We start from the raw sequence: 72,089 nt of genomic DNA, 5'->3' as shown, positions 1-72,089 counted from the left end.
AACACTTTGTACTTACCATATTACCAGGGTTCTATACATACTTGTTACTCAAATACATTGTATCTTAATTACATCATACTTCTCTGTTGTTTACGTCACTGTTAGGTTTGCCCCATTAGGTATTTTTCTTCACTAATCGGTAGATAGAATGGTTACATAACTCATGGCTTGATAGCCATGACAGAAAATTTTCATGTCTGAAAAGAAAAGGTCGAAATTTTTGAGGACAGGAAAGAGGAAGAATGAGTGAGACCTGAAAGGGAAAGAAGATCTCACACAGCTGGGACTGCACAGCTGCCACACTGTGTAGAGGTTACAGAACAACCTCCTCCCTACAGCATTCATTGGTTTAATGCTGTATTTATAACCATACCGGAAAATTTAATGTATGAAAGAAGAGGTCGAAATTTTTGAGGACAGGAAAGAGGAAGAATGAGTGAGACCTGAAAGGGAAAGAAGATCTCACACAGCTGGGACTGCACAGTTGCCACACTGTGTAGAGGTTACAGAACAACCTCCTCCCTACAGCATTCATTCATAACCTTTGACCACGCCACGTCGATCTGAAAATACCTTATGATGCCTTTTTAGAACCTGTCTCAGTTCTTCCTTTTGATTGTCTGAAATCTTATCGATTTCCTACAATTTACCTTCTATTTTGTCTAAAATAATTGCTTCTTCTTCTTCTGTGTTCAGCTTATTTGTACTAAGATTAACACCTTCGTCCCAATACCTCCTATTTTTCAGAACTCGTATAGGCAGCTCCCAAGTTTCATCATCAGTTACTACATGTTTATCACTAAAAGGTACTATAATTACTCCGGTTATTGGTAAGACCATTTTTAACTGGCTTCTTTAAAAGTCAACAACACTCTGATATTTTGACAAGAAATCTATGCCAATTAAAACCTCAATACTGAGATTGTTTACAATTAAACATGGATGATCAATTAAATTACCATTAATGTTAAAGGGTAGTAAAGCTTCTTGCTTTACCATTTTTGAAACCTTGCCAGTAGCACCAATTATTCTTAGTCCTGATACCCTCATGACTGTAAGCTTGTCTTTACCAGGTAATGCATCAAAGAAGGACTGAGATATTGCACTCACTTCACTTCCACTGTCTAAGAGACAACGTACATTGATACCCAACATATTCACTATTATTATAGGGTGGCTTATTCTAGGTTGTACAGGTGGTTCCTCAAATTCATGTAATAGTTCCTTTTGGATTTGTCTCCAACTAAAGTGATCGACATCTGTCTTCATTATATTTAGGTCACAGTGTGTAGGGGTTTCCTGAATTACATTTTCAGCTGCCTTTTCCAGTCGATCTATTAATTTCAAATCGAAACACCGCACGACTTCATTACATTTAGTTTGCTGAACATGACCCAAATTACTGTAGTCTGAGCGATTCTGCGCCTCCAGACCGGGCATAATACTAGTTACAGCTAAACCACTTTCACCATTATCGTCGGTTTCCTTCTCAAGTGACAACTGGTCACAGCTACTGGGTTCATCGACCCCCAACAGCCTACCCTCTACATTCTCACTTATCTCCTGTCCTAAATCTATTAGTATATTATCAACATCCTGCACAGGCACTTTAGATAAGAGCACATCATCCTCATCGTAAATATAAGCATGAATTTCTTCTGCTTCTTCACCTGTCAATTCAGTATTTTGTAGCTCGTCCCTATCGTTACACTGCTGCGCCTTCTCTTTCTCTTCCCACTTAGAAAGCGTCTCTAACACGGTATCTATCAAATACTGTGAGTGATCTAATATTTCTGTTGTATCCTTAGATGCTACCGACACTTCATCCACTTGTTCAGTTTGAGTATTCTGACTTATCTTACCAATTCCCGTAACTACTGGCTTAGGAAAAGTAACCGCCTGGTGAGCGCCAGTGTCCTCATAGACGGGAACTAGTTTTCCTGCCTCGGCCTACTACTGTTTCCGTTGTTTTCATTATAGTTGACTGGCACAGCATTACTTTCCGTACTGTTGTTTACATGCATATTTCTGTTTGGAACAAAATTATTATCCCTTGGACGTCATTGTTGGTTCTGATAATTAATTCCCCAATTCCTTCCTCTCTTAGGATGGCGAACACCTACTGTTCTGATGTTTATATTGCCATTTTGCTCGTTCCTAAAATTACTATTATTGTAATTGGCATTTCGGTTATTACGTGCTTGCTCCTCATTGGCAGCAACACGTTCTACACGTTCCAAATACTCAATGAAACGATCCAGATTGTCTCTAGGGGCTGATATAATTCTAGTTTGCCAATATCATGGCAGTTTGGCTTCAAGACCTAGTATTATCATTTCAGGTTTCAGCTTTTCGTCCAAGTGTGACAAACGTGAAATCCATAACCTAGCAAACTCTTTAATGGACTCCTTGCCTGCATTGAAGCGTTTTCCACTCCAAAACTCTCTACACTTCATTTTGCTTATTGCTAGACCAATACTCATTAATGAAAGCTGTTTTAAACTCCGCTAATGTTTTACACTTCAACATAACATCAGCTGACCAACGCATGGCGTCACCTGCTAAATGGCTTCTAACAAATGAGATTTTCTCTCGCTCAGACCAAGTTGGTGGAATCACATCTTCAAAATCGTTCCAGAAATCTAGCGGATGGATATTTTTATCTGGATCGAACCGCAAGAACTGCCGACACCCGATAAAAGCGGCGTATGCAGCTACAACTTGTTGTATACTACCATTACCAGAAGTTACTGAAGCTACTTTACTTTCAATGTTAGCAATGTTAGTACTGATATTTTCTACTTTCATTTCAACACTATCTACTCTTTGCACAATATGAGTAGTGTCAGTTTTGATTGCTTCTACGTCTGCTTGACATATGTTTACTTTTATATTAACATCTTTAAATCTATCTGAGCACAGTTCAGATTCCGCCTCAATCTTTTCTGTTAACTTGTGCTCCAGCTTCGCATCTTCCATTTGGAAGTCTTTGCGAACCTCAGCAACTTCGGATTTAACTGTTTTATACATTTCAGAAAACTGTTGAGCAACCTTTTTCTTAATATCCTCATGGTGGTAATCAATCTTATAATTCAAACTGTCTAGATCCTCTTTCAACTTATTGCAACCAGCCTTGAAGGTATCGTCCATTACCTCCAATCGTTTATTAAAATTCGTTTGGCTGGCCATAATCTCATACTTTAATTCAGCATTATTGGATTCGAATTTATTGTTCATTGCCTCAAACCGTTTATTAAAATTAGTTTGTCTGGCCACAATCTCATATTTTAATTCAGCATTACTGGCTGACAATTTTTCATTACTGGCAGCTATTGCTTGTAATATAACATTTAAATCAACAGCCCCAGCATCTTTGGGTTGCTCACTAGCTGGATTTTTATCACACTCAGGTGACGAAAAACTAGCTCCAACACCAGAATCATCAAAACTAAATGAAACTTCTGATTGATTATCATATCTAACTTCTCCTTCTTAAACTCTACCATCTCTGATGACTGTTTCATTTTTAATTCATCAGAGAAACTATCATCCAATAAATTTACAATTTCTAATTTCTGCTTTACTACAGGGGTTTCTATTATTGAATCATTGCCCCATTTTACACTACTGTCAGAAGACAATACTTCATGTTTCACCTTAACATTACTACTTTTATGCATATTTACATTTGAATCGTTGTCTGAATTTACAGCTCCCTCAACAGACATAGGTTCTGATATAAGTTTAACTTCAGTTTCTTTTGGCGGTTCCATCGCCGACAGTCTTTTAGTGCAGGTTAGTAAAATTTTTAATAGCTTTTCACTTAACTTAGTTCCTTCTGCACGACGTATGGCGTTGCCGGCGCAGCGTACCAGGATTCCTGATGCGACGTGGCACGTTGAACTGCAGCCGGCTCTCCGACGGCTGTTGTGTGTTTGCGTGGCCCGCAATTGCAGGCGCTGCGCCGGCTGCTCCAGCGGACGACTTCGGTGCGGCGAGACTGGCTTCTCGCGATGCCGGCAGCACCGCTAGACTCAGTACCAGCTCCGTCAATCCAGATGTGTTGTTAATCCAATTGCGTCGTCCACATGCACACATAACACTTTCACTGTTCTATTACTCAGCTGCGTGTCGCATTCTACTCGCGAATCCGAATAGTAAAAAAAATCACTTTCACTTAGTCGATTCCCGGCCGATGCACCATATGTGGGGCGGCGAGTAGTTTGTAAAAAAAAAAATCTAATTGCTGTATAAATGCTTGCATGTTGAATCCGTTTCAGGCTTTTAGAATGTTGTTAATGCTGTCTTTCGCCGTTCTCAACACTGGCTCTCTATTTACTTTTTTAGCACCCAGAAGGTGATTTAACAAACGTGAAGCCTGTAAATAGCGTTCCTAGTGCCCACTTCATCTGAGAATACCATTATAGCTGCAGCTTATAGCTCTGAGAAATTAGGAGATTGTCCGGGATTTCTAATCAAAAACGATTTTCCAAAATAGTTGAGTATATTCTGAAATTCACTGATAAAAAAAACACAAGCATCCCTACAACCTAACTAACAGAGCAGTTCAGAGTCTAATGCGCTGATGCAACTATACATGTCCGAATTAAATGTTACAAAGAATGCTCGCCATAATTTGATGAAAATATTTCATCAAACGCCACGCTAAATAATTGGTAGACTGTCTGTCCCGCGACGGCACGTGAAAATATGCCATCAGCAAAAGAATCTATAAATTATTACGTAACTTGAAGTGGTGCATTACTAGCCCAGCGGCTAGTCGGGAGAGCCGATTTGATCAGGCGTTCCCTTAGCCGTCCGCACCGCGGCTTTATATATAAGAACGCTGCACGAGGAAGCAAGGCCCCAGTTCTCTCCAGACACTGAATGACACGCCATCTGTGTCGGGAGTAGCGTCGCATCAGTGTCACTGCTACAAACAGCCTCGGGTGCCGTATTAAGTTACTAGAGATACGCGGGACCATGAAATCATTTCAAGTGAAGTGTTAATTCTGGGATGATTTTCATTATCTAGCTTCAGTTTGCGTATTGTCGTATTTTCACGTGCCGTCGCGGGACAGACATTCTACCAATTATTTAGCATGGCGTTTGATGAAATATTTTCATCAAATTATGGCGAGCATTCTTTGTAACATTTAATTCGGACATTTATAGTTGCATCAGCGCATTAGACTCTGAACTGCTCTGTTAATTGGGTTGTAGGGATGCTTGTGTTTTTTCTATCAGTGAATTTCAGAATATACTCAACTATTTTGGAAAATCGTTTTTGATTAGAAATCCCAGACAATCTCCTAATTTCTCAGAGCTATAAGCTGCAGCTATAATGGTATTCTCAGATGAAGTGGGCACTAGGAACGCTATTTACAGGCTTCACGTTTGTTAAATCACTTTCTGGGTGCTAAAAAAGTAAATAGAGAGCCAGTGTTGAGAACGGCGAAAGACAGCATTAACAACATTCTAAAAGCCTGAAACGGATTCAACATGCAAGCATTTATACAGCAATTAGATTTTTTTTTTTTTACAAACTACTCGCCGCCCCACAAGTGGAACAAAATCTTAAAAAGTTAGACTCATTGGAACAAACTCTTGAACAAACACGTGAAGATTTACCTACTGAGTAACATAACATTGAATCGAAATGTCAAAAAGTCTGTAATGACGTAAAAACTCAAATTTGTGAGCATTTTCAACCTATTTTTTCGCGGCATGAAAATGCATTACAGAATCACGAAGCAGCCATAAAAGAACTGCAAACTATTGTTCATGAAAATCATGTGACCTTGCAAGCTAAATTTGACTCAGTTGCATCTACCGATTCGGTTATGCAACTTGCAAAAACTCAGGAAAACTTAAAGGACACAGTAGATACTCTGAAACTTGGTTCAGAAAAACACACTGAGGAAATAAGTACACTATCGGAGAAAGTAGCCGAACTTTCGGATCAGTTCACTAACTTATCTGCAAAGGTAGATGATGATCTGAATGACACAAGACCTGCAGCCATCACTGACACAGAAGAGTATGAACAAATTAAGAAATTCAAACAAAATCAGAATCAAATTAATACGCAATACAAAAGAGAAATCCGGGAAGTACAAGATCAGTTGGCACAAGTAATACAAAAATTACAAATTTCAGAGGACACTCGCGCTCCAACATGGGAAGAGGGACTTAGAAATACGGAAAAGACGCAAAATAATACCACAGGGCATTTCGGAAGTTATGAAAGAAACTGGCAATGTGCACCGAATTTTGAGATGGAACCGCCGACACGACCTAACAATGACCGATATGCGACTCGCCGACATGATGACTTTGACTATAAGCTGTTCATTACTACACGTAAATTCAAAACATTTAAGAATTCTGCCAACGACATTCATCCACAAGCGTGGCTTCATCAATTCTCTCATTGTTTTCCTCCCAACTGGTCATTGGAGCAATGGTTAGAATTTATGTGTGGCTACTTGGAGAATGAACAAGCTGTAAGAATGCGATCGGTCATTCACGATTGTCACAGTGAAGGAGAATTTTATCATGCCTTCCTCTCAGCATATTGGTCTCAAGCTACACAAGACCGAGTAAAACATAGCATCATAATGATGAAACATTTCGAACAATCTGAATTTTCCAGTCTTGTGACATATTTTGAAGACATGTTGCATAAGAATCAGTATCTTTCAAACCCATACAGCCCCTCAGAACTCATCCGCATTTGCTTACTCAAATTGCCTGAACATTTACGACATATTATTTTAGCAGGATGTTGCAAAGAAGACATTGAGGCTTTTCAGGGACTGTTACAAGAACTGGAAATTGACACTGACAATCGGGGAACGCGGAAACAGGAACACAACAATCACTACAGGTCACATCCGTCACAATTCCGTGATGACAGAAACAATAACTGGACACGACAAGTCTATTCTTACAACACAAATCGTGACCAAAACAGACACCACCCTTATGACAACCAGTGGCAGAATAATAGTTACAGAGAAAAATCGCATTTCCGTAGTAATGAATACGACAGAGATAACCATAGAAACAGACAATATGGTAACCAGAACTATTATTATCAAGGGAGACAGAATAATTTCAGACGCAACAGTTCAGCGCGCAGTTACGATACAGGGAGAAATTCTCCACCACGTGACCGACAAGGAAGAAACTGTGTAAACTACCGACAAAACGACAGACCTGAATTCCATCAGAACTGGCGAGCTTAAAACAGGGCAGGGCCTTCTCGTCAAGGTGAATTTGTAGAAGTTAGGTCTCCTAATCCCAATAACGATGCGCGCCAACAAAGGAACAGACAATGACTCGCACCGCAGGCAGCCGTGTGCGCCAGCTGGCTCAGAGAAAAATAACATAGATGCTAACCTTGAGAAAAATTCCAGCATTCTTTACCGACGTATACCGCACGATAATTGCGTTCAAGTTGAAACTCTGAGTACTATGAAGAGTAAAAGATTGCACCACATTTCACATGTAAAACCGCTTATTGAGAGATAATCTGCTTTTTAATTTAATTTTTGCTACAAAATTTTTCACTTTACATTACTAGTATGCTTGTCAGACTTAGAATCTGTTAATATGCAACAATGTTTGAAGTTAAATATCCAATCTAGAACCTAGGGAACATTTTTAAACAGAAATTACGAATGCATTGTTATAGTGAACAGACGACACAGTGTTGTATTTGTACATTCTTGCTTGTTAGTTGCACGATTACGTAACGACTATAAGGCTCACATACTTAGAACATTTACCAGTACTGCTAATGAGATTTTAATGCAACATTTTGGTTTACTTGAAAAGGCATTCTTTATTTGAAGTACTTTCTGTGGGATTAAAGATGACTTAGCACTTGGTTTCTTTGACAGCTACACAATTATATCACGACGCTACTAATGTGTGACACAATTTACGTTGTTGCTTTTGTGCTGTATCTGCTTTATATCTGCACAGTTTTTCTGAATTCTTCTGGAAAGTAAAACATGTTTAATAGTGAATTTGTGGTATAGCTACAATAAGACAGCCTTTTTTTTATTAGCCCAACAATACGTTACAGTGTAGTATTTTCTTGATCACGGTACTGTACGTAATAACTACGATATCTATACGCAAAGCATTTCACTTTTGTTTATCATGAGGTAAGTACATTGGCTTTTGCAGAACTTGCAGAACGGAGGACGATAGCTATGACACTTCCACAGAGATTATCTTACAGCAAGACGCAAATTTAGCGCTACAGGACAGGTATTTGAGTGATTAATTTCGCACTTAAAACATTTATTTTTTAAGATATTTGAAGTACGATGATACAAAGGTTTTCCGTGATACATTTCATTCCATTACTGTAATCTGTAACACCTGAGGGTATAATTACATTAATCCTCAGGGGGGTACACGCTTACTTTGTGTACCATGTGTTTGGCAAGCACAAGGAGCCATAGCTAATATGGTATTTGCTTATACAACTTTACACATCGGTACCATATTCCTCTAACACATAAATTACATAGCTATCTAATCATTTAACTGAGAGAGACAAACTTCTTTACTATGGCAGTGACAGATGTTTACGTAATTACACCGTTGGATAACTTCAAACTTACGAAATTTTATTTTGTCTGTACTTTGTAAACTGTTCATATTTTTTCGGAACCATTGTGATACTATGAGAGCTTTGAATGATATATTTGGTATGGGATCATGATTTTTAAAGTGCGTTTGAGGCAGATAACACTTTGACATGAGCAGAGAATTTTTTTAGGTTTTGAAATTATTGGAGGAAGCTACGACGATTTTGACAGTTGACTGAGGTGTTATGATATTATTATGATGATGATGTGTATTCTGCTGTTGCGGTATGTTTATGATTAATAAGCTGATGCTATATGAATTATTTGATTATGCTACATATCTGTTATGATGAAATATTGAAGAAGTGTCGACGAATATTTATATGTGTAATAAGGTAAGGAATAATGAGTAGTGGTTAGGGACTCTGACTTGTGAAAAAGGATGTTGGAAACCAAGAATCGTACTTTAAGAGTTATGAAATGTGTGTAAATGCGTGAATGTATCACAATGCCGACGAAAATTTTTTTGGACACTTATATCAATAAGACTTTGTTTCTACACATTTGTAACACAAATTCTTAACCTGTGATTTTTTTAATATATGAGACTGCCACTGTAGCGGAAACTGTTGGAAATATTTCGGTAAGAAAGTTAAGTGACCACCAGCACCTAATGCGTCGTGGGCACCCAGCTGAGTGACAGTCGCCTTGAAAAAAGCCATTAGCGTGTGCCTTCCAGAGGCACAGGTGAAAAAAAAAAGGGAGGCCATTATCCTCGCTATTGACGTTCCTTTGTAGAAACCATCGGAAAAACGACACGGTCGAACTTGATAACATATGATTACTCTGTGGAGCTCTTAATTTATGATATTTACTAAAGTGCCTAATGAGATGACGAGGAACATTTTTACATCTATTGTCTTGCTAGCTGAGAGAAATGCCATATGGCATATGCATATATTTGCTCATTTCGTTTAATATCTAGTTTCTAGCTGCACTGCAGCATTGGTTAAAATAAAATTTTATAGATGTACTAATATAAATATTTTCTGTCTACAGATCGAATAAGTAATATTTTTTTTAAAAAAAATGAGGGAGCACAAAAAGACATTTACCTTCACAGGAACTGCATTCATAATTTTCTTTTCAAGTACTTGGTAATTTATTTTTGTGGAAATAGTTGTGGTGCACCACTTTAATTACTTATACATTAAGATGTGATTATACATTTCCCTTATCTGCATTGTTATCTTTAGTGTACTATTTTTTCTGCTTGAGCTATGTCATGTTTAGGTATAAGTTATTTCATTTTCTGCTATTGTCTGCCAGGCATAGTGCTACTAAATTTCACTATACATGACTCTGTTAAGCCAGTTTTACTACTGATTTATTTTTCTTGTTTTCTGCTCATTGCCTTATATTAGTTGTAATATTGCTGCTCGCTTTGACGATTTCCATTTTTTTTCATTGCTATTTGTATTAATTGTTTTGTGCTGCTGCATTGCCACGTCCCTTAGTTTAGTATCTGAGCTCAGTAGATTTAAGTTAGCTTAACAGGGGTAGACTATATAAGAGAATGAGTTGCGATGAAATGCATTGAGAAGTCATACGAAAAAAGTACAGAAAGCGGGTATAGATAGGACTTTTGGAAATAATGAAGAACGAAGGGAGATCTCCGAGAAGTAAAGAAAGTTTTTTTTGCAAAATACTGCAGTAAAACAAAGCCTGCCCTTTCCTCTTGTGTCATCCCTCTATGTGTTTGTGTTCCCTTGTGTATTTGTGTTTTTCCTGTCCTTATGTGTTTAGCTAATAAGATTTATGTTGTAGAATTTTTCTAATAATATGTTATTTACTAGGTAAAGATGTTTAGACATTATTTATTCTATTTTGTTTTAATGCTCATATGTGAAGTTGATGTTTCAAAAGTTATTCTGATCTTTATGTATGTACTTATGTCATAATTCCCATAACACTGACGTATATGTTATTTCGATTCTTTTGTAAAGCCCATATTACTACAAATGTCATCTGTACTATTATGTTCTTTAATGATGTATTTTGTACTTTTGTAATTGTATTCTTATGTTATAAAATTGTAATTGACACTAATTCATCAAATTAAGCAACTTCTAAGTTACATTTCACTGCACACATTTATGTTGGTCATAGTATATGGACAATATGTGAGAAGTAGGGACTGTTAGTGTTTGCATGTGTGTTAATGATTCTGCAAGGGACTGGATAACAGCATTGCTGGTTCTAAGGACAATTCCAAAAACTTTGTGAGTGCACAAGTGGTGGTTATGGACTTGCTATATTCTCCGCAAGAATCTTCGATGGTGATTGTGCACCTGCACAATCACAACAGATGGCTGCTGGCCATCTCTACAAGGACTACATTGGGGCTGCATCTTTGATGGCCCACCAATACCATTATCTCTACAAGGACTGCAGTGGGTCTGCACCTCTGGTGGCCCACCAATACCTTAATCTCTATTAGGACTACAGTGGGTCTGCTCTGTGATGACCTAACTACCAATATTCTTCAAAACGTCGACTGACTCTGCTGTGGGTTTGCTCTGTTGTGGCCCATTACTTGTCTGCATGTCAAGAGTCAGCACTGTCCTTCCATTGGAAGGACACTACTTCTTCAAGACTGCATGGAAATCCACTACTTCTGTGTGCATTTTCTTTTACTGTTCAGACTTTGAAAAAAAAAAGAAAAACACTATAATTTTACTGTGATGAATCAGGACTGTCTTTATAGACTGTGAGAAAATTTTAGCTTTTGATCAACACTGTATCAATAAGTGTGTGCATTTGATATCTTTGTTATTGTAATTATGAAAAATTTTATCAAATCATTATTGGCCACTGCCCAAAACAATTTGTAAAATTATTTTGTGGGGAGCATGGGGGCTATGTAAGTAGGCTGTTTAGGTTTTTTTATTGGTAACGCCACCTCTGTGTGAAAATCACTGGCTGTGCTGTGTGCAGTCTGTGTCTAGTTTGCATTGTTGTCTGCCATTGTAGTGTTGGGCAGCTGGGCTGTTAACAGCGCGTAGTGTTGCGCAGTTGGAGGTGAGCCGCCAGCAGTGGTGGATGTGGGGAGAGAGATGGCGGAGTTTTGTAATTTGTCATGAACTGCTATATATATTATGACTATCAAGGTAAATACGTTGTTTGTTCTCTATTAATATCTTTCATTTGCTAACTATCCCTATCAGTAGTTAGTGCCTTCTGTAGTTTGAATCTTTTATTTAGCTGGCAGTAGTGGCGCTCGCTGTATTGCAGTAGTTCGAGTAATGAAGATTTTTGTGAGGTAAGTGATTTCTGAAAGGTATAGTTTAATGTTACTCAGGGCCATTTTTTGTAGGGATTTTTGAAAGTCAGATTGCGTTGCGCTAAAAATATTGTGTGTCAGTTTAAGCACAGTCATGTATAATTCTTCAAAAAGGGGACGTTTCAATGGGAATACTAGAGACATAGACCAATACATCTGTGCAAAGTTTCATCGGATTTTACTTAATTTCCGAATGGCTCTCGTATTATTGTATTTATGTGGATGATCTCATACTTCTCCTTACAGAGACACAATTTCCATTTTTCGCACAATTCAGATATCGTGTGTAAGTCATTATGGAATTGATTTTGATTTTTTTAATAACTTAAATAGATGGCAAATGACAACATCATCTGTAAACATTGTAAGATGCCTGCTCAGATTATCTCCTAAATAGTTTGCCCGCATCTCATGGTCGTGCGGTAGCGTTCTCGCTTCCCACGCTTGGGCTCCCGGGTTCGATTCCTGGCGGGGTCAGGGATTTTCTCTGCCTCGTGGTGGCTGGGTGTTGTGTGCTGTCCTTAGGTTAGTTAGGTTTAAGTAGTTCTAAGTTCTAGGGGACTGATGACCTTAGATGTTAAGTCCCATAGTGCTCAGAGCCATTTGAACCATTTTCCCTAAATAGTTTATGTAGTTTAGGAACAGCAGATGGCCAATACCACTTCCTTGAGAAAGGCTATACACCACTTCACCACTTGTGTTTACTCGAGGATTTTCCGTTGACTACTACGTACTGTGAAGTTTCTGAGAGGAAGTCAAAGATCCAGTCGCACAACCGAAGGGATACTCCTTCGACACACGATTTGGTTAGAAGTCTCTTGTTAGAAATGGTGTCAAAAGCTTTCTGAAGATTTAGAAATATGGAATCAACTGAGGTCATCGCTTAGTACTAAATTTCACTGCCTGTTTCTCCTCCCCCGAATCCCCTACAATACTGATTAGACACGATTTTCGTTATTAGTCATTCTTCCTCGTGTTTCAGCTTTCATTATAAGCGATATAAGAAAATAACAAAATATGTATGTTGAATATCAATACAATCATAACCAAACCGAACCATTGAAATACAAACGAAAGAAACTCGCAAATGCCGGCCGGGGTGGCCGAGCGGTTCTAGGCGCTTCAGTATGGAACCGCGCGGCCGCTACGGTCGCAGGTTCGAATCCTGCCTCGGGCATGGATTGTGTGATGTCCTTAGGTTAGTTAGGTTTAAGTAGCTCTAAGTTCTAGGGGACTGATGCCCTCAGATGTTAAGTCCCATATTGCTCAGAGCCATTTGAACCATTTGAACCATTTGAACCAAACCCACAAATACATTTTTACTACAGCATTCAGATACATGAGTTGATACAAAAAAATCATCATTATACGAGTCTTGAAATCAAAAACCGCTATCACTGATAACCTCTCGTTAATTTTCTCAACTCTATGAATACTTTTAATTATAAACAGCTCAAATGAAAGGGTTCCAGACTGCCAAAACTCGCTTAATTTCTATGCAAAAATCGACACAGAAATCACACGTAATCATACTCCAAGAGCTCTTAAAAACTACTAAACTAAAATCTGATAATTGCCAATTATAATTACCTGAATGGCCTGCTCATACAAAAACTTCAGAGAATGCTAACTGACATAAACATTAAACCACCATCCTCGATTACATGATCCGTATCTGTTAGTATAGTTTATATATATTTCACAAACTCGTAGAAACATCATACAGCATCAACTGTACGGTGCTCATACAGTGAGGTGACAAAAGTAATTGGAGAGCAATATGCACATTTACAGATGGCGGCAGTATCGCGTAAACAAGGTACAAAATGGAAGTGCGTTGACGAAGCTGTCATCTGTATTCAAGTGATTCATGTGGAAAGGTTCCCGACGTGAGTATGCCGCACAGTGGGAATTAACAGACTTTGAACGCGAAATGGTAGTTGGAGCTAGACGCATTGGAATGCCATTTCAGAAATGGTTAGGCAATTCAATATTCCGATATCCACAGTGTCAAGAATGTGTCGAGAATACCATATTTCAGGCATTACCTCTCATCACAAACGGTGCAGTGGCCGACGGCCTTCACTTAACGACCGAGAGCAGCCGGGTTTGCGTAGAGTTATCAGCGCTGACAGACAAGCAACAATGCATGGAATAATCGCAGAAATCAATGTGGGACATACGATGAACTTATCCTTTAGGATAATACGGCGAAATATGGGGTTAATGGGCTATGGCAGCAGATGGACAAACTGAGTGCCTTTGCTAGCAGCACGAAATCGCCTGCAGCGGCTCTCCTGGGCTCGTGACCATATCGGTTGGATCCTAGACGACTAGAAAACAGCGGCGTGATCAGATGAGTCTCGATTTCTGGTGGTAGGAGCTGATTCTAGGGTTCGAGTGTGGCACAGACCGCACGAAGCCATGGACCTAAAAGTTGTCAACAAGGCACTGTGCAAGCTGATGGCTCCCGTGTAGTAGTGTACGCTGTATTTACATGTAATGAACTGGGTGGTCCAACTGAACCGATCATTGACTGGAAATGGCTATGTTCAATTACGTGGAGGCGAACTGCAGCCAAACAACGAAGTAATTTTTATGGATGACAATGCGCCAAGTCACTGGGCTGCAATTGTTTGTGATAGGTTTGAAGAACATTCTGGACAGTTCGAGCGGATCATTTGGTAGCCCAGATCGTCCGAAATGATTTCCATGGAACATTTATGGGACATAATCGAGAGGTCAGTTTGCGCACAAAATCATGTACCTGTAACACTTTCGCAATTATGGACGGCTATAGAGGCGGCATGGCTCAGTATCTCTGCAGGGGATTTCCGACGACTTACTGACTCCACCCCATGTCGAGTTGCCGCACTACGTCGGGCAAAAAGGAAGTCCGCCACAGTACTGTGAGGTATCCCATGACGTTTGTCGCTTCAGTGTATGGTGTAAGTTACAACTTTCTAACAAAACGGTATCCGTTACGGAACTATGAAGTACAATCGTAAAACAGAAAGAAGAACTGAAAATCTCACTGTCGTGTATCTGCACGAGGCAGATCTGGGCATGCTGGTCGCCAGACAAAGAGCCTCAGAGACGTCTTCAAGAGTGCTATTGTATCATCCAGGGAGATCGATCGGAGGTCTAGCATGTATTTTGTCTGAACCTCAGGATGGTAATATAGCGATAGAGGAGACAGTAGAGGGAATTTAACAAGAGTTTTTGCTCAGTGAATCATGGGGTTTGCAGACATCACTAAACTCTACATTACATTGGCATTAAATGCTATGAGAAACGAAAATGTCTGGAGAGTTTATCTTTCTCCTTACGTATGCACCAACAATGAAGGTCTGGCGATATTTTGAATTCAGGCTCTTCAGTCAGGTGTAAAGATACATCCGGAGAAAATTTTGCAGAACACCAGCTGAGAGATACTACTTTCTATGAGGCACACCATCAACTGTTGTGAGGTCACTCATGACTTTGGTATTGTTTGCCACTGATGTCATTCAGATGGAGCAATTACTGGCTAATGGTTGACGTACTTCGTCTTAGATGCTGCCACACATTTTGTTTCCAGTGTTCTCAGAACTTATCTTTCTCTACGATGCAATATGGACACCACACAAGTTCCGATGCCACCTGCACATCTACTACCGTCTGAGAGTGAAACATACTAGTGCACTCATATAAAAGTGCACATGTTAATTCTACATTTGTCTCAAAGTGTTAACCAATACCCAGGAAATCGGCTTTGAGATTATTATTAATACGGTGAGTATATTATTGTTTTCTTTTTTAATCTTAGCCTATGATGCAATAATTTTTATTTCTTGAATAAATCGGCTGATAAGTAACTACAATCGTTTTAGTGTAGTCCAAAACATATATTGTATGCAAATAAAAGCAGTTATGATGTGTATTAATGAAATCTCTGTTGTTAGCATGTGTGATCCTTTAACATCATGTTGATTGTAAATGCGATAGTCAAGGGTAATTTAACGTGGTTAATGAATCATCATCATCATCATTATTTAAGACTTATTATGCCTTTCAGCGTTCAGTCTGGAGCATAGCCCCCTTATAAAATTCCTCCATGATCCCCTATCCAGTACTAACATTGCTGCCTCTTCTGATGTTAAACCTATTACTTCAAAATCATTCTTAACCGAAACCAGGTACCTTCCCCTTGGTCTACCCCGACTCCTCCTACCCCCTACTGCTGAACACATGAGTCTCTTGGATAACCTTGCTTCTCCCATGCATGTAACATGACCCCACCATCTAAGCCTGTTCGCCCTGACATCTATAGAGTTCATTCCCAGATTTTCTTTGATTTCCTCATTGTGGACACCCTCCTGCCATTGTTCCCATATACTAGTACCTGCAATCATCCTAGCTACTTTCATATCCGTAACCTCAACCTTATTGACAAGGTAACCTGAATCCACCCAGCTTTCGCTCCCATACAACAAAGTTGGAGAAAGATTGAACGGTGCACAGATAACTTAGTCTTGGTACTGACTTCCTTCTTGCAGAAGAGAGTAGATCGTAGCTGAGCGCTCACTGCATTAGCTTTGCTACACCTCTCTTTCAGTTCTTTCACTATGTTGCCATCCTGTGAGAATATTCATCCTAAGTACTTGAAACGGTCCACCTGTTCTAACTTTGCTCCTCCTGTTTGGCGCTCAATCCGTTTATATCTCTTTCCCACTGACATTTCTTTCGTTTTGGAGGTGCTAATCTTCATACCATAGTCCTTACATTTCTGATCTAGCTCTGAAATATTACTCTGCAAACTTTCAATCGAATCTGCCATCATAACTAAATCATCCGCATATGCGAGACTGCTTATTTTGTATTCACATAGCCGGCCGAAGTGGCCGCGCGGTTCTGGCGCTGCAGTCTGGAACCGCGAGACCGCTACGGTCGCAGGTTCGAATCCTGCCTCGGGCATGGTTGTGTGTGACCTCAGCAGTTGAGTCCCATAGTGCTCAGAGCCATTTTTGTGTTCACATATCTTAATCTCACCCAGCCAGTCTATTGTTTTCAACACATGATCCTTAAATAATATGAACAACAGTGGAGACAGGTTGCAGCCTTCTCTTACCACTGAAACTACTCTGAACCATGAACTCAATTTACCGTCAACTCTAGCTGCTGCCTGTATATCTATGTAAAGACCTTTAATTGCTTGCAAAAGTTTGCCTCCTATTCCATAATCTCGTAGAACAGACAATAACTTCCTAGATCTAAAAAGCGTAGATACAATTCCCTGTTCCACTCGCAACACTTATCCATTATTTGCCGTAAGCTAAAGATCTGGTCCTGACAACCTCTAAGAGGCCTAAACCCACACTGATTTTCATCCAATTTGTCCTCAATTAATACTCACACTTTCATTTAAACAATACCTGAGAAGATTTTACCCACAACGCTGATTAAAGAGATACCTCTGTAGTTGTTAGAATCTTTTCTCTTTCCATGTTTAAAGATTGGAGTGATTACTGTTTTCGTCCAGTCTGATGGAACCTGTCCCGACTGCCACGCCATTTCTGTTATCCTGTGTAGCCATTTAAGACCTGACATTCCATTGTATTTGATGAGTTCCGGCTTAATTTCATCCACCCCAGCCTCTTTATTGTACTGCAATCTATTGACCATTTTCTCCACTTCCTCAAATGTAATCCTATTTCCATCATCATTCCTATCCCATTGTACATCGACATCTGAAACATTACTGATCGTATTTTCACCTACATTGAGTAACTCTTCAAAATATTCCCTCCATCTGCCCAAGGAATCAACAGGATTCACCAGTAGTTTTCCTGACCTGTCCAAAATACTTGTCATTTCTTTCTTACTGTAGTGGAACGACGTATAGTTTTGTATAAATGATTTTCTTTTGACATATGACCATGTGCAGACTCCGTCACATTCGTCAGTTACAACACACTTCAATTATTTAAATTCTTTTTAAATTGTCTCTGAATAGTTCTTGAATGAAACCGTAAAACATCATCATTTGAGTCGTATGCGCAGAATTTCGTCACTCAGTCCTATTGGTTTGCGCAAACTTTTTCTCAATTTAGGTGTCGTTTTGTTCCTTCTCAGAAGTTATGTTAATGCAACTTATCTGATTTAACAAATATTAGAACCACATTGAATAATCTTTCAAGACTCAAACTCGCGATGAATATTGTCAAAAATTAATAATCATGTCAAATAAATCAGTCATCCTTCTTCCTTAATATAATTCTCCATAAAAAAATTCTCGGAACACGTATTTAAACTTTTGTAGTATACACTACTTTATTATCTTCATACATATAGACGTGAAGATAGGACTGAACATTTACAACAAGATTAAACTTTCTATGACGTCATTGTTGTACAAACATTACAAAATCTTATTTTTTCAGTTTTTAGAAGCACGACGCAACAACTCGGTTTCAGGATCTTCTGTTGCTCTCTGGCTGTCGACCCGCGACATATAGTGGCCAGCAATTTTCTCTCTGGCCCCGGCAGTGAAGATGCTGTCTCCGTTCGTTGCGCCGCCCTCTCCGTACATGAAACATAAAAATAAATATAAAACTTTAGAAAATTAACAGCTATTACAAATATTACAAAAATACATAAACAAAACAGTAAATTAACTTATATTCACCTGCAAACTGGGCTGACACCGGTGAATGGGTGACGCTTCAATTTCACGTCCCACTACATACCCCACCCACAACCTCAGTTTATCAGGTTTTAACCGAAAATAAAACTTCTTCTATATACAATATTTAACTGTTAATATTATATGTTTTTCTCACATTTTCCGTAATCTAAAGTCCTTGCTCTTAGATAGATTTAATCCTTTTATGACAATATTGTTGTGACTATTTGTCATTTACTTTTAATTGTGTTATTATGGTAATTCACAACCGAATATATGGAGATTACTCCTTTTCATTTAATAGTTGCTAGTAAATAATAATTTAGTACGTTCTTTAACGTTGTTACACTAGGACAGAGCGTTCAAATTGTGATAGGCTAGCTTCAGTTCTATTCATTTACTAGAGTTATTCTTTCCAAAATATATATTACTAATAAGTTTCTCACAATATCTAATAGTACGATTTACTTTACGTCGTTTCTTTCCCTAATGCTTTATTTATGCCTGAGGTCAAGAAGAAATCAAGCAAAACTTTCTTTAGAATCTCGGCATGGCTTTCTTTACCTTCGGACACTTTGTTGGGTAATGGCAATTTGTTTAGGAGAAACAAGCGAGAGAGCCCCGTTTGGAGTGTTCTATATTAACACTATAACAAATCTCTATTAAAGGCACTCTGATATGTTCTCGTGAGCCATATAGCTCTGGACGCCCATGGTCTCTAAAATTATTAACCATCCCCTTTGGTTCCTACTATCCGAGTAAATATAAAATATACAAAATTCCTTCTGACCTAAAAACAAAATTTCTTCCATATAAATCCCCTTTTAGTTATCTTTCTCTTTTTGAAGTATTGTAGCACACTTGTTTAAACTTTCTGTTATTTCTTTAAAATAACGCATAACTATCACGAAAAACTTCACATGAATAAACTATGAGCGCTCTTCCGTATGTAACATATACTAAATATTAACTTATTTAGGAATGAAGGGTTTCATTTGATCAACACTATAGAATCCTTTAATTACACCTGATGATGGTTCCATAAGAAGTAACGCTTTGGGATGTACAATCTTATGAACAACATTTGAACCTTGAAAGATAAAGAAGAATTTTCTACATTCCTTATTGATCTTCGAACTTCTAAGGATGAGAGCGTACTAATACAAGATCTCTTACCTGAAATGAGGCTTCTATAGCATGTTGATTATAACTTTTAATTCTCCGTTCAACATTTTTGACAATCTGTTCGCGAATTTTTTTCGTTTGGATAGACAATTCGTAGAATAACATTTTTCTTTCACTTCGGTTTCGATATTATTACTAGCCTCACATCGGTATACTTCATATTCAAGATCACTAGAATCTATTAATAGGTTCATGGTCTGTGAGTACTTAATCTGTAAGGATTCGTAGCGATTTTCGGGTACTCGATTACCAGAAAACCTCACTTTAAAAGCACATGCCTCCTTATGGATGGTTAAGTAAGAGTCTTTAAAATCTAATATAGCTTTATATTTACACAGCCAATCTATACCTAAAATTATGGCCACATTTAAGTTGGCTACGACAAGTACAGAGTGAGCAATTACTTGTTTAGAAATTTCAAAAGTTAAATAAACTTCCTCAGTAATATTTTGACTTCTTTTACTAGTAACTCCTATAATTTTCACCCCAGTTACAGGTAAGGTTGGGAAATTCCAATACTTTCTTTTAAGTTGAAATAATTCTTTAGATAAAATACTTACTTCGCTACCCTAATCGATTATAATATTTACTTCGGTATCTTCAATATAACCTTTAATAACGGGTTTATAAGTTATATTCTCCCTTATCTGATTGTCTTCCTGAAGTAAATCTTGTTGCCAATCACCTTCATTTTGGCAGCTTAATGATAAATTGCAATTGGGTCTTGTATAATCTTGACTAACAGTTCCCTTTAGTTGACCTGTACTAGAGGACTTTACTAGTTTTCCGAACTTTCTATGATAACGCCACCTGCAACTTGACCTTCATTAATTACTTGAGGATGATTTATCTCATTATCGTTATTGTGTAATTTTCGCATTTTAGAGTTATTACCACGATTTTGTTGGCTCCCTTTATCTTTAGATTGCCGTTTTATATAACAAAACCGGCTATGATTGTTGTTGTTAAATTTTCGTAGCTCTGAATTATCATTATTTCGAGGATTGTCATTACTACCAAATCTAAATTTCTCGTCTTCCCGTTCTCTGTTAAGTATATCTAACTGTTCTAAATATCCTAATAATTCACAAGGTTGTGACCATTCCCTTTCTATCATTCTTTCCTTTACATAATACGGTAACCTACTAATTAGGACTCGTATTAGATGACTTTCAATAACTGGTTCTTCAATTAATTTAGCACGGTTTAAATGCCATTCGAAATAATTCCTATAACCTCCCCACCGTTTAGAATATGGAGGAGGCTCTAACAACTCCAAAGTTAAGTGTTGTTGTTTTCTTCTTGACCAATAATTTTGTTTAAACTGCTTAACAAAATCATCGCAGTCCCTAAATTCAGTTCTGTGCAGTACTGCCCATTCCGCAGCTTCTGCTTCTGAATGTCCTATTACAAATTGAATCCGTTTTTCATTACTCCATTTAGGAGATAATGAAGTTTCAAAAGCTTTTATAAAGATTATAGGGTGAAGTTCGCCTCCTGGTTTGAATACAGGAAATCGACTTGCTACATATGAATTTGCCGTTATATCATCCCAACATTCTGCGAGAGACATAGTTGGATTTTTTTTAGATTGCAGAGACGGAGTTGCATCGGATTGGTTTGCCGTGATTTCTTTATTCGTATCGTTGTCGTCCGAGCTAGCAAACACGATGCGGCTGTTGTCTCTGATTACGTTATTGCTTCTACTACTTGAAATGTTTTCATTATTATCTAATTCCGATAACCGTTTAGTAATTTCCTTTATTCGCATTTCTGTATTGGATACACGGTTAGCTAATATCGATTCTTCACTGTGTTCACGATGTGAATGCTCTGTACCTTCGTCAATGCTATTATCTTTGGCAGTCTCAAGGTTACTGCATATTTCAGTAATTAAAAATTTTATGTTTTCTATTTCGGTATGATCCTTTTCTACTCGATGAGTTAATGTCTCTAATTCTACATTATCTATTGAAGAAATCTCTACAGGTTTGGTAGAAACCTCTTTAATAGATTCTAATAATTCTCTACGAACAGTTTCTGTTTGCATAGAAAATTCATCTCGTAACTTATCGTTATTTTTCTCTATTTCATTTACAACTAAGACATTGACATTATCTAGTCTCTTGGTTAAGTCAGTAATATCATTTCGCATACGAGCTTTTTCCTCACGCGATTCCTGGATATGTTCTTCTAACCTTTTACAATTATCAGCAATCTTATTACTAAGTCCTACTAGTTTTTCCTGCATTTCAACTTTAGAAGCCTCTATTTTATCACTTAATTCTCGACTGGTTTCATTACGATGTTCCTGTAACCTGTCTGTCGATTTTGTTAGCTCCCTTTTAAGTTCCTCTTTTAATCTAGCCGCAGATTCTTCGTTAGACTGTTTTAATCTAGCAGTAGATTCTTCGTTAGATTGTTTTAATTTAGCGATCGCCCTAAAAAGGGATCTCATGCTCCTATCGGACATAGATTGCTCTTCGTCTGACATTTCACTTCCCGACATTGTTGTAAGTTATTAACTAGTTACACACGCAGACTTGTAATCAACAATCCTATTAAAAGCACACTCCCTATGTACAACACTCCACTTCCAACTTAAAACAGACTCACCTGACACTAATATTTTAGTTCGTAGTTCTCGATGATCAGTGTGCTGCTATGGGCTGCAGAAGTAACAGCCGGCGATGCAGCCGTTGAGATGCTGCGACCCCGCTTCCGCAACCGGCAGGACGCTGAGTCGAACACCGGAGACGTCACTGGCTGCAACCACGCCCGGCCCCACCGTAGACAGGCGAAGCCCTCAGCAGCACCTCTAATACCAGCCGGAGGAACGCCCCCCAGCTGACGTACTGGGCCTCTTAGTTTGTGGAGAAAAAGGTTGTCGGGGTTTGCAGCGTTCAGCTGCTGCCCAACAGATGCGCCTTTTCGTGGAATAACTGCGTGACCGTACTGCTTGGCTGCGCTCCGTCAGATGTCCACATCCGCGAAGTCGCCGCTGGCTGGTGAAGGCTCCATGAAAACTCGCGTTGACTTCCAAAGGACTCTTGATGTTTTGTTTCGTACCTGTGTGTCTTAGTTGCACACAAGTCCTGTCACGATTGCCACGGTGTAGTGTAACGACGTATAGTTTTGTATAAATGGTGTTCTTTTGACATATGGCCATGTGCAGACTTCGTCACCTACGTCAGTTACAACACACTTCAATTATTTAAATTCTTTGTAAACTGTCTCTGAATAGTTCTTGAACGAAACTGTAAAACATCATCATTTGAGTCGTATGCGCAATATTTCGTCACTCAGTCCTATTGGTTTACGCAAACTTTTTCTCAATTTAGATGTCGTTTTGTTTCTTCTCAGAAGTTATATTAATGCAGGTTATCTGATTTAACAAATATTAGAACCACATTGAATAAACTTTCAAGAGTCAAACTCGCGATGAATATTGTCAAAAATTAATAATCATGTCAAATAAATCAGTCATCTTTCTTCCTTAATATAATTCATCATAAATAAATTCTCGGAACACGTATTTAAACTTTTGTAGTATACACTACTTTATTATCTTCATACATATAGACGTGAACCTGAGCCTTGACAAGATAGGACTGAACATTTACAACAAGATTAAACTTTCTATGACGTCATTGTTGTACAAACATTACAAAATCTTATTTTTTCAGTTTTTAGAAGCACGACGCAACAACTCGGTTTCAGGATCTTCTGTTGCTCTCTGGCTGTCGACCCGCGACATATAGTGGCCAGCAATTTTCTCTCTGGCCCCGGCAGTGAAGATGCTGTCTCCGTTCGTTGCGCCGCCCTCTCCGTACATGAAACATAAAAATAAATACAAAACTTTAGATAATTCACAGCCATTACAAACATTACAAAAATACATAAACAAAACAGTAAATTAACTTATATTCACCTGCAAACTGGGCTGACACTGGTGGATGGGTGACGCTTCAGTTTCGCGTCCCACTATATAACTTCCCTTTCGAAGACTGCTAATTACACTCCAGAATGGTTTTCCAGCAGCTTGACCCAAAGTCTCCAACCTGTTTCCAAAGTCTTCCCACGATTTCTTCTTAGAAGCTGCAATTATCTGTTTGGCTTTGTTTCTTTCTTCAACATAACTTTCTCTGTCTACCTGAGTTCTAGTATGTGGCCATTTTTGATACGCCTTCTTTTTACTTTTACAGCCTGCCTTGACTGCGTCATTCCACCAGGCTGTTTGCTTCATCCTACCTTTACACACTACCGTTCTAAGACATTCATTAGCCACTACTAGTACTGTATCCCTGTACCTTGTCCATTCCGTTTCCAATGACTGTAATTGACTACATTCAACTAACTGGCACCTTTCTGAGATCACTGTTATGTACTTGTTCCTGATTTCCCTATCCTGAAGTTTCTCCACTCTTATCCTCTACATTTGGACCTGACCTCCTGGACTTTCGGCCTCACAATGCCAATATCACTGCAGATTAAATAGTGATCAGTGTCATCACAGAATCCCCTGAATACACGTGTGTCCCTCACAACCTTCCTGAATTCCTGATCCGTTATTATATAGTCAATGACAGATCTGGTTCCCCTAGCTTCCCAAGTATACCGGTGAATGTTCTTATGTTTAAAAAAGGAGTTTGTGATTACTAAGCCCATGTTATTGTTGTTGTGGTCTTCAGTCCTGAGACTGGTTTGATGCAGCTCTCCATGCTACTCTATCCTGTGCAAGGTTCTTCATCTCCCAGTACCTACTGCAACCTACATCCTTCTGAATCTGTTTAGTGTATCCATCTCTTGGTCTCCCTCTACGATTTTTACCCTCCAGGCTGCCCTCCAATACTAAATTGGTGATCCCTTGATGCCTAAGAACATGTCCTACCAACCGATCCCTTCTTCTAGTTAAGTTGTGCCACAAACTTCTCTTCTCCCCAATCCTATTCAATACCTCCTCATTAGTTATATGATCTACCCATCTAATCTTCAGCATTCTTCTGTAGCACCACATTTCAAAAGCTTCTATTCTCTTCTTGTCCAAACTAGTAATCGTCCATGTTTCACTTCCATACATGGCTACGCTCCATACAAATACTTTCAGAAACTACTTCCTGACACTTAAATCAATACTCGATGTTAACAAATTTCTCTTCTTCAGAAACGCTTTCCTTCCCATTGCCAGTCTACATTTTATATCCTCTCTACTTCGACCATCATCAGTTATTTTGCTCCCCAAATAGCAAAACTCCTTTACTACTTTAAGTGTCTCATTTCCTAATCTAATTCCCTCAGCATCACCCGACTTAATTCGACTACATTCCATTATCCTCGTTTTGCTTTTGTTGATGTTCATCTTATACCCTCCTTTCATGACACTGTACATTCCGTTCAACTGCTCTTCCAAGTCCTTTGCTGTCTCTGACAGAATTACAATGTCATCGGCGAACCTCAAAATTTTTATTTCTTCTCCATGGTTTTTAATACCTACTCCGAATTTTTCTTTTGTTTCCTTCACTACTTGTCCAATATACAGATTGAATAACACCGGGGAGAGACTACAACCCTGTCTCACTCCCTTCCCAACCACTGCTTCCCTTTCATGCCCCTCGACTCTTATAACTGCCATCGGGTTTCTGTACAAATTGTAAATAGCCTTTCGCTCCCTGTATTTTACCCCTGCCACCTTCAGAATTTGAAATAGAGTATTCCAGTCAACATTGTCAAAAGTTTTCTCTAAGTCTACAAGTGCTAGAAACGTAGGTTTCTCTTTCCTTAATCTAGAATCTAAGGTAAGTCGTAGGGTCCGTATTGCCTCACGTGTTCCAACATTTCTACGGAATCCAAACTGATCTTCCCCGAGGTCAGCTTCTACCAGTTTTTCCATTCGTCTGTAGAGAATACGCGTTAGTATTTTCAGCCGTGGCTTATTAAACTGATAGTTCGGTAATTTTCACATCTGTCAGCACCTGCTTTCTTTGGGATTGGAATTATTATATTCTTCTTGAAGTCTGAGGGTATTTCGCCTGTCTCATACATCTTACTCACCAGATGGTAGAGTTTTGTCAGGACTGGCTCTCCCAACGCTGTCAGTAGTTCTAATGGAATGTTGTCTACTCCTGGGGCCTTGTTTCGACTCAGGTCTTTCAGTGCTCTGTTAAACTCTTCACGCAGTATCATATCTCCCATTTCATCTTCATCTACATCCTCTTCCATTTCCATAATATTGTCCTCAAGTACATTGCCCTTGTATAGACCCTCTATATACTCCTTCCACCTTTCTGCTTTCCCTTCTTTGCTTAGAACTGGGTTTACATCTGAGCTCTTGATATTCATGCAAGTGGTTCTCTGTTTTCCAAAGGTCTCTTTAATTTTCCTGTACGCAGTATCTATCTTACCCCTAGTGAGATAACCCTCTACATCCTTACATTTGTCCTCTAGCCATCCCTGCTTAGCCATTTTGCACTTCCTGTCCATCTTGTTTTTGAGACTTTTGTATTCCTTTTTGCCAGCTTCATTTACTGCATTTTTATATTTTCTCCTTTCATCAATTAAATTCAGTATTTCTTCTGTTACCCAAGGATTTCTACTAGCCCTCGTCTTTTTACCTACTAGGTCCTGTGCTGCCTTCACTACTTCATCTCTCAAAGCCACCCATTCTTCTTCTACTGTATTTCTTTCCCCCATTCCTGTCAATTGTTCCCTTATGCTCTCCCTGAAACTCTGTACAACCTCTGGTTCTTTCAGTTTATCCAGGTCCCATCTCATTAAATTCCCACCTTTTTGCAGTTTCTTCAGTTTTAATCTACAGTTCATAACGAATAGATTGTGATCAGAACCACATCTGCCCCTGGAAATGTCTTACAATTTAAAACCTGGTTCCTAAATCTCTGTCTTACCATTATGTAATCTATCTGAAACCTGCCAGTATCTCCTGGCTTCTTCCATGTATACAACCTTCTTTTATGATTCTTGAACCAAGTGTTAGCTATGATTAAGTTGTGCTCTGTGCAAAATTCTATTAGGCGGCTTCCTCTTTCATTTCTTAGCCCCAATCCATATTCACCTACTCTGTTTCCTTCTCTCCCTTTTCCTACTACCGAATTCCAGTCACCCATGACTATTAAATTTTAGTCTCCCTTCACTATCTGAATAATTTCTTTTATTTCATCATATATTTCTTCAATTACTTCGTCATCTGCAGAGCTAGTTGGCGTATAAACTTGTACTACCGTAGTAGGCGTGGGCTTCGTGTCTATCTTGGCCACAATAATGCGTTCACTATGCTGTTCGTAGTAGCTTACCCGCACTCCTATTTTTTTATTCATTATTAAACCGACTCCTGCATTACCCCTATTTGATTTTGTATTTATAACCCTGTATTCACCTGACCAGAAGTCTTGTTCCTCCTGCCACCGAACCTCACTAATTCCCACTATATCTAACTTTGACCTATCCATTTCCCTTTTTAAATTTTCTAACCTACCTGCCCGATTAAGGGATCTGACATTCCACGCTCCGATCCGTAGAACGCCAGCTTTCTTTCTCCTGATAACGACGTCCTCTCGAGTAGTCCCCGCCCGGAGATGCGAATGGGGGACTATTTTACCTCCGGAATATTTTACCCAAGAGGATGCCATCATCATTTAATCATACAGTAAAGCCGCATGCCCTCGGGAAAAATTACGGCCGTAGTTTCCCCTTGCTTTCAGCCGTTCGCAGTACCAGCACAGCAAGGCTGTTTTGGTTAATGTTACAAGGCCAGATCAGTCAATCATCCAGACTGTTACCCCTGCAACTACTGAAAAGGCTGCTGCCGCTCTTCAGGAACCACACGTTTGTCTGGCCTCTCAACAGATACCCCTCCGTTGTGGTTGCACCTACGATACGGCTATCTGTATCGTTGAGGCACGCAAGTCTCCCCACCAACGGCAATGTCCATGGTTCATGGAGGGGGGGGGGGGGGTAGAGGGGGGAGACTAAGCCCATACTGGCACAAAAATCCAAGAGTTGTTTCCCATTCCTGTTGGCCTCCACATCCTCTCCAAATTTACCCATAACCTTTTCATACCCTTCTGTTCGATTTCCAATCCTGGCATCAAAATCACCCATGTGCAGAACACTGTCCTTGTCCTTTACTCTAACAACTACATCACTGAGTGCGTCATAAAAACTATCCATCTTAATTTGATCTGTCCCTTAACAATGCAAATATTGACACAATCCTAATTTTCTTGCTAGACACTGTCAAATCTATCCACATCAGTCGTTCGTTTACATACCTTATTGCAACTACGCTGGGTTCCATTTCTTTCCTGATGTAAAGCCCTACATCCCATTGTGCTATTCCTGCTTTGACTCCTGACAGGTAGACCTTGTATTCTCCCACTTCCTCTTCTTTCTCACCCCTTACCCGAATGTCACTAACAGCTAAAACGTCCAACCCCATCTTACTTGCAGCCTCTGTCAGCTCTACCTTCTTCCCAGAGTAGCCCCCATTGATATGAATGTAATAAAAATAAACTAGCTCCCTTCGCTGAACTGTAAACGATGTGGCACGTTAAACCGTTCCGTAACATAACTGATGCTCCTCTTCTGGCAAGTTTGAATAAAACTTCTCCAGGAATCCCAAATACACGTCATTGTTCATGCTAACGCCTGTGGCAGCAATGGCACACCAAACGCCAATCTTTCCGTCATACAAGGATACATGGTGGATCGCGCAGGGATTTTCTGTCGACCAATACCGGTTGTTCTGGGAATTTATGTACGCAACACTTCTCAACATCCATGAACAGAAATGTACTCTCTTCTGCAGGTCAGACTCCTTTAGTTCCTGCACAACACTTATCCGGTACGGTTTTAAATACAGTCCCCTTACAACAGGTCTTCAACTTCTGTCACTCGCATGAACCTGTTACTTATCTCCTGCACCTGCCTCTTTAATTCAGGTGTGGTCTGTTCCTGGGAGTATTTCGAACCGATCTTGTACGCCGCCGTTTTTCAACAAATTCCTGTATGGTACTTTTTGCTGGCGTAGAACGTCTTGAAAATTTCTTCTGAAACAAATTCTTTTTCATCGCAAAACAGCCAGTGCGAATAAATGTTTCAACGATGGTAACACGCTCGGCTAACAATACGGCATTATGACACATTCACACTATCCCGGCTTCACACGACGAGGCCTTTGTCTCAACTGGTTTCGACAAGTTTCACTGGCTGCGCCTGCAGCTACCTTACAGAACAGCAAAGTTCCGCGTCGGTACATTATCGGAAATGGTTAGTTCGTGCGCGACTGTTTGGACAGCGTTTCTCGTTTTTCATTGTTATTGACCGGCGCACGCACTGGAACATTATCGTTGCGTACGAAGGGCCGGTTTTACGTGCCGCACCCTGCACAATAAATCAACTACCTTCCAATGAGGAACTAGCAACTAATAGGGAACAACATAAATGGTGCCCAGCGAGACGGCTAAGAAAAGAACCACTGCAGTCTGCGTGAAAGTAGCAACATGCAAAATGGTAATCGACCTTAATCCCTGTCGTCAAGGATCAAATTTCATTCGTATAACATTTACAGGCATTTCGCAAACATAGCTGTCAAAGCTTGTCTTTATGAATACAACTTTCTTTAAGCATTTACAAGCATTTGGCTATAGCCTACGTGAAATCTGCTTATAAGAATTGTCCTTTTCGATGACTTGGAGGCCGGATTGTTGCTGATTGACGATGGCTACGCTTGTTAGATGAGTACCGTTTAGTTTTTTATATCGTGACTGGACTTCGAAACATCCAGCGAGAAATATATGAGGGGCAGTCAAATGGAAGCGGAACACTCGCCACAATGGGACTATGGAACGCTTCCATTCAAAACTAATCACCACATGCGTTAATACATTTATGCGTCTGGGAGACGAGACAATCAATTCCTGTTTCGCAGAACGCTGTTGGCCGGTGACGGATTCACAGCCGCACCTACTATTGCACATCCTCGTAAGATTGAAACCGATGCCTACGCATGTATTTCCTCAGGGCGTCAGAGATGTGAAAATTGCACGGTGAAAGATCCGGGCTGTATGGAGGATGTTGCAGTAGCATAGCCTTAGTCCGATTGGCAGTGTAGGGATGAGCGTTATCGTGGAACAGGATGATTCTAGCCGACAGCATTCTTGGGTGTTTTGACTTTATAGTCCGTCATAGTTTCTACAAAGTGTGTTGATAGCGCAGCTCATTGATTGTGGTTCCGTACTCGAGGAACCCGACGAGCAGGAGGCCCCTGCAGTCCATGAAGGAGGTCATCACGACCTTGCCGGAACTTGTGTGTACAGCTTTGGATTTCCTTGGCAGGGAAGATTTGAGATGTCTCCATTGTTGGCTTTTGTCGTTTGCCCACGGCCTGTCTGATGGGATCATCCTGTTGCACCATAACAGTCGACTCCACATTGCCAATTGGACGAATAATACGCTTCAGCGATTTGTTTGGGAAACGCTGCGAAATCCTCCATACAGCCCGATCTTTCAGCGTGTAATTTTCACATCTTTCGCGAGCTAAAGAAAGAGGCGCGTGGACTTCAGTTTCAGACGAATGAGGAATTGCAAGAACGTGTGCGGTTGTGGATCTGTCAGCGACTGACTGCTTTGTAGGAAACAGGAATTGATCGTCTCGCGGCGCATTGGGATGAATGCCTCAATGCACGCAGTGGTCGCATTTGAATGGAAACATATTGTGGTACCATTGCGGAGGGTGATCTGTTTTAACTTGATTGCCCCTCAAACTATGATCGTCTTTTCTGGAAGTGGGAATGACATCACTGACAAGGAAACATCATCAACTTGACCTTCTATTTTAAAGAGAAGGAAGCACACTTACAAATTATCAGCTACAGCAATACATCCCGCCCGAAAATTTCGACCAATAATTCTTGTACTACGCAGTTACGGCCATCTGGAAGTACAGCTTTTACACTTTCGCGAGCACCGATTGTTTGCCACTCGCTCCGTCCCAGTGCCGCCGTCTCATGCGCGAGCGCGAAGTCCTGTACAGCGGAGTGAAAATGGTTCAAATGGCTCTGAGCACTATGGGACTTAACATCAGCGGTCATCAGTCCCCTCGAACTGAGAACTTCTTAAACCTGACCAACCTAAGGACAACACACACATCCATGCCCGAGACAGGATTCGAACCTGCGACCGTAGCAGCAGCGTGGTTCCGGACTGAAGAGCCTAGAACCGCTCGGCCCCACCCGCCGGCAAACTGAGTGACAAGAGCTCACCGACTTGCGGGATCGTGAAAGCAAGAACACAAGAGAGGAAGCGGGGGGGGGGGGGGGGGGAGAGAGAGAGGTGGACAAATCTTGTTTGAAAACACATGTTATTCTACGTGAAAAATTGTAAGTTATGTGTGTACGTAACATGTCAACTTATAAAATGAATAAATAAATAAAATAAAATATTAATTATTGTATATGTACGATAGTGATTGGTTGTAATTAATATTTGCTTATCTGGAACGTGGACGTTTAATTATTTGGTATCAGACGCTTGACAATGGCTTTTTCGTAAATGCAATGTTATTCGTAGTTGACCGTGAAATAAGACTCAAATAATCGGACTTCGTATTGAAATCGTTTCCAAAGACTGCTGCGGTAGGTGCGGACTCAAAATCTAAATCTCAATATTAGAATAATTTGCCAGCCATGTCAATACGTCGTACAGAGGTGACTGTCTACTAAACATAAGAAAGTTTACACAGTTAGTTAAATCAGATATATTCGACGAATAAGCCTACAGTTAAATAATTCTACTTACTTTCATAAATATACACTCCTGGAAATTGAAATAAGAACACTGTGAATTCATTGTCCCAGGAAGGGGAAACTTTATTGACACATTCCTGGGGTCAGATACATCACACGATCACACTGACAGAACCACAGGCACATAGACACAGGCAACAGAGCATGCACAATGTCGGCACTAGTACAGTGTATATCCACCTTTCGCAGCAATGCAGGCTGCTATTCTCCCATGGAGACGATCGTAGAGATGCTGGATGTAGTCCTGTGGAACGGCTTGCCATGCCATTTCCACCTGGCGCCTCAGTTGGACCAGCGTTCGTGCTGGACGTGCAGACCGCGTGAGACGACGCTTCATCCAGTCCCAAACATGCTCAATGGGGGACAGATCTGGAGATCTTGCTGGCCAGGGTAGTTGACTTACACCTTCTAGAGCACGTTGGGTGGCACGGGATACATGCGGACGTGCATTGTCCTGTTGGAACAGCAAGTTCCCTTGCCGGTCTAGGAATGGTAGAACGATGGGCTCGATGACGGTTTGGATGTACCGTGCACTATTCAGTGTCCCCTCGACGATCACCAGTGGTGTACGGCCAGTGTAGGAGATCGCTCCCCACACCATGATGCCGGGTGTTGGCCCTGTGTGCCTCGGTCGTATGCAGTCCTGATTGTGGCGCTCACCTGCACGGCGTCAAACACGCATACGACCATCATTGGCACCAATGCAGAAGCGACTCTCATCGCTGAAGACGACACGTCTCCATTCGTCCCTCCATTCACGCCTGTCGCGACATCACTGGAGGCGGGCTGCACGATGTTGGGGCGTGAGCGGAAGACGGCCTAACGGTGTGCGGGACCGTAGCCCAGCTTCATGGAGACGGTTGCGAATGGTCCTCGCCGATACCCCAGGAGCAACAGTGTCCCTAATTTGCTGGGAAGTGGCGGTGCGGTCCCCTACGGCACTGCGTAGGATCCTACAGTCTTGGCGTGCATCCGTGCGTCGCTGCGGTCCGGTCCCAGGTCGACGGGCACGTGCACCTTCCGCCGACCACTGGCGACAACATCGATGTACTGTGGAGACCTCACGCCCCACGTGTTGAGCAATTCGGCGGTACGTCCACCCGGCCTCCCGCATGCCCACTATACGCCCTCGCTCAAAGTCCGTCAACTGCACATACGGTTCACGTCCACGCTGTCGCGGCATGCTACCAGTGTTAAAGACTGCGATGGAGCTCCGTATGCCACGGCAAACTGGCTGACACTGACGGCGGCGGTGCACAAATGCTGCGCAGCTAGCGCCATTCGACGGCCAACACCGCGGTTCCTGGTGTGTCCGCTGTGCCGTGCGTGTGATCATTGCTTGTACAGCCCTCTCGCAGTGTCTGGAGCAAGTATGGTGGGTCTGACACACCGGTGTCAATGTGTTCTTTTTTCCATTTCCAGGAGTGTAAATTCTTTACAGAATCGAGTGCCTAGTAAGATTGCAACTCGCAGTGTTCTTATGTAACATCAAATATGGCGGTGTGCCAGTTAATAAAATATACGTGCTTCCCGCACCAGTTATTCTACAAGACCTACTTCTTGTTAATGAAAAATAAGAGTGTCCTAATTGTATTTTGTTTTATCAGCGGCATAGCGCTGCAGTTCTGTGCCATAGGCTTTATTTATTTGTCAGAGATTAATTATTTAATTAAGATTCCGCGTTTCCGAGGAAACTCACCCACGGCATGCAAATGTGCCTTTATATTGCCCCCTGAATTTCGAGGCGAAAGGACACACCTGCAGGCGAGCAATTCACCTAAAGGCACAAGAAAATCTAAGTTATCTACAACTATTTACATGACATACATTATACGGTATATTATATACAAAATTTGAATGACGCGCGTGCGCCGTAAAAGTTCTTATGTTGGCAAAATAGAGTGCGCGCATGCGCAGAAGCGTCTATGTGACTCCGGCACTGCCGTTATATCGTAAATTTAGATCGCGCGGCACAGTATTGCAGTTCATATTGTTCGGGTGCGCGCGCGTTTCTTAGTCGTTGCATAAAGAAAATATTCCACCAAGATTACATATGAAGAGTACATTCTATGACAGGTAACTTAATTTTAAAATTACAATATTTGTTATAATACAATACAGCTTTAGATTGTTGAATGTTCCTAGTTACATAGTATTGCATTAAAATGCTTCAAAGAAAAATGTCTTTTTGTTTCAGGTGCGTTGACCTATACACATCGTGTCGTTATTACAGTTTATATTCATCTGCTGCACAATAATGTTTCACAGGTTAGTGTCGTCGTGGTAAAGTTTTTTGATCACAGTAACATCGCTGTATAACAACGTAATTGATACATAAGCATGCCCATTTCCTATTTCCATTACAGTCGTTGTGATGCAGTTCGTTGTGACAAAAGGCATTGTTTATTACAGATCGGACGTGACCCGTCGAGTAATTGGTCCATATGCAGTTCGCTTTCGATATGCCGTGGAAGCTTGGTTGTAGAACCTCGGACGGCACATAGCTGGCGTCGATCCTTGGATAGTCCAGGTAAGTGTGTCCGTCACATTTCGAGAACATTCCATTCCCTGAAGTTCCATCCAAAATTCTTCCACTCGTCGTGTTGTTTTCTGGACAGGCACGTTGTGATCATTTAATCCAGTTAACATCTTGAAGTTAGATACTGTAGTAATGTCACTAGACGATGCACCAATTATGCACTTCACATTTTCAGTTTTTTGTTAAATATAGCTCACCTAAATGTTCGTAGTTACTTACCAAAGAAATCGTTCATCGCGTTTACAAAGGTACGATGCATGATGAATGTCATTAACAGTTTCTTTGAAATAGGTTTCTGCGTAGTTGCAGACTTAGTAATGTACGTTAATGTCCGTGAACAGTGGTTCACTGCGCAATTTTTTTTAAAGTTTTTCACATTTTGGCACTCGTTATCGTTCAAATTTTCACATAGTAACAGTTACATTATACATCTTTTTTTTTAAAAAAAAAAAGTAAGTAATCATACATATACACGTCACATATTTTCTTAGCATAGACATAATACAGTTACACATAAACATGTTTACATCATCATTACATAGCTGTAAATTATTACATTATGTCACATTTGATTACATGAATTGCAGATATTTACGTTCTCTTTAACGGTTTTGCTGGGATTTTATCGATTTTTTTTTTTGTGATGTCATCTGAAATTAAGATAGGTTAGACACAACATTCATTACATCAGTAGGCAAGACCAGGCGTTTTCACTACTCAATAAATATTCAAAATAATAAGAGACTGAAAACTGTTAGATCTCTCGCGTTTTGTGCGTGTGTGTATAGTGTCTCTGTGGCCTTGGCTACTGTTAGATGCTTTTCTTGCTGAGAGATGTGCGTCTAATCTATTTCTCGAAGTAAAAGGTCCCTTCAAAGATGACGTCTGTCGGTTCGTCAGGTGTCATACCAAGTCAGTGGTACCTACAGTCACAAATGTTCCGTGAAAAATTAATATATCATTCACTGCTGCGTAATCATAAATTTTACCTTAATATTCAGTCTTCTTGGGAGTGCCGCGGCGTTGAAAGAAAAGTTCTTCTGTCTTCAACTGCGTCACTGATACAGCTGAAATGAAAATTTCTATACTACTTATAATCTATGTTGTAGCGAACAGAGTTTTGCGAGTTGCTTAGCAATGTTTTCATGGATATGACTTTGACATTATTTAGCATGAAATGCTCTAAGATCTCGGTGTGCTATAGCCCAATAATTTTGTTAGTTCTAGGATGTTTTAACAGATACGCAGAAGAATGCGGTATGCTAACAATAATACAGGGTGTTTCAAAAATGACCGATATATTTGAAACGGCAATAAAAACTAAACGAGCAGCGATAGAAATACACCGTTTGTTGCAATATGCTTGGGACAACAGTACATTTTCAGGCAGTCAAACTTTCGAAATTACAGTAGTTACAATTTTCAATAACAGATGGCGCTGCGGTCTGGGAAACTCTATAGTACGATATTTTCCACATATCCACCATGCGTAGCAATAATATGGCGTAGTCTCTGAATGAAATTACCCGAAACCTTTGTCAACGTGTCTGTCGGAATGGCTTCACATGCAGATGAGATTTACTGCTTCAGCTGTTCAATTGTTTCTGGATTCTGGCGGTACACCTGGTCCTTCAAGTGTCCCCACAGAAAGAAGTCACAGGGGTTCATGTCTGGCGAATAGGGAGGCCAATCCACGCCGCCTCCTGTATGTTTCGGATAGCCCAAAGCAATCACACGATCATCGAAATATTCATTCAGGAAATTAAAGACGTCGGCCGTGCGATGTGACCGGGCACCATCTTGCATAAACCACGAGGTGTTCGCAGTGTCGTCTAAGGCAGTTTGTACAGCCACAAATTCACGAAGAATGTCCAGATAGCGTGATGCAGTAATCGTTTCGGATCTGAAAAATGGGCCAATGATTCCTTTGGAAGAAATGGCGGCCCAGACCAGTACTTTTTGAGGATGCAGGGACGATGGGACTGCAACATGGGGCTTTTCGGTTCCCCATATGCGCCAGTTCTGTTTATTGACGAAGCCGTCCAGGTAAAAATAAGCTTCGTCAGTAAACCAAATGCTGCCCACATGCATATCGCCGTCATCAATCCTGTGCACTATATCGTTAGCGAATGTCTCTCGTGCAGCAATGGTAGCGGCGCTGAGGGGTTGCCGCGTTTGAATTTTGTATGGATAGAGGTGTAAACTCTGGCGCATGAGACGATACGTGGACGTTGGCGTCATTTGGACTGCAGCTGCAACACGGCGAACGGAAACCCGAGGCCGCTGTTGGATCACCTGCTGCAATAGCTGCGCGTTGCCCTCTGTGGTTGGCGTACGCGGTCGCCCTACCTTTCCAGCACATTCATCCGTCACGTTCCCAGTCTGTTGAAATTTTTCAAACAGATCCTTTATTGTATCGCTTTTCGGTCCTTTGGTTACATTAAACCTCTGTTGAAAACTTCGTCTTGTTGCAACAACACTGTGGTCTAGGCGGTGGAATTCCAACACCAGAAAAATCCTCTGTTCTAAGGAATAAACCATGTTGTCTACAGCACACTTGCACGTTGTGAACAGCACACGCTTACAGCAGAAAGACGACGTACAGAATGGCGCACCCACAGACTGCGTTGTCTTCTATATCTTTCACATCACTTGCAGCGCCATCTGTTGTTGAAAATTGTAACTACTGTAATTTCGAAAGTTTGTCCGCCTGAAAATGTACTGTTGTCCCAAGCATATTGCAACAAACGGTGTATTTCTATCGCTGCTCGTTTAGTTTTTATTGCCGTTTCAAATATACCGGTCATTTTTGAAACACCCTGTATAAGGTCCTTCATATAGCAGACGCCACTTAGCATTGCGTCGTTTGAGTGCTACAGATTTATGATGAGTACGAAGTAGTACAAGCATTCTTGCCTTGAATTTTTGTTTTCTTTTTATTATGTTCGTGTGATGTTTGTTTCGTATCTGTGTGTGATGTGTCAGTGTAGTCAATACTTGTTTTATTTTCTGTTCAGGTGTGATTTCCTTGTCTGACAACTTAGGTAATGGTTCTATCCATTGATCGTTCTGTTTGCAATTGAACATGATCTCGTTAGGTGTGTAATTTGTATTGTAAATATTTAAGTTATTGTGTACGTCTTCGAAAAGACAGGTGGGACACCCAATTAGTATGTTTTGATGAAATATAGGTCCTCATGAATCGGTTTAGTCCTCGGAAAAGTCTCTCAGTCGCGTTACATTGTGGACTAAACCTTGAAATAAATATACTTTTAATGTTATTTTCCTTCGAGAATTTTCTCCATTTGTAACCAGAGTAGTATGCTGCATTATCTGACAGAATTGCTTTAGGTTTTCCCACGTGCGTCAGGTAATCACTTGAGAATCGTCGTATTATAGCATTTGCAGTGGCGGATTTTAAAGCATAAAGTTTTACATGTTTGGAAAATATATCGTAAAAATCTAAGATATATTTGACGCCTCCAGAGCTTGCTGGATGGGGTCCACTGATGTCAGTACACAGAATTTCCGGGGGTTTACTCGGTAAAATAGAATGTAAATCTGTTTTTGTGGATAAATTCTGAGGTTTTGATTTTTGACATATGGCACATGTTTTCAGTTCCCTGTAAATTTTGCTTCTCGTATTGTTAAAATAACAGTATGTGCTGAGCTTTGACAAACACTTTTTTGTCCCATAATGACCCCAAACTAAGTGTGTGTGCCAAATCAAATTACGTTCAGACTCTTTGGGAATGCATATACACCAGTTAGTAGCATTTGGATGTCGGCGATAAAATAATACATCATTGTGTAACTTGTAATACTTAGTCAAAGGATGATTGTGTTTTTCTACCAGTAATGTTATTATCTTATACCAGTGAGGATCATATTTTTGGAATTTAGCCATATTTCTGCACATATCAATATAATATTGGTGATACTGCTTGTCCTGCATTAAGAGAATCCTGTAGTCATTTATATTTTCTAAGTCACTGTTGGATTCATTCGTACCTTGTGGAAGTCTAAACAAAGCTTCGGCAATGGTGTTGTCCTTACCTTTTATGTACTTAATTTCAAAAGAGTAGTTCTGAAGAGTAACTGCCCATCGTGATAGTCTAGGATGTACAAGTTTACAAGTTAACAAAAATGTCAGGGCCTGGTGATCGGTATAAATTACTGTATGTTTGCCAAATAAATAATAATTGAATTTCTTGAATGTTCAGACTATGGAAAGTGTTTCTAACTCAGTAGTGGAGTATGTACGCTCACAATCACTTAGAGTACGACTTGCAAACCCAATAATTCTTGTCTGTTCCTTTTCTTTATTCTTTACAGCTTGAAATAAGCAACAGCCCAAGCCAGAACATGAAGCGTCACAAGTCATACAAAAATCTAAATTGAAATCTGGATGGCTCAATATGTTTGCATTCACTAAAGCATGTTGAATTGTATTAAAGTCATTCTGGCACTGTTCCGACCAGATCCAAACTTGATTCTTTCTGAGTAGATTTAACAGATCTTTACTGTTCAAAAGTGGTTGTGGTAAAAAACGTCTGAAAAATGAACATAGCCCAAGGAATGATTTTAACTGCTTTTTTGTTCGAGGGCTAGGAAAGTTTCTGATAGCATCTAATTTACTGGGATCAGGACGTATGCCCTGTGAATTAATGATATGTCTTAAATATTTTATCTCACTGCAACCAAATTTTGATTTTCTAAGATTGGCTGTGACTCCAGCTTGTGCAAATTTTTCTAAAATTCTTTGAAGTGTGTCAGTGTGTTCATTCCAAGACTATGTAGCTATCAGTGTATCATCTACATAGTGTGTGACTGTCTCAACTAAATCATCGCCAAGCACGGTATCCAGGGCTGTAATGAATACTCCAGAACTGACATTCAATCCGAAGGGTGGAACACAAAACTGATAGGTTCGCCCCCCGAACATAAATGCAGTATATTTCCGAGAATCAGGAGTGATACCTACCTGCCAAAATGAATTAGCGAGATCTATTGTGGAAAAATATTTTGCATCTAGAAATTTCTGTAATTGCTCTTCTAAATTTTCGGGTTTTGTGTGAACCAGTAAAATTATTTCATTTATTGCTCGTGCGTCTAACACTAGCCTAATGTTGCCATTTGGTTTTTTGACAACAAGTAGAGGACTACAGTAAGGTGAGGTGGAAGGTTCAATGACTTTGCAGTCTAACATTTGTTTTAGTTCTTGCCACACAGCAGGTCGTTGAGATAACGGTACGTTATATGTCTTGTAGTGGAAGATCTTGTGAGGCTTAACTTCAATTTTGTAGACATACATGTTGATAACACCTAATCGTTTGGTAAAAACTTGTAAATATTTGTATAGCACTTCCTGTAGTTTCATACGTTCATGTACACTGAGAGCTGTAGCTTCATTTATCTTATGACCAATCAATGTTTTCAAGTCCATTAGCTCTGTGTCAGATGAGTGTGTGTGCGTGTCTTGAATGTCATTGTCAAGTACTAACTGAACCTTGTACCCTGTACAGTGTTTGTCATGCTTTAGAGTTCTCCTGTCCAAATCAATAATAATTACACTGCCTTTATCATTTAAAATACATTTACCTTTGGAGAAGTCTATAATGCAGTCCTTCCCGCTCATAATATCTAATCCTAATATGCAATTTGTCACAAGGTTTTGTACAACCAGGAATGGCCATTGTACGGTTCCATTACCTATTTTAATGTTTACAAAAACTTGCTTCTTAACCCTACATGACTTATTACCTAGAGCAGTAGTTATTTTACAGTTTTGGGCGGGAAACTCAGGCACAGGCTCCAATTCACACATCATAAAAGACAAAACGCTCACAGTTGCACCTGTATCTAAGATAATAGTAGTTGGAATCCCACTTACTACACCAGTAGTAGACGCTAAAACAATTTCATTTGTGTTTGAACGACATTGTGTACTGTCTTGCAAAAGTTCATCTGATATATTCTCATTGTGGTTGTATCTTATAAATAAAACAGGTAGTTTTTGTTTACAATTATTAGGCATATCAATATTTTGTTGTTCAATGGTGGTGTCAAATAACTGATTAACATTGAAGTCGCCCCCCAAGAATTCTTCCGCCACGACCCGGGGCATAGAAGTGACTGTTTCTAGTTTGTGGATTAGCATTTGTATTAGGTACTGACGCAGATTGAGGTTGTGTATCAGGTGTCACTTCTATTATATTCACATTCGGATATTGCCTGTTGTGATCTCCAAACTTTAGCGGTTGTTGTTGCAGTTGCGCATTATGACTTACCTGTCGGTCGTAAGGTATGCTCCAATTTTGTCCTGGTGGCTGCTGTGGTATAGCAGTGTTTGAATGAAAGTATTGATCGCTACGAGTCCAGCCTTGATGTTGTCTTGGCTCGTAGTTATTATTATTTCTATTTCTGTTTGTGTTTTTGTTGTTACATTTGTATCCGTTGTTACCGTTGTTGTTATTACCGCGGTGCCTTTTGTATGGATTGCCGCATGAAGTGTTATTACTGTTGTAACTGTTGTTTGTATTGGAATACGCGTGTTGATTTTGATTTCCGTATTGAGACGGCATGTGAGTTTGCTGTTTTTGCTGTACCGCGTATCCAACTGTGGGCGCGCCAGAATTGAGTTGGCAAGCCTGCATGTTTTGCATACCACTAGTATAAACATTGTGGCTGCTGTTTTGCCGCGCGAAGCGCTGATCTTCTAGTAACATGTCAACCGAATCTAAAGCCGTTAAAAAATAATCTGGATCGTCATCCGGAATATGTAAGAGTTTTTCTTTAATGTTGAAAGGCAATTTGGCCTTCAACGCACGGAGTATATCACGTGTTGCGACTGTTTCGTCCAAAAAATGTCCCATGTTCAAGTATTTTTCAAAATATCTGCGTATGTTACCATTTTTACTGTTAAAAGTTTCAGGTTCTAAAATTTGTCTTCTGAGTCGCTCCTGGACGGATTGCGACCAGGATTTGTTCAGAAAGGCACACTCAATCTCACTGTGCGTGGTACATACGTCAGCTTGACTGTAAGCCCAGACAACTGCATCGCCTTGGATGTAACCGACAATATATGAAATCTTTTTCCGGTCACTCCAAGTGCGTGGAAATGTGTTACTAAAAGATTTAAGAAAAATCACCGGATGAATGGTTCGTTTTTCTGGGATAAAAGCCTAAAATTGCCTGTGTTTTGCTAAGCCTTCTTCTTCCTCTGCATTATGATATGGATTTGTTCCACTGTAATTACTGTAATGTTCAGATGGCGAGTAATTACGATAATGTTGCTGTGGTTTACCATGATAATAGCTTGTGTTTGTGTTTGCACGACGTGGTAAGTGTTGTTGTCGTGGTGTGTTTTGTTCTTGTGTGTTTGTTGTGTGCGGTATGTGTGCGTCATACTCGTATGTATATTGGTTTCTGAACTGTACATTTTGGCTGATATTTTCGTTACATTCAGACTGTGGTTGATCGGTGAATTGTGTCATTGGTGCAGTGACAGACTGTACTGCGTCACTAATCAGCTGTTTGTTATTAGTGATGTATTCTGCTACCGAGTCGTGCACAATTGTTGGTAAATTTTCACGTATGCATCTATCAAAATGTTTGTCTTTGTTCTCTACCCAATCATGAAATTCCTTATTAATACTTTGAACATGAGCTGTGGCCTCAGATTGTAATCTGTCAGTCAGGTGTTGTTCAACATCGTCAAATTTATTCTGCACGTCAGTAATTCGTTTTTCAAGGTAGTCATGTACTGTAGGATATGTTTTAATTTGTCCAGTAAGAGCTTCACACGTGACGTTAAGGTTTTTTACTTGTGTCTGTAAAAGTGCTACGTCATTTGTAGTCTTTTCTTGTATCGTATTAAGCTTGGAAAATTTCGCACTGAGTTCAGTCATCTGTTTGGTCAGTGTGGCGTCTATAAGTTCCACACGTTTACATAAAGTGTCATTACATGTCTTGATTGCTATAAGGTCAGATTTAATTTCGTCATTTTGTGTCTTTAAAGTTGCCATATTTTCTGCGTTTTGTTTCATTAGCATTTGTAACATGTTGGCAATGTTTACTGTTTGCAAGGTCACTGCCCCCGGCGCGTCATTAGACGTGACGTCATGTATTAACATGGGCTATGACTGAGACTTTGAAATTTTTGTGGTGGACGGCCTATTGTCAAAATTTCCGTTAACACTTGCGTCAATATTTGATGAATCGGCACTACCAGTTGCTGTCGTAAAGTCATTTTCTAACATTTGTCTCTCGTCCGAGTCGGATTGCGTCTGAATAGTATGTCTTTGCTGTTCCATCTTTGCGTATTGTTTTCTAGTTATGACCATGCCACACGTAAGATATGCTTCGAGAAAATACAGTTTGACGCTGGTTTTAAAATAAAATGCAGTCGAACATGAATCGCTAGTAGCAACAATGGCTGTTTGTTAATTTAAAAATGTAAACTGAATAACGGATTATTCTTAATGGCTGCTGGCCATGTTACAACGTATCGTACAGAAGTCGGCCATATTGTACACTCGTGTATTGGTATTGTTGCAGAAGTTATTGTTTAAGGAAAAGCACTGAGAATGAAATTTATCACTGAAAACTGCTACGCACGAAAGAAATACTACAGAATCTACTGAAGAGCTAATACACTGAATTATGCGTCTGGTCAAGCCTGCCAATGCAAAGAAGCTGCGTCTTACCTTATTTTGCTTGAAGCTTTGTTGCGTCATCCTGCAAAATTTTAGAATTGGAAAATATCTTCGGATTTTTGTTATTTCTCATATAATCAAGTCCAGGTCCAGAAAGTTGATTTTTCGCATGAAACAAAGAGAACAATGTAACAAATGACAAAATTACAAGTTCTGTCACGGTCGCCAATATAAAATGAATAAATAAATTAAATAAAATAAAATATTATATTAATTACTGTATGTGTATGATAGTGATTGGTTGTAATTAATATTTGCTTATCTGGAACGTGGACGTTTAATTATTTGGTATCAGACGCTTGACAATGGCTTTTTCGTAAATGCAATGTTATTCGTAGTTGACCGTGAAATAAGACTCAAATAATCGGACTTCGTATTAAAATCGTTTCCAAAGACTGCTGCGGTAGGTGCGGACTCAAAATCTAAATCTCAATATTAGAATAATTTGCCCGCCATGTCAATACGTCGTACACAGGTGACTGTCTACTAAACATAAGAAAGTTTACACAGTTAGTTAAATCAGATATATTCGACGAATAAGCCTACAGTTAAATAATTCTACTTACTTTCATAAATATACATTCTTTACAGAATCGAGTGCCTAGTAAGATTGCAACTCGCAGTGTTCTTATGTAACATCAAATATGCTTCCCGCACCAGTTATTCTACAAGACCTACTTCTTGTTAATGAAAAATAAGAGTGTCCTAATTGTATTTTGTTTTATCAGCGGCATAGCGCTGCAGTTCTGTGCCATAGGCTTTATTTATTTGTCAGAGATTAATTATTTAATTAAGATTCCGCGTTTCCGAGGAAACTCACGCACGGCATGCAAATGTGCCTTTATAAACTTCATGCATGTATACAGTATGTTCAATATTATTTTAACAATATTCTCGTACTGCTGTTCTGCAGCTATATACTCGCATATGCCTCAGAATCAAAAATGAGTAAACCTAAGAAACTGAAGAATTACTATGAAATGAAGTTAATGATTTTCGATTTATGATTTACTCATGCCAGTCACGTGCAAGAGTAGCACATCTCCTGCAAATATTGTCCACTTTAACAGTGCCGGCTTTAAAATCCCCATAAAACAACGTACAACAGCGATGTTAGTAATTACATAGCGCTAGGCTACTTCTTTACTCATTCATTTCATTCGTTAACACTGTATTCATGAATCGCAAAATAAAAATGGTTAAAGCAAAGTGATCTCCGGAATCAGCTATGGGTTAGAAATACTGCACTTCGACACAGTGAACAACGGATGTTACAAATTCCAAAACAGTGTTTCATAAACCACTTATTCAGTCTGTTGTACAGTACTTCGAACTCGGGCATTAGCCGGCTGCCGTGGAACAGACTGGCACGAGCTCAGGTTTAACTCTCAGAATACCGAATGTTTTTCGTTACAGTGAGTGCTACAGGGTTCCTAGTGACCTCACTACACTCTGTTTTTATTAAGGACAATTTAAATATGCTTGTGTCCAAAATTAAAACAATAAACGGAAATTTTGCGAGGCTCCGTTTATTTTTCCACATAACAGTGTAAACAGGTGATAGTAAAGTAGAAACAATGCAACATGCATAACGGTAGACAATAATGTTCTTCGTTTTTTCCAACTTAACGGACTTGCACACACATTCTGACAACTGATTAATATGCTCAGTATGGGGTGTGACCTTTCTGGCATCAATACAGGCCTGACAACGATGGCACATGCTGTGAATGATGCCATCAATCTCATATTGAGACAATAACGGCCATTCTTCCTGCTGAGCTGTTCACAAGTTTTGGAGAACGGTTTGTGAACGCCGACATGATGTACCTAGTGCATGCCATACATGCTCTATGGGATCCAAATCGGGAAAGCGAGCCGGCCACGCCATGTGTGCAAAATCTTCCGTTTCCAGAAAAAACATCAACCAACTGTTCTCCTTGAGGTCGACCATTATCGTCCATCAATACGAAGTCTGGACCCACAGCACCTCGCAACAACTGAGCATGAGATCCCAAAGTCTCCTACAGTTAAATCTTGCTGACTCATCTGTACAATTTCATGAAGAGGTGTTCGAGCGCTCAACATAATTCCTGTCCACACCATTATGGATCCTCCTCGATATCGGTCTCTTTCCGCAGTGTTGGGTCCCGAGATCGTGTTCCACGTGTCTTCAGATGCGAATCAGTCGAGAATCACTCTCCAGACCAATTCGGGATTCATATGTGAAAAGAACATTGGCCCACCTTTCGAACGTCCAGGTGGCATGTTGATGGCTCCACTCTAGTCGTTCCCTTCTGTGAAGACACGCCAGAAGTAAACAGAGAGCAGGTCTCCAACAATAAAGTACAATCTTCTGAAGCCTTCTGTACACAGTTTGCCTCGATACAACACGTCCAGGGAACTCTACAAGGTCAAATGACAGTTGCGGTACAGTACTATGGCCGTACCGTCGTGCCCTTACAGCCAAATAACGGTCCACTCTTTTTGATGTCGCACGTCGTCGGGCCTGTCCTGGTCTCCGGGACACACTTTCGGTCTCTCCAAACTGTCTCCTCATCCGGGAAACCACAGAACGATCCACATTAAGCCATAACGTCACATCAGTTTACGATTCTCCTGCTTCCATTCTTCCTGTGGCCCTCCATATCAGAGAGTCTGTAGGCGTCTTGTCTGTGTCATACAGCATCGGCTGTAACGGTGTACTCAGCGATTGTGGATGTGGGACTACCCTGCAAACACTATCCCGATTGATAGGTGCCCTGATATCACTGCTGGCGTTGTTGTCCATTTATCAGAATGCCATCTTCCATGCAGAACACGATTGTAACGACTTCTGTTAACAGTTGCTATAATTATATCGTGAATTGCACAGGACGGGGAAATAGCAGTTTGTTGCTTTCATTTTGGACACCAGTGTAAGAGTTGAATATAATCACATTCCTTATATTCTTTTCACATTATAAAACTTGATGGCAGTGGAATGAATATAAATGAAAATGCTAAATTATTTTTATCCATTTATTTCAGTAAGAGGTACAAACGATTCTAATGAAATTACAAATATATTTGACCAAATTCCAAAAAGACGATTATGAAGCATTGTATTTAAGGCAAGAAATTGCAAAATGGTTTTTACACACAGAACATCCATATTTTGATCACTGATCAATGTATTTTCTATCCATAAATATTTCACAAAATGGACACCTTCCTCATTGTTTCGTCTCTGATGTTACTAAAAGTCCTGGGAAATTAATGTTGTCTATTGTCAATGAGTTTCTTTTCTAATTCTACGAGAAATGCCCGCATCTTGTAGTTGCTGCTTTCTGCCCAGACTGGTGTAAATTGTAGCCATATTATAAATGCATTCAGTGCACTAATATCAACCATGTTATGAAATAATATAATCGGCCACCTTTTCTCTTTGTAGTGTACGTTCTCATCAGTTTGGCTATTGTATCTACTCCTGACTTTGTTTTATTATAATCGAGACTCATTATTGGCTTGGATTCTTCACGATCCTCCAGTTCCCTCCTTGAACGCTTTGTACTGACCAAATTTGCAACTTTTCCCTTTTTTGGGCAATACGATAATATTTTTACATGCCCTGGGAACCCAAAAACGGATCAATATTTAACTCGACTTTTGGTCTGAGTGAAAGCTTTTAGTAGTTCTCCTTTATTTTTTTGTAGTTGTTCCTAAAAGTGAAATCGATATTCAAAAGCCTTCTCGCCAAACTAAAGCTTGTGAAAAAACTGTCAATTGTTCCAGTTCAGTCTCTTTTTTTCTAAGCCTTTCACCATATCTAATGCAACTCTCTTGCCTTGACAGACCTCATGTGATTTATTTTTTTGTCGACTAGAGTAAAGTACCAGTATAAACTTGCAGATTGAGAACGTAAAATGTTGCACTTTCACGTACAACCCATAACTTCAACTCATATTTTCCTGGTTTTGAAGGAATACATTGCCGGAAAGAACTTCTACCACGAAATTTCATAAGTTGTTCGTTAATTGTTACATTGGTGTGAGCAACAGAAGCGTCTTGAAATGGCTTTACCTACATATCAAATGTTTCTTTGATGGGAGCCAGCTTGCCAGGTGCATGATTGCGACGTCTCGCATCAGCGTCGTCAAATCGGACGCATCGTGATGTTTGGGTTAAACTATGTCTAGCCATTGCTTCATTAAAAATGGGTCTCCCATCCTCTTTATTCCACAGATGTGTAACTGCTGCATTATGTGCCTTGCAAGCACGTGCTGGGATCAAGACACCGATAAAGACCTCTAGTTCGAAGGCATCTTTTGATGTCCATTTACTACCGTAAACAAGATTTTCCTTTTTGTTAGTCAGTTTTAGTATTTCATCAATTATGTTCTTCCTAAGAAACAATCGAAAAGCAGATTCTACGGTGTCCACATTTTTTTTACTACGAATTTTGTTGGGCTTGTCTTTACTTCCGTCATTTTACAGCTTTCCTCTCTTAACAAGCTCTGTCAGCTGGTGCTTGTGGCACACTTCTTCATTGTTTTTTGGTCTCGATCAAAGAGATAAAAAGCAGACTTCGTGCTGCCGCACTTACATAGTAACTTAAAATAGTAACTCAAAATACAGTAAGTACTTACCTATAAAAGTTAGAGGTACGTGTCAGTCCCTTTACAGGCTGGACGTTTGCACTGCCCAAATCTCCTTCGGAACTTCCGTCTCATTAAGGAATAGTCTCTTCTATGACGTTTATTTCTTAATCACAACATGAAACATCAGAACATGTATGACAGATACCACTATTTCATTGTCGAGAGAGAGGATTATCGAGCAGTAATATTTCGAGCACCACTTTTCGGAAACGTGACAAGCCATTTTCAGCTAAATGCAACAGACACAGAACTATCCTCCACAAGCATGCAACAAATAACTGACGGCATATGAAGTCCAGTCAACAAACACGCTTACCAACAATATTTCCAAGAATGTAAAAAAGCAAATACCGCAACAATTAAAGATCATAAAACAACATTAATCTATGATATAACCCCAAAGCAGAAGTGAAGTCAAATGTGACCCCATTGATTTTCAGAGTTTCTATCGTAATTTACTGCGAAACTAGATACTTTCAAAATGTTTAGTAATGCATTATGAAACTATTACTTATTTTAGGAAAAGACTGATTTTTTCATAACATAGAGGAATGTAGAACAAGGTTTATTTTATAGAAAACTACACTCTGTGGTCACTACAGACGACACGGCATTAAGAGAGTTAAAAGCCGTACTTCCAGTAAGTCACAATTGTGAACTACCAGAATTTTGGCCCAAATATTCGTGCACATTCAATTGCTGGGGCTGACATCTTGCAAGTGTGCTTCTTTTCCTCCTTAAAATACGAGGTCATTTTGGTGATATTTCCTTGTAAGTTAGTGCATCTTGCCAGATGGGAAGAAATTACCACAAATGGCTGGAGAAACACAGCCAGTGCTTCTATGAACTTTCACCCTCAAATTCAGCGCTATTTACTCCACCTAAACACCACTAGAACCACCTCGACTGTCGTATTAGCAGTGTAAATATTCCGCCTCGTGGCGATCAACACTTAACGGGGAGAACTACAGGCAGCAAGTACACCCATCAGAAAAAAATTTGCGTCACCCCGGCTCCAAGAACTTCTGAAGATAGACGTTGACCGTGTATATTGTGCCACAGACACAGTTCCTTTGACTGTTCAGAGATGTCACTAAACCCGCCAAAAGATGTAAGCAACCATGCATGAGCAACGCCTATTAGACGGAGGGGGTCCGACAGCCGATCAGTTACAGTCATTCTACCAAGAAGGAGGTCCACGGCTCGTGTTGCCTGTAGTTCAACCATGCCTAGACGGTCAATACCGCGGTTCGATCGCGTCTGCATTGTTACTTTGTGCCAGGAAGGGCTCTCAACAAGGGAAATGTCCAAATCGATGTTATTGGTCATGGAGGAGATACAGAGAGACAGGAACTGTCGATGACATGCCCCGCTCAGGCCGCTACTTACAGATTGTGGCTCGGAAGAACCCTGACAGCAACACCACCATGTTGAATAATACTTTTCGTGCAGCCACAGGACGTCGCGTTACGACTCAAACTGTGCGCAATAGGCTGCATGATGCGCAACTTCACTCTCGACTTCCATGGCGAGGTTCACCTTTGCTATCACGACACCATGCAGCGCGGTACAGATGGACCCAACAACACGCCAGCTGGATCGCTCAGGATTGGCATCACTTTCTCTTCACCGATGAGTGTCGCATATGCCTTGAGCCACACAGTCGTCGGCGACGTGTTTGGAGGCAAGCCGGTCAGGCTGAACGCCTTAGACACACTGTCCAGCGACTGCAGCAAGGTGAGGTTCCCTGCTGTTTTGGGGTGGCATTATGTGGGGGCGACGTACGCCGCTGGTGGTCATGGAAGGCGGCTGTACGATAAGTGAATGGCATCCTCCGATCGATAGTGCAACCATATCGGCAGCATATTGGCGAGGCATTCGTCTTCATGGACAACAATTTGCTCCCCCATCGTGCACATCTTGTGAATGACTTACTTCAGGATAACGATATCGCTCGACTAGAGTGGCCAGCATGCTCTGCAGACATGAACCCTATCGAACATGCCTGGGATAGATTGAAAAGGGCTGTTTATGGACGACGTGACCCACCAACCACTCTGAGAGTTCTACGCCGAATCGCCGTTGAGGAGTTGGACAATCTGGGTACAACAGTGCCTTGATGAACTTGTGGATAGTACGAGACGACGAATACAGGCATGCATCAATGCACGAGGACGTGCTGCTGGGTGTTAGAGGTGCCGGTGTGTGCAACAATCTGCACCACCTGAGAAGGTCTCTCTGTATGGTGGTACACATGCAATGTGTGGTTTTCATGAGCGATAAAAAGGGCAGAAATGATGTTTATGTTGATCTCTATTCCAATTTTCTGTACAGGTTCCGGAACTCTCGGAACCGAGGTGATGCAAAACTTTTTTTGATGTGTGTGGTGTGGAGGAGTCATGCAGTATCGGCCGACTTACAGTGCCGGCCACTACTGTGATTTCCCTTCCCGCCTCCAAATGTCAGAAGTATACAATATACAAAAGCGAGTTTGTGAATCTATGTGCACTGCGATCGGATATCTTCTTCCTCTTTCCAGTGCTTTGTCTGCTCTGAGTGCTTGATGGTGGTTGCTGCAGCTCTTAGGACACAGAAAATATTTTGAACCTGTTATTCGTTTTTAAGGTAAGTGATTAATTTCATTGCTGTATTTCGGTTACCTATGTTATGTAAGGAATGACACCTAACAAACTTTTCATGGCAATTTCTCTAAAAGAACGTACAATATACCTAAATCCTACTGCGTGTTTGTCGTGCAGTGCCGGCCACCCTACTATCTTTCAGCAACGGCCAGAAGTGATTTCAATTTTTAAATTACATTTTCTTCTTCTTAATTTTATTTGGATGAAATGGTGGAAACTGCGAATGAAGTAATATGGAAATGGAATGAAGAGTGCAAATCTAATGAAGAGTACATGGAAATGGCTTTGAACAAAGTTATGTTTGACACAATGAGCGCGAGGGAGGAGCTGGAGCGTTTGCAACAAGACCGCCGCAGAAGAGAAGAGAATCAAAGCAGAAAATATAAAGCCTGAAAGGGAGCTGAAGAAAGAATTACTAAAAACAAAATAAACACACCGTGGGTGGCCGTGGAAAGTCAATTACAAAGCGGCAAGAAAACTGGAATTTCAGAAGGATGGGTCAACGGAAGAGATTCAAAAGTGTGTCATATGTTTGGAGTCATTTGGAGAAGACTGGGCATTGTGTACCAAGTGCAGAGGCTGGGCACATGTTGGATGTGTGCATCATGAGAGTATTTTCTATTTTTTTTGCAAGCTTTTCAAAACAGTGAGCTAAACACTGTCGAACGAACTGAGGCAGTAACATTCCGTTCCCATTCTTACATTTAGTATTATTATTCAATAAGTGTCAGTGCAGCGTACCATTAACACTCAAAATTACCACAGAAAAGGCAATGGCCGATACTACCGCACACTTTCTACAAGTTTTGGAATTGCAGCTCTTTTTCTTTCGATGTAATTAACAGGGGAAACTCCCCATCGCACTCCCGTCCCCCTCCAGATTTAGTGATAACACGGCCCAGTGGACATCCTGTCAGAAGTTGAATACAGATCATGCATGAAAACAGGATGAACGTGTAGTTGACTGCGAAAAAAGAAAGCAAAATAGAAACAGAGAACGGTCCAAGAATAAGAAGTGCAGTAATGAACGTAGTCGGCCACGGAAGTGCTGTCGTGGTAAAATGGTTTCAATGTAGGAGTACAGAGCGTTCGAGCAGTGTTCAAATCTCACTCGTGTCAATTTCTTTTACGCTGTTCACTGTATTCAGATTTGTGTCTGCACCGTGGTGTAACGTCCGTTAGCAAACGCGAGGTGTAAGGTAGGAACCGATAATGCTATAATGACAGTTGATTCAGCACAACCATTCTCTTAGCAGCCGAAAGAAAGTGGTTTCCGAATGGAAACCGCAAACATTTGATGACAAGGCGACAAGTCAACTGAATCCTCCTCCGGAAAACACGTCTAGTATATCATAGGTGTCCGTATGAATGTGAATGTGATTACTCCCAAGGAAATGATGAAAATATTATAGTTTGTCACATAAGCTGCCACAAATGGACGCAACAGTTTCACAGTCACACAGTTTCTCTGTGCTATGTGAACGCATATTTTTTAAGGTTTTTCAAGTTGCTTTCCGTTTTGTAAGTTTTGCCTCTTGAATTCCTTTGTTGCAACATAGTTCACACCAGTTTATTTGTTGTTTTCATTTCTGCGAGACATCTATGTGGTACCTCGCCTACTCTCACTGTTCGTCAGCTTTACTTGTGAGGGCAACGTATTCTTACCAGGTGACTCATAAGAAATGTATAGTATGACAACTGCCAAGACTACAGAAGTAGAACAACAATTTCAAAGACCGCACGGACATTTCATAACGCTGTGGAAAAAAAAAGAAAGAACTCACGATAGAGTTATGACCAGAGCTCGCCCATTTCGCATTACGACACCATGACCAATTACCCAAGCTGCGTTTGCTATTTCTGACTGCTCTTTATTGTTCTTCTTGTCTTTGGACCGTTCACTGTTTCTATTTTGCTTTCTTTTCACAGTTCAGGACACCTTCTTCCTGTTTTTATGCTTTATCTGTGTTCAGTTTTTGACTGACTATCCACTGGGTCGTTTTATCACTAAATCTGACATTGGTGCGATGGGGAGTTTCCCTTGTAAGTACTACAAATAACAAATAAAAACTATTACACTAAGCTCCTCATAGGCCATGTCTAGAAGTAAGAGAACAGTATATTAATGTTCCGATTAACTACCACAGATACGCAATACAGTCAAAAAGCTTAAGACAGCCGATACTGCACGACTCTACCCTACTCGTCCAGCTGTTGCGTGTGGCTGGAGCAGATGCCATGACAGCAGGTTCTTCAGCAGGTTTCCGTCTAGAAGGCGGCATCAGCGGTTTGTACACTGCCCCCGCCGTCTCTAGTAGCAGTTACACAGCAACGTGTAGTCAGCTCCCGACCATTTTATGCTAGGCAGCGCCTCAGCGACACGTCAGCAAGCTGCACTACGTCAGCAAGTCACATCAGCTGGTGAGCCGCGCAGTCAGCGCGCGCAACGCCAGGAATGTCTGGCCGCCGCGCAACACGTCACACAGACGCTAAGAGAATGCCTCTGGATAAGATGGCGACTGAAGCGAACTCTGCAGGCCAGCTAACAATCTGGGGGGTCATCGCGGCGTCAATCTTTAACAGGTGAAACAAAAGGTGTACATAGTGTTTAACACGCAAATAGATCCCTTATGTCTCTTGTTTTCATTAGCAATGATCGTGTCCCAAAAATTCTGAGAACTTAGCTGTAGAATGAAAGTAAAACGTTAACGAGCTGGAAGCTTAAGTCCTTTTCCGTCCATCGATTTCTTGCAAACTAACAGTACATGTGTGTCCTTGGAGTCTTTCGCGACGGCATACATGAATAAAACGTTCTCTGTTTTCCAGCCGCGAGAATGAAGACTTGGTTGTCTTGCCAGCCGACAAAGGGAATGCCACCCTGGTTCTGAACTCTGCAGAGTACCACCTGAAGATGCTACATTTATTGGAGGACTCCATGTACCGCAAGCTTCGCCGTGATCCCACACAGGCCATTGTCAGAAAGACAGGGAAGTTGTTGAAGGATTCTGGCTTACCAGATGAAGTGATGAAGAAATTAACGCCTCGTGCCGCCAGACCTCCCAGGCTTCATGGATTACCAAAAATACACAAGGAAAGTGTTCCCCTGAGGCCCATTGTTAGTGCGATCGGTTCGCCCACCTACAGACTTGCTAAGCATCTGGCAGGATTATTAGCACCAAAGTTGGGACATTGCGAACACCATGTTGTCAACTCGCAGAAACTTGTTGAGACACTCAAGAGAATTAAGATAGGCCCAAACGACCTAATGGTTAACCTGGAAGTTGTGTCAATTTTTACGAGGGTGCCAATACAAGATAATGCCGGATCTTCTGGCCCAACATTTTCCATCTGGAATCATTAAGCTGTTCCGTCACGTCCTAACGACAACGTACTTCTTGTACTGCGATGAATATTATGAGATGACTGACGATACAGCCATGGGATCACCACCGTCTCCAGCAGTCGCAAATTTCTTCATGGAGCACTTTGAGGAGCAGGCTCTGCAAACCGCGACATTACGACCATCCTTCTTTCTACGATACGTTGATGACACCTTCCTGATATGGCCTCATGGTGAAGATACACTACAGCAGTTCGTCGATCATATGAATGGTGTCCATCCCAACATTAAATTTACTGTCGAGATGGAAAAGCACGGCAAGCTACCGTTCTTGGATGGTTTGGTTGAGCGGAAGGCAGGAGACCAGCTTGGTCATTCAGTGTACCGGAAATCAACACGCACTGATCGGTACTTGAACGCCAGTAGTTTCCACCACCCTGTACACAAGAAAGCTGTCCTGAACACGTTGTTTCATAGAGCCAAGATTTTCTCTGACGACGGCCACCTACAGTCTGAATTGCAGAACTTAAAACGTGTTTTTGGGGAAAATGGATACAGCAAAGGCCGGCCGAAGTGGCCGCGCGGTTCTGGCGCTGCAGTCTGGAACCGCGAGACCGCTACGGTCGCAGGTTCGAATCCTGCCTCGGGCATGGATGTGTGTGATGTCCTTAGGTTAGTTAGGTTTAACTAGTTCTAAGTTCTAGGGGACTAATGACCTCAGCAGTTGAGTCCCATAGTGCTCAGAGCCATTTGAACCATTTTTTTGATACAGCAAAAGAGACATCGCAAACGCTTTCAAGGGCCGCCGACGAAAGACACCTGGTGAATCAATAGAAGAGGCCAAACGGACTGTATTCCTGCCATACTGTGGAGCAACTAGCAGTAAGTTAGAACGACTGTTGCAGAAACATGTGCTAAGACCAGTGTTCCGGCCCGCCCCCAAGATGCAAGATATGTTGCGCCCTGTTAAAGACGGCATTGTTCTTCGAGTGTCCGGTGTGTACGGTGTACCCTGTGAATGTGGCAGCATGTACATTGCACAGACAATTCGCACGGTTGCGGAGCGCTGTACTGAACACAAGCGCCATATAAAACAAAGAGAGCTTGACAAGTCGGCCATAGCGGAGCATTGCCTATAAAACGGACATAAAATACAGTTCGAAAATACAGAAGTGTTGGCTCATGAGTCTACATATTGGGACTCCGTTATAAAGGAAGTGGCCGAGATTCGCTTAAACAACAACAATTTCAACAGAGACCAGGGATACACACTCAGCAGGGCATGGGGACGGGCGTTGGACATCGAAAGAAAGCAGAGACAGATTCGCGACGCGGTATCGGCAGTTTCAAACGTGGCGCCTGCCCCTGGCGCCACCTGACGTCACCGGTGCTGTCACAGGCAACAGCTCCGCTAGCTGCCCTTGTAGACTTACGAGCGCGCGTCACATTGGATCGATCTGATTGGCTGCTGATGATGTCATCATGCCTATATAAGCGAGAGACCGTAACAGCCCCGGCAGTCAGTGAACTCCTGACGATGATGGCGGAGATGGCCATCGAAAGCTCGAGGATTTTATTCGAATTGACGCGGCTGGAAAACCGAGAACGTTTTATTAACAGTACATAAATATCTCTAAAAATTTTATGCCATACATATTTTTGCACAAAATTGACATCAAGGAAAGGAAATTTGGCAACTCTGTAATCACATGTATGACAAGTCTCTTGATTAAAATCCGTCTAACTCTGCTGCCTAGTTAGTGCACGGAGTACTATTTTGTATTAAAAAACTCGAGTTTCAGAGCTCGATTCCTGGTCTAGGTGTAATTTTTGTTAATTTTCTAATTTTAGGTTGTGCGATATGGATCTGGTTTCTTAATCGTTGTATAGCAATTGTTGCATATCTTACACAAAACAGATGCCGTCCTCTAATACATAGTGTTTCACAATGTACCTTTCGTAAGCATTTCAAGATTCAGCTGCGGTATCCAATTCCTGCTCTCGGAATAGTATTGAACTGAGTAAGAAACTTCCGTACAACTACCAGCGCATCGCATAGAAAGCCACTCGGTCCTCTGAAAACCATCTGAATTCCCGAGAACATCGAACGTGTGGGTAGCAGTTTGCAGGCAAGTCCTAGTCGCTCGTTACGAAAACTTGGTTCCAATAAGACGGCGCGACATGCCATACATCCAACAAGACCTTGCAAGTTCTCCGTGAAGCATTTGGTAACCGCATGATTTCCTAGCGCCCTTGCTCATCCTCGCTCGCCTGATTTTATCACGCTAGACTTTTATCTGTGGAGTTATTTGAAGGCGACAGTGTACTCCGAACTGCCGAGAATATTGCTAAAGTTGAAAGATCGAATTCGCGATAAAATTCCAGAATTATTCCCACAGTTACGAAAGATGTGTTCAAATACTGGGTGAAAAGCCTCGAGTATCGTGAAGTCACAAATGCTCGATAGTTGTCTGATGTGGCATTTAATAAGTAAACTTGAATAAATATTGTACCTTGCGTAAAACGTTCAACCTTTTTTCACGATTAGTTTGTGTGTTATACAAATTTGAAATCGTCAAAACCTTGTGAAACACCCTCTAAAAACACAGAAACGTTTTTATTTTTTCCACTTTTAAAGACATACGTTGCCTTTTAATGTTAACACCTCTTCGACGCGCTACACCATTCCTTTTCTCTGTCCATTGTCTTTTATATTCCTTCCCCAAAGTTCTGTAAAAAAAGTCGACTCCACCCCTCTCCTTCTTGCCCTATCCCAGCTTCTTTTATCCTAGTCAGATCTCCTGGATCCGTGCAGATCACATTGCCACATCATTTAAGTGTATTTTTTCGCTCTTCATCAGGGAGTACATTCGAACCAGTATTCAGTATACCTTCAAGCTATTGGTTCTATTGATTAGTGTCAACTGTCATATCCCGCCGGAGATTTGAGTCCTCCCTCGGGCATGGATGTGAGTGTTGTCCTCAGCGTTAAGTTAGTTTAAGTAGTGTGTAAGTCTATGGACCGATGACCTCACCAGTTTGGTACCTTAGGAATTCACACACATTTGAACTGTCATATTTACTGCTTTCATGTCTTGACGCAGCAGGTCGCTAAATATTTGCAGATGCAGTGAAGTCTATTTGCGCATATGCGTCGAAGGGTATCTATGTACCTATGTTTGCTGTCGCTGAGTGTGTATATAAAATGAAAGTAAGGTCCGATCAGTCGCGAAATGGAAACCACAGTGAAAGCCAAAAATGTTTTATTTTCAACAGTTAGTTACATTTTCCAGGCACTTCTCTACATAGTCGCCGCTCCCATTCGAGGTAGGATCAGGATAGAGCTCATAAGTGGATCCACCATGCATTACTTCGGGGATATGATTAAGGGTGGATCCACCAAGCGTTATGGTTGGGATAGGGTTCGAAGGTGGATCCACCAAGGGTCATGGTCACGGACAGGGTTAAAAGGTGAATCCACTCACTACATCACTACATGTTCAGGGTGGTGTCTGAAATTGGATTCAACGGCAGTAGGTTCGGAGTATGGTCTGCCCCTCGTCCCCCTCCCCCCACCCAACGCCCCCACGTGAAACGGATACAGGCACGCACACTCACAGAATAATAGTGCAGTTGCGCCAGGTGTTGACAACTGCACTACATTTACAAGAAATTTTATAATACGTGACGAGAAGTGATGTCAGGATCAACATGTGCAGAAGTGATATGAAATGGGTAAAACTACGAAAATTGACGGAAAAAACCTATAAATTGAGGGAAAATACGCCAAAATGAGGGGAAACTGGAGAAGAATGGGGGAGAACTTACATTTCTGCTTGGTGCAGGAAAATTCTTGTGCATAATAACGAGTATGTGACAGCAAGAGGAATACGAGAAAAAGTTAAAATGGAAGCATCAGGAACCAGGGAAACAGTCATTTTTAGTGGAATGCGATAAAACGGCTGGAGTAGATTGTTTAACATGGATGACCACCAAATGTAGAGTAATAATTTTTCCTTCTCGGATCACAAGCCTAGGTGTGACCCCAGTGACCCCAAAGTTATTGGCAAACATCTTATAGATTTTTATAAAGTTTCTATTTCAACTCTTCTGCGTTTGTGGAAGCAGTTTAGTTCACTCCATATGATGTTCAGCTTTTGGTGAGAGTCAATGGATTGAAATGTGTTAATGTCGGTTTAGTACCTACACAGACCTCAAAGTCATGGTAGAAAAAATGAGTGGACGTGTACACAGCTGTAGTCATACACTGCTTCAATGTGTTATAGCAAGAAAAAATGCATCAAACTGCTTATAAAGCAACAACACAATAACCCTCTGTTAGGACTGATAATCTGTGGGGGCACAGTCTTCCTCCTGTAAAGGTGACAAAACTTCACACAGATTCGTGGAAGAGACTTCGATCACTGGGCACCTGCTCCAACAGAACAATACATATATATTTAACGGGATCACCGCATATGGTGGATGCCAACATCCAGACTCTATTTGTTGCTAATATACTGGAAGGGAGAGATGTGGTAATGTCTTATTGAGTTCTCTCCCAGGTGATGTCAGCAAAGTGTTCATAGTTAGTAGTTTTACTCCATTGGATCATTACACAGTCGTATTTCTAACTTAGTAATAACAGGAATACCATAAAGGAGATTAGGACATGTACAGTGGGATATTTATAGATGAGATTAGGACATGTACAGCGGGATATTTATAGATCGTCACTTGGTATCGATGAATTGTAGGTATTAGGTTTCTAAATTTCTTTGTGCAGTCTGCATATACTCTGCATGGTTGTGAATTTCGTCCTGTAAATGTTATTTTTTTCGTTGTGGCAGCTCTCTACTTCGTCATTGATGGATGAAAGACTAGACAACCTTCTCCTATTGAACAGTGCTGTCAGAACGTGATGGGATTTCGAGAGAAATAACAGAGGTCTGTGACTTGTCTGAGGGTATCTTCTTGCTCTAACAAACGCCAGCTATCGTGCAAGAACGTATAAAACTTAAATAAAAGATGCGAGAGTTTGTTAATTTTAATTACACTCTTTATTACTCAACAAATGTGTGATAGCGACGATTTGTTGGGGGGAGGAGTGGGGTTGCTACTGGGCAGTAGCAAATGACACCTAGCTTTTGCGAGTGTGGTCATATTATAATGTTTTTGGCTGCTGCACATCTATAAACGACTGGTTTCCTAGGACGACTCTGCCAGCCACTACTGCCACCAGGTGCGTGCTAGAAGTTGCTGGTGACTGGAAGGAATGAACATTTCTGGCATAAAATGCGATCTGGTGCTGATCCTCTCAAACCAGACAGGCAGGGTATAGCCGTGTCGCCCTCTGGGCAGCTGGATAGTGAACTAATACTGAGTATGCATTGGGCAGACTTCGTGAGCACGTGCATTGCTAATATTCTCTGATTTTTAGGTGGGTATTCGAGAAGATTCAGTATCGATCACTGAAAAGTTTTGGCCCGGGGCATGGCGATAACTTCCGAATTCCTACCACTCTGGTCATCTTGGATACTATCCATGGCCAGGTGGTCCTCTCCAGCAGGGCGGGTCTCCCTGCAAGCTTGTCACAATCACTGAGACACTTGGCGGCAACTAGAGCTGCACGGCTCTCTGGCCTTGGGAACTGCTTGTGGAAATCAGGACATGAGCGTGTAGGATGTACGAGTGTTTCAGTGCTCTCTGACTTCTAAATGTGACAGCTGCCATTACGGAATGGAATGTTGTTTAGTGTGAATTGTTTACTGCTTCTCAATATAGGTCAATGGACTCTGTCTTGCAGAGGAAATGTTACTATCCTATCACGTGGTAGACCCTTCCTCCCCCTCCTGCTCCTCCTCCTCCTCATTCTTTGCCCTGCTGTAGCTGAGAGAACCAACTTAGTGATGATATAGTGCTTTAAAAACCAACAGGAACATCAAATTTCGGATTGATCAATTTATTGTTTCCAAAAGGCGTATTGCAAGCACACAGTCCAGTCAAACCCCTGCCCCCATCTCCTGCAAATTGTTTGAGTACATAGTGCTGTTGAGCTGTAATTTGGAACTTCCAGCTACCTCCCATTTAATGCTGTTCCTGCCAAATGACCTACGTGTGTCAGTATTCACCAACAGGATGCAAGGGAAAAAAACCAGAAGGGGGAAGAGTAAGGTTTGGTAACTGGACAGGTGTGGTATTGAATCCTGGAATTTCCCACTAAAGATTCCAGTGGTACTATCCGCCAATATGAAGCAAGGAAAAACTGTCCCACACAGGTGGTATTGATATAATTAATTAGTCAGTCAATTCGATACTATGGGAGTGGTGCACATAGACCATTTCCAAGATATCGACAGCCTAGCATTTTGGGGTGGTCTGGGGATTTACAAGGTATCCACTACTTTGTTCAGGACAAAAGAGGGGTTAGTGCAGTGTGTGACAGGTGCTCACTGGGCAAGAAGTGGCCACTTCAAAGAGAAAGAGAGAGAGAGAGAGAGAGAGAGAGAGAGAGAGAGAGAAGAGAGCACGTGTTCCAACAGGATTTTCTCAGGTATCTACATCTACATTTATACGCCGCAAGCCACCCAACGGTGTGTGGTGGAGGGCACTTGTAAGTAGGCTGTTTAGGTTTTTTTATTGGTAACGCCACCTCTGTATGAAAATCACTGGCTGTGCTGTGTGCAGTCTGTGGCTGCTTTGCATTGTTGTAATACTCGCCATTGTAGTGTTAGGCAGCTGGCTGTGAACAGCGCGTAGCGTTGCGCAGTTGGAGGTGAGCCGCCAGCAGTGGTGGATGTGGGGAGAGAGATGGCGGAGTTTTGAAATTTGTCATGAACTGCTATATTTATATATGATGATATCAAGGTAAATACATTGTTTGTTCTCTATTAATATCTTTCATTTGCTAACTATCCCTATCAGTAGTTAGTGCCTTCCATAGTTTGAATCTTTTATTTAGTTGGCAGTAGTGGCGCTTGCTGTATTGCAGTAGTGGGAGAAACGAAGATTATTGTGAGGTAAGTGATTTAGTGATTTGTGAAAGGTATAGTTTAATGTTAGTCAGGGCCATTCTTTTGTAGGGATTTTTGAAAGTCAGATTGCGTTGCGCTAAAAAAAATATTGTGTATCAGTTTAAGCACAGTCCTGTATAATTGTTCAAAGGGGACGTTTCACACTTTACGTGCCACTGTCATTACCCCCCTTTCCTGTTCCAGTCGCGTATGGTTCGCGGGAAGAACGACTGCCGGAAAGCCTCCGTGTGTGCTCGAATCTCTCTAATTTTACATTCGTGATCTCCTCGGGCGTTATAAGTAGGGGGAAGTAATATATTCGATACCTCATCCAGAAACGCACCCTCTCGAAACCTGGACAGAAAGCTACACTGCGATGCAGAGCGCCTCTCTTGCAGAGTCTGCCACTTGAGTTTGCTAAACATCTCCATAACGCTATCTCGCTTACCAAATAACCCTGTGACGAAACGCGCCGCTCTTCTTTGGGTCTTCTCTATCTCCTCTGTCAACCCGATCTGGTACGGATCCCACACTGATGAGCAATACTCAAGTATAGGTCGAACGAGTGTTTTGTAATCCACCTCCTTTGTTGATGGACTACATTTTCTAAGGACTCTCTCAACGAATCTCGACCTGGCACCCGCCTTACCAACAATTAATTTTATATGATCATTCCACTTCAAATCGTTCTGCACGCATACTACCAGATATTTTACAGAAGTAACTGGTACCAGTGTTTGTTTCGCTATCCTATAATCATACAATAAAGGATCCTTCTTTCTATGTATTCGCAATACATTACATTTGTCTATGTTAAGGGTGAGTCGCCACTCCCTGCACCAAGTACCTATCCGCTGCAGATCTTTCTGCATTTCGCTGCAATTTTCTAATACTGCAACTTCTCTGTATACTACAGCATCATCCGCGAAAAGCCGCATGGAACTTCGGACACTATCTACTAGGTCATTTATATATATCAAAGAGTTGCCACCTGCAGATGCTTTGTTTGACAGGGAGTAACCAGGGGTAGTAGGCGACTAGGGGTTGCTACCAAAGGCAGCTAGCACTCCTGGAGGTGCTGCCTACTGTTCTACACATGTGCGGCCATGACCTCATAATAGCCTGGTAGTCTGTGGATGACGTGCGTGAGAAAGCAACTGTGTGAGACTGGAAAGTAGTTTTTTCGCCAGATATGCGATAGCATGATCTGTAACAGTGTAATTATGTGTGGTGAGCTATATTGATGTCGATTTCATGATGGCATTCCTTGTGCGATCTTAAAAGAAAACGATCTATTTACATATTTCGTTACTTATTTTCAATATATTTTACAAGACCTGCATCTACCAAAACAGCAGAGATTAATGAGCTTTTCCCACCAAATAAAAGAGAGATCTAACCCCTGAAAATTGAATTTTATAAACAAACACTATATAATTATGTACTCTGCAATGTAGTTAAATTTTCTCTTGTGGGATCCTGCCGGTCCACCAGCTCAGCGACTTTACCCACTGATTTTTTCTGGAAGGGTTGGGGAGGGAGGGGATGAGGGGTGGGTGGTGGGACAACCTCTGGCAGTGGCATTCTGCATTAGTTTGATTGATTACTGGTTGTCAAGGTGAGCACACATACAAAAATTTTCTAACAAGACAACACCTCCAATCTGCAGCAGTGTAATTACAAATTAGGAGACGAATTTGTAGAACAGGATAATACTTGCACCTTCTACACCAACAACTGTGCACAGACTGAGCGACTTTCCTGCCAATTTTTTTCTAGGTGCGGTGGGGGGAAGAGGTGGAGGGAGGATGACGTCATAGAAGTAGAGGGAGAAATTCCTCACCTTTTTTCTGTCTAGTGGGAGGAGGGAGGAGAGGGAGCGGTTAGGGATTTCCCAGAGGGGTGGTGGAGGAATGGAGAACTTGCTGGCTGGGGAAAACCGATGACATCATCATGGGTGGGGATGATGAACTGATCAATGTAATTAATTATTTAATTAATTTGATATCAAAAGTGTGCTTGTATTGGCAAGAGGGAGGGGGATGGGGTTGGGGATTTCCCAGAGGGGTGGGGGAGAAAGAGGGGAAGAGGGAGTAGTGAAGTGAGGTGGGGTTTATCAGAAGGTTGGATTATCCCCAGAGGGTCATAAAGATCCAAGGAGCTCATAAATCAATAAAGTTTGCCCCTCAATGTATGCTTGCCCCTGATGTATGCAACCCATACTAACAAAATGCGCTCGTGAGGCTTTGCCTTACTACTATGGTTAATAGACTGCACATTTAAATTTAATCCACTCCCATAAACCTAGGATTTGTGAGCAGGCTACTGTCCAGTGCAGCGTTGTGTCAGTAAAGCCACAATGGTCACAGTAATGTTTTATGTGAGTCTGACGTGGTGTCGGCATAGTACTGTCGGAAACAGATCGTTAAAGAATATGTAAGTGGCCGAACGCAGCGTTGAATTTATTGTCGCGTCTCGTTACACCACACTATCGTCCAGTTCAGATCTTCTTCCTCTATTTGGCTGACTGGTGTGTGGACTGTTTCTTCTGTAGCTCTTCCATAATCTTTTCGTGGCGAAGTCCTTTTCGTTTGCGAGTTCTTCTACAATTCCCGTTGTGATTCAGACAGTGTGAGTGTTATATGTTGGTGCTACATGGCTACATGGAGTAGTATTGCTTTCCAGATGAACCATCCTATATGCTTCTTAGTGTGAGCAGTTTATTTTCGCTTAGTGAGTATGGTATGGTATCATATTCTTGAAAGAGCCAGAATGTTCACATATTGTTTTCTTTGAATAAGATATACGTTCCTACTGCTGTTCAGTATTTAGGCGCCTCTTACTTTACCACCACTGATTTAGAATTACCCTCAAACATTTCTTTCATGTTCTTCTTCAGTTCAACGACGAGCACTTCCATTTCATCGCAATCTGCGAAGGGATGTGGCGTGAGTTGCGAAGTTTTTTTCAACCATAGCAGTCGGATTTTATTGTTGTTTACTGTTGCTACCGCTGCTTCTTTATAAGAATCCGTTATTTCTAATCTCTTCCCAAAGTCTTGATATCGCATAATTACAATTGTTATATCATCGGCGTAGGCGTTATGACGACCCTTCGTGCATCAACAGTTACTCCAGATGTTTGGTTGGTGACTGAACAGATCACACGGGCACTCTGGCTACAACCTCACTGATCACTGTAGTACGTCCCTATCCCCGGTACAAATCCCAGTTCAATTCTGAGCCCATTCCTGATGTGAGTTTAGAAGGGGAACAGCAGTGGACTGAGGCATGAATTGGTATTTGTATCGGGAACGGAGACATACTACGGTAATCGGTGAGACTGCGGTTGGTGAACTACCAGTGTGGTGTAACGGATAGTACACCCACCTAATGAGCACGAGACCTCGGTTCGAATTCCAACATTGACACAAATTTCACTTCATTGCTTCGTCTTAAATTATTATCGTAAAAAGTGGCAATTAGATGGTAAACTTATTTAGCTGAAGTAACTATAAAAGTATCTATACAAAATCTGTTTGAATTATTTGTATATTTATATTCTCACTGAAACTAAGAGATTTTGATTTGCTGTTTATATTTAGTGATGCCGTGACCAAGAACCATTAAAGAATAAATTACAATCTAAATTAGACTACATGACATAGGTCATCTTGTTTCAAACCAAGCACGTGGAGAAGTGCCCCGCAGAAACATGAAACTAATTCCCAGCGTTACGTAAGTGAGATGAATGGTAAGAAAAGGTGTTACCACGCGGTGCAGAGGCATTACCGACGGCACCTCATCACGTTCCGCTTTGTCAACGCCACCAGCCACGCGCAAGTACTGTTTTTACTATCTGCGAGATCACGAGAAGCCTCCGTGTGCTAATTTGAAGACACTGCATCCATCCATCATCTCCCATCACTGTGATTCGTCTCGCTGTGTAGCGGAAACATCTTGATTTTAGACCACCTGTTCACATCACAAAGATGATGGCTGACAATACGCCTTGCTATCAAAGGAGAAGGGTGGCAGGTAAAAAGTTCATAAACATGGGTAAAGAGCTTCCGTATACGTTATCTTCATATCACAGTTTTATTTAAAATAGCGTCGTGTAGTCTTTATATGCGAACCATTTCGATTAGGCTTAGCCATGATTCACGTAACTATCAATTAAAACATAAAAGTAGCTGCAACATGTTACTTTCATTGATAATTCCGCTATTTCTATCAGTGGGTGGATTGTTTACATTAAGAAGACAGGCAATTTGTACGTACCATCTTTCTGTGCAATCTATACCACTGTCTGGCATCATAAGGCAAGAACCTAGTTTAGTACATGGCTCAAAGCTGAATTCAAGCTGAGATAGCATAAGTAATTATCATCTTTTACAGTTTTCTGATATTTTATCAGGTCCTTTGCGTCTCCATTTCTGTCGGTCCATCGCATTATGCTGCTGTATATGCTGCCCTCCAGTACATCATCCAGGATCTGAAACCTCTTCCTCTCTTCTGCTCTTTTCTCCTACACATCGTTCTAAGGCTGTTTGTATAAGCGCCTTTTTTTTAAAAAATGTATGTCCTATCAAGTTTCTTCCCTTTTTTTATTACACTCAGTAACTGTCGCTGACCTCCTTCCCTACTCTTGTCAGTGCGTCCTCATTCTTCATCCAATCCATCCAACGTATACTCTCCATCCTCCACCACGTCCACATTTTAAAACATTTTGTTTCCTCCTCATCAGCCACGTTTCAGCACCGCACAGCAGGGATACTCAATAAAGTTCTTTGTCAGTCTTCTCCCCAAAACTTTGACCACATTGTTACAAAGATTACCCTTTTCTTAAAAAATTCCCTTTTCACCACTGCTATCATATATGTTATTTCTCAGGTCTACGTCCCTTTTCCTCAAAACATTCTAATCGTACAGGAATGAAGGAGGTGTCGTTAGCAAGGTTTTCTTAGCTGGATTTTATCAGTGCGGATCAATTTTGTGCTAAAGAGTAATATTTGTGGAAAACTTGAATATAAGGAGACTCTTAACTGTCATAAACAAAAGGACACCATGAACTCCCAGCTTCATACCTGTATTTTACGAAGCTAACTTGTTGATCAAGAATAAACAACTCCCTTTTCATATTGTCTTTTTACAAGAACTGAAACGTCCCCTTAGAAAAATTAATGAATTACTGTGCTGATAAACCCCTTACGTTATTTTATTTTCAAACAGCTGAGCAGAAATGAACGTACTCAGACATTTCGCTCTTTACTTATTCTGATCAACACTAAACTGACACACAATATTTTTAGCGCAACGCAACCTGACTTTCAATAATCCCTACAAAAGAATGGCCCTGACTAACATTAACCTATACCTTTCACAAATCACTTACCTCACAAAAATCTTCGTTACTCGAACTACTGCAATACAGCGAGCGCCACTACTGCCAACTAAATAAAAGATTCAAACTACTGAAGGCACTAACTACTGGTAGGCATAGTTAGCAAATGAAAGAATTTGATAGAGAACAAACAATGTATTTACCTTAATAGTGTTCATATATATATATATATATATATATATATATATATATATATATATATATATATATATATATATTCATGACATCCAGTCTTACAAATTTACTGTCTCTGATGGACGCACGTCCAGATCATCCGCTCTCAAAACTCCGCCATTTGTCTCCCCACATCCACCACTGCTGGCGGCTCACCTCCAACTGCGCAACGCTACACGCTGTTAACAGCCAACTGCCCAACACTTCAATAGCGACTATTTCAACAATGCCCACCAGCCACAGACTGCACACAGCACAGGCAGTGATTTTCATACAGAGCGCTAGGTGACGTTACCAACATAAAAACCTAAACAGCCTACTTACAGAACCATTTTATATGCTTTGAAGTACTTGTAAACTGGATAACTGGTGTATAATTCTGTCATAGATAATAACCGTGGCCACTGAAGTAGTTCATTATCTCTGCCTGTCGTAACGAGCATACTTCCGAAACGACAAAGATATTTCTCATTGTCGCCAACTACCCTTGTCTCAACAACTACACTTACTCCAACTGCTGTTATTTACGGCTATAAAACTGCGACAGTTTCGCACTGGTCCCCCGTTTACAATTAATGCCGAGCCAATTCCACCGAGAAAACTGTTGTAATACCACAAATAAGCTTAATATCGTCTGATCTAAGTATGCCTTTTCAACGGACAAGAAGATTGTTTCCTATTAAAATTGCTTTGGCGGTCACTATAAACAAGGCACAAAGGTTTCATAGAACAGGATTTTATTTACCAAATTCTCTCTTTACTCACAGACAGTTGTATGTAAGCTTTTCAAAGGTAACTAAATCCACCTAACCTTTTTGTATCCCTTAAAGAAGATGAAAGACAAGAAGTACACGAAGATTACAATCTTGTGTCAACTATACTTCACACCGAGATAATGTAATGCTCTGTAAGGAATTTTGTCCAAAATTATGCACATGGAAAGGTATACACGAGGATGAATCATAAATTCAAGAGTATTATTTCACGTCTTTCGATTTCTTTTTGAAGATTATTTCTTTTCATTCCAATAACTACCTTTATCCCAACGAATACACTTATTCCAAGTACTGTCATTATTTAAAACTATGAAAGTGCTGTCCCATCTTCCTGGTTTTCATTTCTGTTCCGTACTTACAGTCGCTTTCTATTCCGAGTCTTAGATTTAAAGCTGCACACGTTCTAATATTTCTACATTCACTATTATCTTTACAATTTTATATCCTCCTATTACCATTACTTGTTTCTTTGTATACATATTCATTCCATAGCTCTTTACTGTAGGTTCGATGACAGCCCCCGTTTCCTGTAATTGTTTTTTTGTTTGTTGCTGGAAGGACCAAATCTTGAACTCCACGGTTTTCTCCCCCCAAATTTTATTCCCTTGTCATTTAGTGGGTAATAACCTTATTCTCTAAGTATAGGTTGAAAAGGGTAGCCTTGTTTTACTCCTTTTTTTTGAGTCAGTCCTATTGGTACATTTTTCCTTTCACTCTCAGTGACGCTATTTGACTGAAATATAATGAGTATATAAGTCGTTCCCTTTCCCAGCCCACTCTCTTTTCCCTCATTATCGTTGCAAGCTTGTCCGAAGCCACTTCGTTACTCAATAAAATTCTGAGTCTAAATTCGGCGAAGCGTTCTATTGCAACTCTTGTACCTGTATTCCTTCTACACAACAAACTGTTCCTCAGCAGTATGCCCAGCCATTACCTTTTCCTGTATTTTATTCATGTTTCTGAACATAAGTTTGCCTGCATTGGAAATGAGGCTAATTGTCCTGTGCTCGCTGCGTATCTTGGTTCTCTGTTTCTTTGGCACAAAAGTAATTACCATTGTCTAAAAGTCCTCTGGCCATTTTCCACTGCAATATACTTTGTTGCATAATTAACCTTACTACTTCTTTTTGGTTCAAACACTTCAGTATTCCTCCTGATATCAATTCTGTAACTTCTGCTTTCCCATTTTCGTTGTTGCTGTTGCAGTCTTCATTTATTCCATTATGACTGGATGTCCTTTCTTATTATCATCCACCTCGTTCAAGGATTCGAGTTCCATGTAAGCTGTAATATTCATACAAACAGTTTTAATTGGTCGCAGACTGCTTTTCCGAACCTTATTTTCACAACACACTTTACATAGACTGAAATAACCGAAGATTGTGTATTAGAGTTAATGAATGCAACGGGCATAAAATACGAGGGACGTTCAATAAATAATGAAACATAATTTTTTTTCTGAAAGCTGATTGATTTTATTCAGCATTCCAATACGTCATATTATTTCCCACTCTTTTGGCTACAAAATCCTATTTTACAACATAATCTCCGATCAACAAGACAGCCTTGGCCTTATGCCACCTTACTGGGTGGGCCCGTGTGTCAGAAATTTACCACTATAGTGGACGACATTGGAGCCAGCGTGTTGCTGCATCGATAACCTCCCCTGTCTTCCGCGAAATGCATCCCACATTGAGCGAAACAGGTGGAAGTCGGAAGTTGCGACATCGGGGCTGTAGAGTGGATGAGGAAAAACAGTCCAATCAATGAAGTTTCGAGAGCTCCTCGCGAGTGCGGAAAACCGTGTGAGGCCTAGCACAAAAAACTTCATGGCTTATCGCCACACCATGAGGGAAGATGGTTCAGATGGCTCTAAGCACAATGTGATTTAACACCTGAAGTCATGATCAGTCCCCTAGTCTTAGAACTACTTAAACCTAACTAACCTAAGGACATCACACACACCCATGCCAGAGGCAGGATTCGAACCTGCGACCGTAGTAGCAGCGCGGTTCCGGACTGAAGCGCCTAGAACGGCTCGTCCACAGCGGACGGCATGAGGAAAGACGTCAAACAAAATAACCCATTCAGAGCCCCAGAAGAGCGTCGTCGTGACTTTACCCGCTGAGTGTGCGACTTTGAACTTTTTCTTCGGAGAAGAGGTTGTGTGGTGCCAGTCGATGAATGACGTTTTGTTTTCGGTTACAAGTGATGACCCCATCTTTCATCGCCTCTGATGATGTTCGACATAAAATTGCCATCATCAGCCTCATAATGCGCAGCCAGTTCCGCACGGATGGTCGCAAGCATTTCTGCACAGAAGGTAGTTCGTTGCCCTCTGTTGTTTTCCGGTAGGCGGCGAGGAACCAGCGGGCACACAAGTGTGAGTACCAGCACTGGCGGACGAGTGTGTCAGCACTACCACCAGACACCTCCAGTTGGGCAGCGAGCTGTTTGATTCTGATCCGTCGGTCACCTAGGATGAGAGTGTCCGCACGTTCCAGCATCGCAGGAGTCACAGATGTGTGCAATCCGCCGGCACGCGGGAGATCGAATAGGTTTGCGCGACCTCGTTGTGATGAAGACAGAAGCTTGGCCAAAGACTCACGGTGCTTTTGATCACAGTTAGGTCTCTGTATGCATTCTACAATCAGCTACAAATATCTGTTATGTTGTGGTTTTCCGCCAAAAGAAACTCAATGACAAGTCTCTGCTTGGAACGCATCTCCATTACAGAAGTCTAATCTTTTGAAGGTTTCGTGTAGCACTGCCGCCTATTGGAACTTCACGAAATTATAGACGCTGAAGCGGGAATTTTCCACGCTGTCCCACAACAAATTCCGCTTGTTTTCAACTGAAACTGGCCAAGAGAAACATTTTCTTTTCCTACTTTTTTTACGTTAATACTCTCTCTCTCTCGCCGTGTGTGTGAGGGAGATTATATATATATGGAGGTAGAGAGAGAGAGAGAGAGAGAGAGAGAGAGAGAGAGAGAGAGAGAGAAAGGAGTATAGAAAGAGAGGCACTTGCTTAATTGAGAGCTGAGTGACTATTCACAGTTCAAAATGGTTCAAATGGCTCTGAGCACTATGAGACTTAACTTCTGAGGTCATCAGTCACCTAGAACAGAGAGAGAGAGAGAGAGAAAGGAGTATAGAAAGAGAGGCACTTGCTTAATTGAGAGCTGAGTGACTATTCACAGTTCAAAATGGTTCAAATGGCTCTGAGCACTATGAGACTTAATTTCTGAGGTCATCAGTCCCCTAGAACCTAGAACTACTTAAACCTAATCAACCTAAGGACAACACACACATCCATGCACGAGACAGGATTCGAACCTGCGACCGTAGCGGTTGCGCGATTCCAGACTGTAGCGCCTAGAACCGCTGGGCCACCCCGGCCGGCTATTCACAGTTATTTGCGTATTTCAACAGAAAGAGTCGTGTGGTTGTACAGACTTCTGTTGCGACTACAGGGAACTAGAAGTTTGTTGTTTCTCAGTCCAATAGTCAGTCTCCTAGCAGACACATTTTAAGACTGCGTCATCTGCTTACTTGCGGCGTAGAGGTAAAAACAATGAATGTGTTAACAAGAGGAATCAGTTTCAGATCTGCACCTGGTTATCCTCATTCAGATATTCTCAAAATCACGCCAGGCGAACGCCGGATGTTTCTTTCCTCGTCCCGTCCGAAGCTGTGTTCCGTCTCTAATGAACGCGTCGTAAATTCGAAACTTCCTTCCTCTCTCCAGTAGATACAGTTAGCTTCTGTCGGCACATGTCCTTCAGCGACGCCCCGCCAGTAGAAACCAGAAAGCGTTGCCCCCTGGTCGGCGTTTGCAAAGTGGGTACACCAGGCAATAAATACCTCCTGTGAACTCGCACTTCCTCATAGTCCTTCATTCGCGTGTCACGCAACGGGGCAGACGCCACCTTTTCTTGTAATCAAGCGGTAAACTGAACCAGCGCAACAGAAGCCAGAATTACTTACATCCTTGACGTGATGCGACATTTTTATTGTGTTTTTGCAGTTAAGGAAGGACTTACGTTGTGTTTCCTCACAGTTATTGGGATATGGATTGGAACGTTTTAACATTTAGTCTCAGAACTTCCGTGAGATTTGGTTTGAATCCAGGTGGCTTTAATGGTTGTGACACGTCTGTTGCTGAAATTCTTTTCTTATCTTGAGTCCAACAATAAAACTGATATTGTCTGAATGACCAGGTCACATGTCTACATGGCGAAATCTCTGTATTAAAAATACCAACTTTTAATACTCTGTATTAAGTTATTCAGGTAGTAAGGGGATCTTCAATGAGCAATGTATTGCCAAAATTGGCAAACCCCTAGAAAAGATTTGGTAGACCAAGCAGTGCGTGAATGTCAACAGGAGTTGCGACCAAGGCGCCCTCCATCAGCACTCAAACTATGCAAAATATAAGTTCCCTTGTAAGAAAATGTGTGAAACAGCTAATTTTAGAGCGATTGTCGAAGATTGTTGGAAGAAATCAACATACAGTCAAAATAAATTAATAAACTGAGAGACTGTGGATATTTCACTGTGATTAACATCTTGGAAGGTGAAACAAAGAGCAAAATAATTTCTTGACAAGGCGATCCACGTGAGCACTGCCTTAGTACAGGCTTCACCTAGTAAGAATTGCGAGTGAAGTAACAAAAAAAGTTATATGTGTACAGTAAGTTAATCCTCCACAACATATGGTACTCCTGCATCAATAACCCTCCGCCGGCGCGTGTTATAGTGTTCAGCTGCTCTATGCAAGTGTGCAACTGCGAGGATGTCCCGAAATTACGTTGAAGCAGCTCGGACAGCCTCAGTCATTCCGAAAGTAGCCTTCCCGGCTTCTTGGATGCTTCATGGATCATATCAAAACTCGCTATAGCATATTTCTTCAGTTTAACACAAAGTTAGCACAATGCTGATGGACGGTTCGCTGTGTCTTGACTCTCGACGCGAGCATTAAGCATCCATTCACTTCTGGGGCGATCTACGCACACCAAAGGCTCGCAGGTAACTCGTTCGGGTCTCCTGGCTCACGTGACTACCTATCACTGACTTCTTCCGTAGAGTCCGTCCATTAAACCTCATTGGCTGAAAATCAGGCTCTGCAGAGCTATTATGTTTCGTTCGCTACGTGTCACATGAAGCACAACGCCAACTTGACAGTGCAACAAGAGAGGATGGTAGCCTATGGATGGTGCAAAG

The sequence above is a fragment of the Schistocerca serialis genome, chromosome 5, assembly GCF_023864345.2.
Source record: "Schistocerca serialis cubense isolate TAMUIC-IGC-003099 chromosome 5, iqSchSeri2.2, whole genome shotgun sequence".
Classification (NCBI taxonomy): Eukaryota; Metazoa; Arthropoda; class Insecta; order Orthoptera; family Acrididae; genus Schistocerca; species Schistocerca serialis.
The sequence above is the reverse complement of the archived record's forward strand: the minus strand, read 5'-3'. Positions refer to the sequence as shown.